Source organism: Ostrea edulis, chromosome 10, assembly GCF_947568905.1.
Source record: "Ostrea edulis chromosome 10, xbOstEdul1.1, whole genome shotgun sequence".
Taxonomy (NCBI): domain Eukaryota; kingdom Metazoa; phylum Mollusca; class Bivalvia; order Ostreida; family Ostreidae; genus Ostrea; species Ostrea edulis.
Genome location: NC_079173.1, coordinates 42,678,854 through 42,750,942, shown reverse-complemented (window position 1 = coordinate 42,750,942; position 72,089 = coordinate 42,678,854). Strand labels below are relative to the sequence as shown.

The 72,089-nt window shown below is 33.5% G+C and overlaps 2 protein-coding genes and 1 pseudogene across 6 annotated transcripts in view; all 3 read left to right on the top strand.

Moving 5' to 3' along the window:
* The window catches only part of LOC125666181 (vasorin-like), a 23,459-nt gene extending 17,099 nt beyond the window's left edge, over window positions 1-6,360 (top strand). The window contains exons 2-3 of the mRNA XM_056151412.1: window positions 5,117-5,188; window positions 6,271-6,360. Coding sequence (XP_056007387.1) covers window positions 5,117-5,188; window positions 6,271-6,346 — 148 coding nt within the window. The 3' untranslated portion in view covers window positions 6,347-6,360. The remainder of the gene's footprint in view (window positions 1-5,116; window positions 5,189-6,270) is intronic.
* A 16,624-nt stretch (window positions 6,361-22,984) lies between these two features.
* Window positions 22,985-25,740, top strand: LOC125660677 (uncharacterized; annotated as a pseudogene).
* A 21,440-nt stretch (window positions 25,741-47,180) lies between these two features.
* Window positions 47,181-56,326, top strand: LOC130050792 (uncharacterized). Of its 5 annotated transcripts, none has more exons than XR_008799053.1 (5): window positions 47,181-47,346; window positions 52,179-52,442; window positions 52,790-55,005; window positions 55,317-55,523; window positions 56,207-56,326. XR_008799053.1 is itself a non-coding variant. In XM_056151408.1 (3 exons), exons 1-3 carry the CDS (start codon window positions 47,220-47,222, stop codon window positions 52,984-52,986), a joined length of 588 nt encoding a protein of 195 aa, XP_056007383.1. In that variant the 5' UTR covers window positions 47,187-47,219; the 3' UTR covers window positions 52,987-55,310. The 5 variants fall into 5 exon arrangements, 1 of the variants encoding a protein (XP_056007383.1); XR_008799056.1 differs by having other exon boundaries at window positions 47,187-47,346; window positions 55,466-55,523; XR_008799055.1 differs by having other exon boundaries at window positions 47,187-47,346; window positions 55,317-55,425.
* The last annotated feature ends 15,763 nt before the right edge of the window (window positions 56,327-72,089 follow it).

Sequence of the window (72,089 nt, the reverse complement as noted above, 5' to 3'; positions counted from 1 at the left end):
GTAGTTCGTGTCAACTGATGCGTATGGGAGTACACCGTTGTTTTAGCAACCCATAGTTTCTTAATTCACATCCATGCTTTCCGTCTTGGGGTGGCTGAAATATTGTCAAAATGGCGTAAAACCCTAATCAATAAATTAATTCACGATTCAAGATAACAGGAGTTGATAATATACCAAGTCAATGATTCATTTCATTTGTTCCAACAATTGCATCAAGAGTAATCATTCTTGATCAATTTCAGACTGAGCATGTCATTTGAAATTTTGCTAGTCTCGAAATTCCTTTGCTATCCGACCCGGAATAAAAACTCTCTACTACATATCGGTTTTGTTCTTTTCATTAAGAAATTCATTTTGTCTTCTTGATTTCCGACAGAATTTCGTGTTGAAGTGCAATGACTCGATAATGGTAGGTGAGGTCCGAAATTCCATGCAGGAATGAACGGTTTGAGGAAACGAACATATCGCAAACGAAGAGTTTTAAATTACCTGAAACGTTCAAGTTTATCTCTTTGTGTGCTCTACGTACGTTCAGCATGCGCTCGCCGTTCACGGTTTTGGGGATCAATTTTGATGGAGAGGCAAACATGAAAAAAAGAACGCGTGCATAAGAGTGGAAGAGAGACTTCCTTTTCTTTTCAGAAATGTAATAATGAAGTAGAAAATGCCTGGATTATCAACTGTGAAAATTCAAAGAAAACTCGAGGAAATGCTCTTTGCATCAAAATCGGTGCCTATCAATTTTTTTCCAAGGGGAGGGAGATTAATTCGGCTTCTCAAAAAGTATTGACAAGGATTTAATCAAAGAAAAAATATCAAGGAATTTCATGCGATTTTCAAAATTTAGATTTTTAGAGTGATGGGGTAGATTAGAGATCGTGTTTAGCTATTATAGTTCTGAATGAGAGATGGGAATATAAGAGCATGTCGGTTGGAAGTGCTGCGAATGACGACTGCTGGTGTAAGTACAAAACAAGGCAGTTTCAGTTAATCAACATAGTCACACAAACAGATGCGATTTCAGTTTCAGTTTCAGTTAATCAACACCCTCACACACACATAGATACATATTTTGCATTATCGAATTCGGGCAAAAACAATCCCGCCCTTTGTAATTGAAAAAAACACGATATCACACTTTAATGTACATGTCTGCCTAAATGTCATTTAACACTGGTTTGATAAATATTTTACGCCTATATCTATGGTAGACATTGTTCATAAATGTATTAACTGCTTTCGCCAAACATGAAACATTTGGGTTTTTTTGTCTCTCAGTACAAAGATGTAATTGTTTTTCTTGTACATTTTTGTATTTGCCATACAAATAATACATTCTTTAAACATTCTCGAGTAGTTCAATACAGTAGTTAGTTTTGTTCGCCTTCAATATATACACATATTAAACGATGTAAATGCAATCCTTGGCCTCACTAATGCTAATAGTCATACATTTTGCATGAACATAAATCATGGGATCACTGCTTCGGTTTGATATAGTTCCGATAAAGTGAATGACACAAAAGCTGAATGTTTAATCTATGTAGGAAGTGAAGTTTTATATCGTTTATGAGCGTGGAGGTGTTAACACAGGGTACATATACAGCCCGTGATGTTTGGCATACAGTGCATCTACATGTACATTGTATCTTGACTCACTATGTGGGTGTTTGTTAATTGCATGCATCCCAAACGACCGCGCTCGTAAAGTTTGAAGTCATACAAAAACACCTGTAAATTGTGGACGTTCCTACAGTTTTAGGTACCAAAGTGTATTTTCCCCACATATATTGTGCATTGAAAATAAATACCTTGCAGCATCAGTCACAATCTAAAACTATCCCGAAATGACGCATCAATTTTAATGATTTTTTATGAAAAGGTCAAGCATTTTAAATATCATGTATTATAGAATATCATTTGAAACATGCATTTCCCCCTCTTTTTCCATGAAAACATGTACATGCATCTGTAGATGTAATATTGTACACAATGTACACATGAAATTTGCTTTTTGTATGATTGCTACGTGAACTGGTGTGGCATCTGCGATCATTTCCTGAGAGATGTACATTCAGTACCTTTACAGAAATGTACTACGCTTTGTTTACACTAAACATATTCAAAACTGTAGAACATGCAGTTTCCGTATTCTGGAATATTTTATTATATATCCATTGATTAAAAGACTAATTATCACAACTGTATTTTACACAGATTTGCTGTTAATTTCCCATTTTGTAATCAGAAGATGAACATTTTCAATATAATGGTTTTCAGTTTTAGATATATTTTGATATTCAATTCAATGGAATAGAAGAATATGAGTTATGGTAGCTTTAAAAAAAAAACTTTACAAATAACGATACATTGCTGAATGGGGTAAATGTTTTACCAAGCCCCTTTCTTTGCTCCTTGCGAAAATATTTACAGCTGTAAAATAGAAAATACAACATACTGTGTCACAACATATGCCAGATATAGTGTATATCAAATGTGGATTTTAAAACATTTTAAGATTTCATTTAGATTTCGAATCACAAAACTTTTCTCAAACCCACAATATCAAACCGTATAACTTTTCAATATTTTAAACAACCACTCACCACGATAAAATAAATATTATACTGAAAGATATCAAGGATAATTGTTTCGTTAGCAAATATTGAAAGATGAAATTTTTGTATCAAGTGATCAGTCATCCAAAACATTACTGTGTTAACTATCACTCTTATTCCAAACACAAATACTCTGAAGTTAGAATAAAACATTGTGTAGTACCTCATCGGTAATGTATTTCTACCCTTCGATGATCAGGTCTTCCAACAGTCTGCTATAGTTTCCATGGGTATGGATTGTGTTCCGTTTTTATATGACCTGTTTTCATATACTTTTGAAGCATAGTTCTATCAAAAGATTCTGTACGAGAAGAAAAATATCTTTCTGTTGAATCAAACTCAACATCTTGATATACCAATGACGTTTTATCTATCAAAATACTCATTTTCATTCATATATCGATTCGGTATATCCCTGTGATTTTGAAGGGAAAAAGGACACCAAAGAGGCCACATCTGCTTCGCACTTAATATTTTATTGAAAATATTTATTATCGGGGAGACTAACAATTGGAGCTTATGACAAATGCGATGAGTTTAACTTCTCCATCGTTAGCTTCCGATATTTATGTAGCAATAATGTGCATGGTACATTTATCGTCTAATGTTGAGTAAAGAATCATTTTATAATTTAAAATAAGGTCGGTAATTATGTCAGTAGTACATCTTTCGGTATTGGGCCATATTTGTCAGCAAATGTGTATAAAAAGGTTTGCAAACCGTATATCTGTTTGATTGAGAATGATAGTGTGGAAAGCTGTTTGTCAATGATAAATTCCAGACCAAATTCACAATCAGCAGAAAAAGTTGTGATGTGATCAATCACTTAGGATACATAGATGACCTAACCATATAATGATATAGTATTGCTACATACATGTAAATATAGGAAGGTGATAAAGTAGAACCTGACATTATCCCATTTGCCATTGGGTTGATGCATTTGTTTACCATACAACTAATTTGAAATATTTTGTGGGTTTTTTTTTATTTCAAGTTGACAAAATATATCTAAATAACATATGAATGGAAAATATTCTCTTTATAAAAAAGATAAACCATCGTTGATGGATATTATTCTTGTGTTTAACCGTATTTAGTGTAAAAACCATTCTCTAGAATATTGATTCAGTTTACAGAATAAAGTATTTCATCATTGTAGCTTTGATCAATTAAGACTAATTATGATTTTTTTTACGATTCGGATGCATGGATAGCAATCAAATAACAGGATTATCGAATGGATTATTTGATGCATTCACGGATCTAAAAGCACTATACATATGTCTATATGTATACAACGTATTTCTATATCAAATGAATCATGTTAATGAGAGTAATTGTAGGAAAGCTGTATTGCCTTGAAAACTTTTTCGATATATTTACGTCATCATGACAATGACACAAAAAATCTTGAGTAAAACTGAAAAATTAATAGAGAACCAATCTTACGTATCTTGATATCTGTTGAAATATGTATCCACATATTGTTGTGAATTATGTTATGAATGAAAAGGTGAATATAACAAAGAGTGATCGATCTTATGACTCCGATATATCTTCTGTCTTCTTGGTGTTTATCAAGCTGAATAGTATGACATATCTTTAGTGAACTACATGTGTAGACAAAATTAATGCGCTTCCTAAATTGTATTTGATATATTGTCAGTTTAAGACGTCCTTTTTGTGATGAAATTGTATAAAAAAAATATTTGAAGTATGAACTGCGAAAAAAATCTTTTAAATCTGACCGCGTGTTAATCGAGTAAAGCCTGGAGAAATATATTCTGTCAAAATGACTACATATTCCGAGAACAGTTGATAGACATTAACTCCTAAAACCATAAAATACATTGATGAAATTACTATCGAAATAGTATAATGTTGAGTACAACAATATTTTATAGTTTGAAATAAACACAGAATATAAATAAATATAACCTTTTTCAATATGGGAACATTTTAAACACATTTTTATATACATTATTGAAATGTTACTTTCTATTTATTTAAAACTTGTTTTCAATTAGCGCAAACTTAGAAATGAAATTGATTATAACAAGAAAATGCAGTTTTGAATTAAGGCAAATGAGATTTATTGATATGATAACCAGGTGATAATGGAATATCACTATATGTATATAGGAATCTGACGTTTGAGAACTTGAATTTACCGCATTTGTCAAAAAGTTGATGTGTTCGCACACCAATGTTAACATCTCCCTTCTGTAAAGAAAAAAAAAGATCTAAATATAAAACAAATGTGGAGAATTATGTGGTATTATTATCTTGATTTGACTGGATAATTTGTAATAAACATATAATTTGAAATGTTTGTTAGAAAATAAAAAAAACTGTTGTTGATGGATGTAATTTCCGTTTTTAAAGCCACATTCATTGTCATCACCATTTCCGTGCATTCTGAGTTTACAGAATAGTATATTCCAGCATTGCAGCGTTGATCAACTAAGCTTAATCGGGAAATATTTATGATTCAGAAACCTGTGGGAGAATAAAATAACAACGTTACCGAATGGAATATTTGATGCACTGACGAGTCTGGAGACATTGTAAGTATATCTATAAATTACCAATTATTTGTATGACAAGTCAATAATGTCAATGAGAGGGATTATACGAACAGTGTATCAATATGAAAATATCCCCCTGACAATGATATAACATTTCTCATAAAACATTAAATCACTCACTTGTAATACAATGATTAATCATCCCATGAATAATTATAGTGCAGTTAATGTCGTATGTACAATTGATGATGCATCTGAGATATCGATAAGGCATATTGTGTGATAACTTAACTTAGATGAAGAGGTGAAGATACCGAATCTGTGATCACTAAACAAGTGTGGATAATAAACAGTCATTGATTATATATAAGTTCTATATACAATACAAAATCAGGAGAAGGGTAAACACGGACCTCTGGTAATACCACAGGCTGGTTTGAGTATTATCACTGGAACAAGAAACCATGTAAAATAGAAACATTTGTTATTAGTATCGTAAATAATCATCTTCTTGGTGAAATTGACTAACATAGTGATGCTGCTTTAAAAATACCAATCTTCCTATGCAAAATAAACTTAAAAAACAACAAACAACTACAAATCAAAAAAAAAATTCTGCCTACAAAAAATAATGATAAATAAATAAAAATTAATTGTTGATCAAATAGGGTCCGGACACATGCAATCTGTCAAAATAAATACTTATTCTGAGAATATTTGATAGGCCACCTTTCATACAAGCACAATACACATTTGTGAAAAAAAAATCAACATATTATGAAGTCAAGTACATCCTTTCCTACTTTGAGACAAAGTTCGTAAATATAAGCCTGTTTAACATGTGGACACATTTTAAGCACATTTGCATGAATGATATTGCAAACTTTATATTCTTTTCGTCTATTTTCTTTTGTTTGGAAACTTGTTTTGAATTAGTGCGAAATTAGAAACTAAATTTATCATGAGCGGACAATGCAGTTTTGAATTAAATCTATTGGGATATATTGGTATGACAACCAGGTGATAATGGGATAAACTACACTTTAGATTTACAGAATAATATATTCCAGTATTGTAGCGTTGATCAACTAAGCTTAATCGGGAAATATTTATAAATTCAGAGACCTGGAGTCAAATGAAATAACAACGTTACCAAATGGAATATTTGATGCACTGACGAGTCTGCAGACATTGTAAGTATATCTATAAAATACCAATTATCTGTATGACAAGTTAATAATGTGAATGACAGGGATTATACACGTTATGTCGTATTCGCCATTGATAGTGCATCTGATATATCGATAAGGCATACTGTGTGATGACTTAACTTAGATGAAGAGGACAAAATACCGAATATGTGATCACTAAGCAAGTGTAGATAATAAACAGTGATGGATTTTATAAGTTCTATATACAATACAAAATCAAGAGAAGGGTAAACATGGATCTCTGGTAATACCACAGGTTGATCTTGAGTATTATCACTGGAACAAGAAACCATGTAAAATAAAAACATTTATTACTAGTATCGTAAATAATAATGTTCTTGGTGAGCTTGAGTTACATCTTGGTAACGGTTTAAAAATACTAGTCTTCCTATGCAAAATTAACTTAAACCTCAAGAAACAACTACAAATGGAACATTAAGCTATTAACAAAAGAATGGTAAATAAATACAACTCAATTATTTATCAAGTAAAGTTTGGATGCATGTATTCTGTCAAAGTACATACTTATGATGAGAATATTTGATAGGCCACCTTTCATACAATCACTTAGTACACTTGTGAAAATACTAGCAAAATATTATGAAGTCAAGTACATCCTTTCCTAGTTTAAGGTAAAGTCGGTTGATATAAGCCTTTTTAATATGCAGACACATTTTAAGCACATTTGCATAAATAATATTGCAAACGTTATATCCTTTTCGTCTAAAATTTTAGTTTGATTACTTGTTTTGAATCAGTGCGAAATTAGAAACCAAATGTATCATGAGTTATACTGTGTGATTACTTAGCTGAGATGAAGAGGTTAAGAGACCGAACGGTGATCAATGAACAAGTGAACATAATCAATTGTGATGAATTTTATAAATTCCACATGCAAGGTGAAGATAACGAACAGTGATCAATCTCATAACTAATCTATAACCAATACAAAATTGATAGTTGGGCAAACACGGACCCCTAGACACAATACAGGTTGGATCAGGTGTCTAAGATGAGTACGCATCCCCTGTTGAACGGTCACACCCGCCTTGAGCCCTATATCCTGATCAGGTAAATGGAATTATCCGCAGTGAAAATCAGTGTGCCAAGAACGGCTTAATATATACAATACAAAATTTAAAGAATTTTACAACACAAGTCTTGTTTCCTTTTCCTAATCTCATTATCGCTACTGAATATCAGAACACAAGGTTTGGAAAATAAAACAATCCCTATCAGCTCATACAAAGATATTAAAGGGTACGGAACTTCAACTACATCTAAATACATATGAAGCACGTGTGTCTTGCTGTATACAGCTAGAAAATCGTCAACATTTGGATAAATATCTATCTTTTTTTTTATTTTAACACTTAACGCATTCCAAAAGACGCACGAACATTTCAAATATTTTTTTTAATATACATATTGCAGAATAATCATCCTCATCTTGCCTTGAGCGACCTTTAGATGAACTTCCCTTTACTTGTATTAGTATCATGTATACTCTATGTATTCTTAGTTTAAAATTTGTAATATAAATTAACATATTTTGACAAATTTGAATATATGTATTCAGTTTAGAAATTTCATTCTGCAGGAAACCTTAGGTCCTAAAGCTGGATTAAGACAATATTATGGTGAATTCTTGTCAGGGTCACTCATGAACTCTAAATTGCCTACTTAACACCGACGATTTCTAACTATTCGTTTATACGTCCCATAACACAAAATATCTTTGGTACGATTTACGACAGTCTCCTCCGTAGCATGATATCACTACTCTGACGGTGTAGGACACGGTCCTCATCATGTTGTGTTGCCGTCTGCACAAACATTCTGTGTTTGTCCTACATATCAATTATATCACTAGATGTACGTACCGTATTGACGATTTGAGCACTTGTAATTCAGCGTCACTATCAGTGTCATTTCTCTTTTGCTTGCATCTTCTTTAGAGCCAATATTTAAGAATATTTTACCTTAAGTGTCTTGTAATGAACAGTTAGATGGATGATTTCTGTATCATTTGTGTACACATCTTAAAACGTAATATTTTCCATCCATACTTTAGTTTTATTTCTTTGCTTTAACCAATATTGAGTCTTCTAAAACGTGTTACCTCTGCTTTGAATGACGAAAAAATAATTACAACTCCTGACTAATTAGGTGGTTATCATCTTAAACACTAATCACCCATGAATATCAACTCGATTGGATATAGCAAGTGTATTTAATTGGATCAGCTAGGATATCAAATTAACCAGATACATGGGTTGACCAGATATATGTGATCTACCATAGTACCGAAAGTATTTTCATAAACTTGAAGATTTCATTCGTATTTCATTCAGTATATTGACAATTAAACATTTTTTTGTAAATGCAATAACGATTAATAACCAATGTAAATATCAAATGTCAACCTTGTGCTTTCTAAGGAAATCGTTTTCTATTTTTACATGGCCCTGTGAATATCAAAGAATATGTATCACATTGCAATATACTATTGATTTACTCTCTGGTATTCATCCCATGAATCATTCTAGTGTAGGTATTGTCATATGTTACACCCAAAATCGTCGCCCGGCATCCCAAATCGTCACAACGTCGACAATATGGGAAAAGATTGTACTATCATTAAGGGCGACGATACACAATACAATTGTACACCCCAAATCGTCGCCCGTCCTAAATCGTTGCTCCCTAATATATTATTCACGTTTGAAGGATATATTACACATACATTATTTTATTGTATATGGGGATACATAGGTTTTACTTGGTCTATTTGTCTGTTTGGCCGCACCCATATATCTAGTGTTGTTCGACGTATTGTACTGGAACTTTTTATGTAGATTACAAGTGTCCCTCTGACATGTCTCCCCGAAAATGAGAATTTTAGAATGAGATCTTAAAGCACTGCGAGCTATGCACAATTTTCAGCAACTCTGTAATATCTCTGGTGTTTAAAACCACATGGAATATCTTAATCTTAATCACGACCTCAAAGCAATGCGAGGAAACTATTTTGGACTGTCACTCTGGTGTTTGTGAGCTAAATTCTCTATGTAGGTTATATGTGACTTAGCACATAAGTTTCATTTTTGTGCTTGTTTGCTTTTTTTCATTTACTTATTCATAGAGAGAGGCAGCGCAATGAGTTTAAAGACCGAGAAAATAAGCACCGCCTTCAAATTTACATGGCCTGTGAACCCTTGTCAATCAGGAGATACTGAGCTTCACATTGGATGACAGAAACTGATGGACATTTAGTTACTAGTCTTTGTGTATACCTTATCTCTCTTATCTGGTGATCGAATCGTTCGTGGAATCTGTTGATGCGTATCGCGCAATCCATCTGGAGAGGGAACCTTCATATAGAGATAGTCATACAATAACAAACGTAAATTTTACATACAATTACATCATTTATAATGAAATATAATAAGTTATGCTTAGGAATGGGTATCATTGATACTAATTATTGCGGATTGTTATAATATAATTCACACATACATCGATTTTATGCTAAACATATTAATTATGAGTAAATACATCGTACGGTAATGAACTTATGCTTACACTCAGTTGAAAATTTATAACCGTAATTTTCCCTCGAAACATGGCGACAAACGTGCATGTGACTGCAATGTAATTGAAATTAAATGTTAGATCCGCTCGCGTGTTCGCATACATATGTATACGAGTAAGCGAGCGGATGGATCTAATATCTAATTTTAATTAGATTGATGTATCGGAAGAGAAGTTAGCCGCTATAATGGCTCTTTCTTGCATATAATGGTTGGAATTGAGATCCAAAGGAAGAACGAATTCTTCGTCTGGACCAGCTATCGAAGGAACTATCGGACAATCCGAATATCCTTACTGTTTTTGTAGTGCATGCGTTATGGACGAGTCACACATACAACATTGTCGGATACCGGGTATCTGACGGAGACAGTCAAATGGATACAATGATATTCTCCCTAAATTTTCAAAAATATTGAGAAATAATGAGGAAGGGTTGGTGTTTCTCGAGGTTAACAGGCGAAATCTAACACAGCCTGAGGCTACAGAATGACCTTAGAACAACAATTCTTGACACGAATTTGATTGAAAACAAATACTAAAAAATCATGCGATTTTCCGAAAATTAATTTTAGGGAATGGAGTAGATTAGAGACCTGGTACAGATATTGCAATTCTGAATGAGAGAGGAAAATGTAAGTGCATGTCGGTATCAATTGTTGCTAATGGCGAGCGTCCGTGTATGTACAGAAATTAGGCAGTTTCAGTTAATGAACATGTCTACACACATACATGCAATTTATCATCATCAATTCCGGGCAAAAAATAAATCTCCCGCTTTGTATTTGAAAAAGAAAACGACAACACACTTCAACGTACATATGTGTCTAAATATCAGTTGAAATTGATTTTACAAAGATTTTACGCCTATACTCATCGTTCTCTCTCAATACAAAGATGTAAGTGTTTTTCTCGTATATTCTTGTATTTGACTCAAAAACAATACATTCTTTGAAAAGTTTACGTACAGTTCAATATAGTTTTGTCTGCCTCAACGATATACCAATATTAAACGATCTAAATGCAATCCCTGGTCTCCTTAATGTTAATAGTAAGATATTTTGTACTTACATAAATTATGGGATTATTGTCTCTGATCGATTTAGTTCCGATAAAGTGAATGACTTTTTGTGGGCGTTTGTTAATCACTTACATCCCAAACAACCGAGCTGGTAAAGTTTGATGCCATATATGAATACCTGTAAATTTCGGATATCACTACAGTGCTAATTATTAGTGTGTATTTTCTTTTTACAAGTATTGTGCATTAAGAATTAATATCATGTATTATTAGTCACAATCTATTAAGTCACAATCTAATAATATCCGGATACGACACATCAATATTCATGATATTTCATGAAAAGGTCAAGCATTCTAAATATTATAGAATATGAATCGAAGCAAGCATTATCCCCTCTTTTTCCATGCACACATGTCAACGTATCTGTACCTATAATACTGTACACAATGTATACAGGAAAATTGCTTTTTGTTTGTGTATCATTTTTGTGTGAACTGATGTGGAATCTGTGATCATTTCATATGAAATATACATTCAATTCTTTTACAAAGATGTACTATGCCTTATTTAGACTGAACATAATCAAAGTGCAGAAAATGCAGTTTCCAATTCTGGAATATTTTACTATCTTTCCATTGATTAAACGACTCATAACCACACTTTTATTTTACACACATTTGGTATTAATTCCACATTTGGTAATCAAAAGATGAAAATCTTCAAAATCATGTTTTCCGTTTTAGACACATTTAACATCCCATTCAATGGGATAGAAGAATATGTGTGACCGTACCTATACTGGATTCGTAACAGTCAAAAAAACTTTACAAACAAAGATACTTTACTGCATGGGGCAAACTTCGTACAAAGCCCCTATTTTTGCTTCGTATGAAACTATTAACAACTGTAAAATAAAAAAAAAATCAAACATACTCTACCACAACATATGTCATAAATAGTGTATATCAAAATGTATTTTAAAAGATTTTAAGATTCCTTTTAGATGTGAAATCGCAAAAGCTTTTCTGAAACCCACAACATGAAACGGTATGACTTTTCAACACTTTACACAACCGATCATCGCGATAAATCAAAGACTAGACTTTCAAACATTATGGATAATTCCTTCTGCAGAAAAAAATTGAAAAAAGAGATATTCGTATCTAGAGGTCAATTATGCAAAAAATTACTTTCTTATACCACGTATGAATACCTTAAAGTTGAAATTAAAAAAAAAACATGTTGGAGTTCCTTGTCGATGATATCTCCCTAGCCTCTGATGATCAAGTTTTCCAACAGCCTGCTGAAATTTCCATGGGTACGGAATGTGTCCCGTTTTTAGAAGATCTGTTTTCATATTCTTAAGAAGCAGGGTTCAATCAAAGGTTTTTGCATGAGAAGAAAAAAATGTCTTCCTGTTGACCTCTACTCATCATCTAAACATATTAATGATGTCTTATTGATTGAAAATACTCATTTTCATTCATATTTCGATTCGATATATCACTGTAAATTTAAAAAAAAAGATATCACAGATTCCACATCTGCTTCGCATTTAGATACTATATTGAAAAAAAGTCATTAACAGTAAACTAACAATTCAAATTTATGTCAAGTGGGATTAGTTTAGCTTCGCCATCGTTAGGTTCCGATATTTATGTAGCAATGGTGCATTTATCGTCTAATGTTGAGTAAACAATTATTTTATAGTTGAGATAAGATAGCTAATTATAAGTCAGTCGTTCATCTTTCGGCATTGGGTCATAATTTCCAGCAAATTTGCCTAAAATATATTACAAATCGTACAATTGTTTGATGTAAAATCATAGTTTGGAAGCCTAATTTGAGTCAATAATAAATGCCAAACCAAATTGTCAATCAGCAGAAAAAGTTGTGATGTATTCAATCATTTGGGATACATAGATAATATAACAATATAATAATAGAATATTGCTGCATAGATGCAGGAAGGCGATGAGGAAGAACCTGAATATATCCCATTTACTATCATGTTGATGTATCCGTTTATCATGAACACCTGCGTTCTGGGGAGAAATTCAACTATACAATTAATTTGAAAAAAAAAAAATCCAGTTATCTCTAATTAAGATATGAAAAAAAACTATTATCGTTAGAAAATAGATAAACCATCGTTGGTGTATCTACTTCTTGTGTTTAACCATAGTTAGTGCAAATACTATTCTCTAGACTATTGAATCAGTTTACATAGTAATGTATTTTGTGATTGTAGCGTTGATCAATTATGGCTAATAAGGATTTTTTTTTTATTATTCGGATGCGTGAGTAACAATCAAAGAACAACGTTACCGAATTCTTTGATGCATTTAGAAACTTAGAAGCACCATACATATAGATATGTGGATACAATTTATTTTTATAACAAATGATGTTATTTATAGTATGTGTAGGAAAGGTTTTTTGTTTTGTAAACATTTTTGACAAATTTACGTCATCATGACAATGGCATAACAATCTATTTCAGATTAGCATACACCGGTAGATGACTAATTTGAAATACAGTCATTAAATACATCATGAATCATCATAGTGCATGAGCTATTTTAAGAGTCATTCATGGCATATTTGACATCACAATAAGTCATGCTTTGTAATACCTTAGATACCAGAAAGATGAAATTGCGAAGATTCTGAACAGTGATCAATGAACAATTGAAAATAATGAACAATGGTAAATCTCATGAAAGGTGAAAATAACGAATAGTGATAAATCTGATAACTCCTATAATCAATACATAATAAAGCGTTTAGCAAACACGTGACCCTAGATATATAAACGGTGAGGGAATGTGTCTAGGGGGAGTAAACACTCCCTGTCCAGCGATCACACCCACCGTGAGCCCTATATCTTGATCAGGTAAAATAATGTATCTGTAGTCAAACTTAGTGTGCCAAAAACGCTCTAACGATCGGTATGAAACACGACAGGCAACACTTAACTCAATGCCATGTTATATTGGCAAACCAGATCGCTACAATGACCATATGATTTGTGAAATGTTGACTTTAAACGAGATTGTTAGAACTCCAGCACCATCACCTTGTTTGTCAGTAGCCTGCTTCGATTTTAAAATGCCCTTAAGTCAGGACAAACTTTTGTGTATCGAATCAATAGAGATATATGTACACTATATGCAGGTGAAATTGGAATAATGCTACATCAATCTGGGAAATGATAATGGAAAAATTGAGGCAATCCCGTTTGTCATAAAATTGAGTTGTTAGTTCGCCGTTGATGTCTACTTTCAATAAATATAGATAAATATGAAGCAGAAGTGGACGACTGTGTTGTCTTTTAATTTGAGTTCAGTTGGATATATCCAGTCAACATATGAATGAAAATCATTGTTGATAAATAATAGGTCGTCGATACATCTAAATGTCGAATTGAAGGTCACAGCAAGGTTCTTTCTTCTCACGCAGAAAATGTTAAATACATCTTGCTTTAAACATATCATTCAAATATAAATTTTAGAGAAGGGTAAAGACGGACCTTTGGAAATACCAGAAATGGGATTCAACGTTTTGAATATTGACACTGGAAATAAAAAAAAAATAAGATAAAAGAAGACTCATTGATATATAGCAACACATATAGCATCCACTTCTTGGTGAGTTTAAGTAAAACAGAAAAATGGATAAAGAACCAATCTTACGTATCTTGATATCTGTCTGAAATATTTATCTACACAATGTTTTAAATTTTGTTAGGAATAAAAGGTGAAAATAACAAACAGTAATTAATCTTATGACTCCTATATTTCTTCCATCATATTAGGCTTTATCAATACAGAATAGTATAACACCCCTTCGGTGAATTACATGTGTAGACAGAATTAATGCGCTTCTTGACTTGAATTTGATACATAATCAGTTTATGACGTTCTTGTTTGCGATTACATTGTATGAACGGTTTGAATTGATTTATAAACTGCAAAATGCATTTTCGAACTCTGAGCTCGTGCTGATCAAGTAAAACCTGAAGACATATATTTTTCTCGAAATGACTACACATTCTGAGAATCGTGGATATACCATTTCTTAAGGCAGAAAATAATTGGTTGAACATGTTATCAAAATAGTATAATGTTATGTGCAACAATCCTTTCACAGTTTGAGATAGAATAAAGTAAATATAAACCTTTTCAACATGGTACACATTTTAAGCACATTTTCAAACAAATCACTGTAAACTTTATATACTTTTCATCTAAATGTTTAGTTTGACAACTTTTTTTTTCAATCAGTGCTAATTTAGAAAACAAATTGATAATGAGCAGAAAATGCAAAATTGAATTGGATCAATTGATATATTAACCAGGTGATAATGTACTATCGCAGCATAGATATAGGAAGCTGATGATGGAGAACATGACATCAGATTTGTCATCAATTTTGATGTGTTCACATACCATCAACAGTTTTGTTCTTTAAAAAAAAAGAGATACAAATATCAAACAAATTTTGGAAAGGATGTGATGTTCTTATTTGAATTGACTGGATAATTTCTAATCAAAATGATTATGAGTGAAAAATGTTGGTAGAAAATAGGTAAACTATTGTTGATGGATTTAATTTTCGTGTTTAAAGCCATAATTATTGTGAATACCATTTTCTTGCATTTTGAGTTTACAGAATGGTGTATTCCAGCATTGTAGCGTTGATCAACTAAGCTTAAATGAGAAATATTCATGATTATTTGTTTAGTACATACGGTACAGAATTTTGTATATTGATTTGTAGTGCTAATGTACATTCGCCTCGCCCGATACGGGTTAGCTTTTCACATCATGTATTTTTCCGTATCAGGTCACTAACTAACTGTGTAACGAATTGATCACGTCGAAGACCTCTAACTGTATGTGTGGGGGGTCTATATCATACAACTTAGTCAAATGTATTTCCTTTTGACACAGTTGCAAGTCGAATCCGACGATAAATATAAGTACTCGCCCAACACAGATTTTACTCGAATGATACGGTTTTCTTCACGACGTCATGTGACCAAGATCTGACAAATTAGATTTCAACAATTTTGTCTGAGGCGTGATAAAGGTAAATACACTACACACGCATATTTCAATTTTAGAGCTTTGAAATGCATGTAAATGTTAACATTATTATAATTTATTTACTAATGCAAATGGTTAAATATAATGATATAACTCTCTACGCAACAATAAAGTAAGCATTTTGGTTACTTATGTGAAGATAAAATATATGTGATTCAGTTATCCGGACGCTTCATTTATCCGGATGATTTTGCCGGGAACCACTTTGGTTTAACGAAGCTCCACTGTATATGTATGTTGGTGTTGGTACTTTATACAGTTTAAGCAAAAAAAAAGAAAAAAAAACAGCTATTAAATTTAGATTCCTGCTAGTCGCATTCGCAGCCACCCCCTACTGATATTTGTAGATGTGTCATCAATGAAGAAATTCACAGGAATTGACAGTTTCGGAATGCGTTGATTCTGATACGAATTCAGAACCTCAGACTTCTCCTAAAATAAAAACTATTAGGGTTACTTAGTTGCTTTCATTAAACACAGTCTTGTTCTATACATTGTGTGTATAAAACACAGTAAGAATAACAAAAAAAAAGTTTAATAGTGAAAATCTCCTCAATAAGAGGTCCATGGTCCACATCGCTCACCAGAGTCACCTTGGCTCATATTTAAAAATGTGTCCTATTCGTATGTAAAACTTTGATCTCCTATTGTCGCCTCATCTTAGGGGTCATGATTTTAACAAACGTGAATCTGCACTATGTCAGAAAGCTTCCATGTAAATTTGGATATAATTGGCCCAGTGGTTCTGGAGAAGAAGTCGAAAATGTAAAAACAAGTTTACAAACAGACGGACAGACAGACGACGCATAACAGGTGATCAGGAAAGCTCATGTAAGCTTTCGGCTCATGAGAGCTAAAGACTGCAAATGGACCTTGTCTAAAAATTATAATCATGAATTGTAAATCGAATCATAATTTACATTTCATTTGAATGGTTTACAAAACCTTATACCCAAGATCAAATTCCTTCTGACTACACTATTACCTCATCCGATATTTCGACCAGTTTTCCTGATGTTGCCATTTCCATAATTTTTATGCGATCTGCTGAGTATGCAGACAGACTACATAATGTAGCAGCACTACATTTGTTTGTCTTCACCAAGCAGCAGTTGAAAGAAAATCAACAAAAAAATATTGTTATGGTTATATGTACATAGATGTACTACAAATAGATGGGATACCAAAACATATTTTACCTATGAAGCTTGCATTTATATCAAACAAACTGACCATTAGCCTATCTGTCATTTAATTATTAATCATGTCAATTTTTCAGGCAATGACAACTTTCTTCACACCCAAACTGGAACACTAGTTTCAAATGAATATTTTACGGTTGATGAGGACTCTAAAATCATGATCATATTCATGCACTTTGGCCTCAACAGAAGTTTATAGACTTAATGTCCAAATTTAGTTAAGAATCATATGTAAGGAAACTAATATGTAAATCATATGAGACATGTGTGTGTACTTTAATTATGTAATATGCAGAAGCTGGAGATGAAGTATTTCTATTCATTCTATAACAATCGCGATGACCTAAAGGTTAGAGTGTTCACCTGCATGCGGAAGATCAGGGCTCGAATCCAAGATACAATCAATCAATCAATAGTTAAGCCAATACACATTTCAAATTGCATGAATTGGACACTACATTGTACCTTTGATTGTCTTCATTCCTTTCCTGTTTCAATATTTCTAAATCAGCCAGAATAAAATTTTCCTACATGCAGAATAATAAAATATATGCTGTATAATGGTTATTTCAGCAGTTAGAAATTTAAAATCAAAGTTTTAGAATATTTTCAGTTTGAATTCATCTAACCCTTTGATAATATTTATTGGGATCAATATTTTTTGCAATTTTGAGTTAGTTATGAAGTTTTGCAAACTTTAAACACTTGTAGATATTTAACTCTTATTTCACAAAACTTTTGTTTAAAATCTACCGAGTGATTGATTAGTCTAATTTAAAAAAATAAGCAAATTTTAACAATGTACCTCTTCATTCTCGTAAAATTATCTTATGCTTCCAATAATATGGACAGCTGTTGATTCCACAACATTACCCACATGAAAATGAGTATCACCAAATGATGCCCAAGGGGATGCGATTTCATGGAGGCGACTGCCGTCCTTTTGCTCACGTACATGACCAGTTTTCCGTGGATATCTTAATGAGAATAATTTAGGGTTAAATTACAATTAAGTCGAACCTCCTTATCTTGAACTCAACCAGACCAAGATTAAACTTAGAAATATGCGAGGATTCAAGAAAACAAGATAAAAAAGACATAACTGAAAAAGCGGCTGGGATTGCCAGTTCACGTTGACTTGACACGTCCCTGATATCAGTTAGTGTTTGAGATAACAAAAATCTGCATCAATTGTATATTACTGAAGTTTATAAAGTGGTGTGGCCTGTGACAGTAATATAGCTTACAGTTATTCGTGAACCACTTTCACTACATCTGGTTATACTATGATTTTACCTTTTCATTCTCATTACAAATAATATGTATTCCTATTTATACATATCTGGCAATGATCTTTGATATTGAAGGATTGCTCAAGTGGAGTTTGGCAATTTCAGTTGGTTTCAGATTATATAAAAGTAAACCATTGTCATTTTCTCCCTGATATTACAATAAATCTGAATACAACTTTTGGCAATGTAAATACAATATCAGTATTATAAAAAAATGAAATGTTAAGAAGGTTGGGAATATGGTTAGATTTCATGACACCTTTCCTATGTAGGAAATATTGGTTAGATTAAAGGTTTTTTTCAACATTGAAATACTGTGTAATATATCAGTTGAATAAAAGCAATATATATGTATTTTACAATGAAAAAAAAAATGTTTTATACTCATGAACATTTTTTTATAACTGCAATCTGTAAAAAAAAAAATCTGAATCTGTCCTTAGCTATTCTTAAAATAAATTCCATATCCAACAACAAAACACTGATTGGATCATCATGAATCCAACTGTGATGAGTATGCATTTGAAAGGTAGATCCATGGGGGTGGGGGTGTCCAGACACCACCCAGACACCATCCCACCCTCTTTAGTGGAACAAAAATTAATTTATTCAATTTCAACGTGACGTTTAGTCAAAATGATATGAAAGGTGGATACTTATATGCAATTGCATTATTCAAATTTATCAACACCAGTATATCAGGACAAATGGGACGAAACACTGATACATGTATATATATTTACGATATTTTATTTTCGTCAGATACAAGTATGATTTAAAAATTCTTAAGGTATTCAATGTATAATGTCCATATTTCATATCTAATAAATGGATGGTGGAATATTTCTAATCATGGTATCATTTTGAAGGGTCCTTCAAATAAAAGTAACCCACCATAGGAATTTTCAATTTTTTTTACTGCCTGATTTATTTCACCTAGAATTTAACATTGAAGTATATGGAAAAGGCAGGTTTTATTACAATATTCTAAAAATAAATTATATTTTCATAAATATCTTTTTGTAGAAAGTTACATATACTTTCTTTTTATGACAATATGAAATAAAATTAATCACTGAGCATACACATTTTTAGAAAATTAGATTTTTCTTATTTTTACAAAGGGCAGACAACTCTTCCAAAAAGTCTTAAGTGCAAAAAGGTCAGCTTCTAATCATTTACCAGTCATGTGAATTTCATCTGCTTCACTTTCATCATTTTTTAATAATAAACTTTTATGTTGATCTAAATCCTTCAAAATTGTTCATTATACTTTCATTATACATGGAATACCTTAAACAGTATATGTAACATATTTTACTGCAGAGCTTCTGGGGGCCTATGCACCCCCAGCCCCCTCCACCTATTGCAAGTAACCTTTAAACCAGCTCTTTTTTATAATTGAAAATCGGATGTGAATATGTCCATAACAATGACTAGAATTTGGGAAACAAGTAGTAAATTTAATGTTAATATGTGCACAAGCAAAAGGCGTAAATAGGGTGGGGGTGGAGATTGTGAAATATACCTAAACAACCAAGTGCTAGACCCTCCTCCTCCGACACAAATTTCGGGGTCCGCCTTTGCATTTTTACTCATACGAAATGAATGATGAACCTTACCTTAGCTATCAAGCTGTTTACATCCAAGTCCCCAAAGTTCATGTTTCTGATATGATTTAATGATGGTACATTGGGAACACCAACTTCTTTTAAAATGAACCACACATACTTTGCCACTTCCAGACTCTTTAAAGAAAACAAAATGGAATTGACAGGAATGACATTTTAAGATACTAGCTGTGGTTATACATTATTATTACTGTTCAAAAACAAGTAGAGTTGGGGAATATCACTGATGCAAATTTCAGTATCAATATAAGAAATACTGACTTGGTCATGTATCAAAACACATTTCTAAAACAAATAATTATTTATTTAATTAATTCAAATGTCATACAATCATACCTCCCACACACAAAAAAAAAAAAAATGCATTTTCAGAGTTGATGATAAGGGAAATATGTGTGATCAGTTGTTCTAAACAAAGTATAATTCGATTCAATCTGTTTGTAATGAATATGAACATTCTTGTTTGTTTTTGTTTTAAATTTGAATTCTAATATAATTTTCACATTTTACTTACAATATGATGTGTTGTACTATGAAGCAATCGATATAAAAGAAGACTCAGCTTGTCTGGAAATGGATACCACCTGCTGTCATTTGTTTGGTCCTTGTATGTTTGGCTCTCAGAGTCACTGCTGAAGCCTTCATTCTAAAAACAAAGTGTCAATATTTTCCTACCCTTTGTAAACATGAAACTAAACGGTCTAAAGTTTACACTCAACAACTTTTTGTAAATTAATAAAATTTCGAAATAATGATACATAATTTCAAAGTACAATATCAATAGATCATAATCCTCTGTCTCCGAGACGGGTTCAGTCTCCCCATCGGTATCCGAATCGTCATCGTTAATTAACGTTGCAAAACTGTTATCTAAAATTTCTGCGTATTCTTGAAACGAACTAAACTTCGTCGTATTGTCGAGATTTTCCTCCTTGTCACAACAGGTGTTCATCAGGCTGTTGAAGCTGTCATTTAATAGGTGTTTTCTTGTAAGATTGTGTCGATTTAAATGATTTATTTTGTCAAATGACACATCAGACACGTTTGAGCGAAAAGCCATCGCGCCAACTGTCAGTGTCAAAATCGATGTTCAGAAAACGCCTTGCATACTATTTACATTACTTGGCTTCGGTTCAAGCGCGAAGTTAACCAAGCATATTTCAGCACGCTCTAGCAGACAATCAAAACATAAAGGTTCGGAAAGATGGAAAGAGACTACTTGGCAGTAAGTATCGCTAAATTTGTTTATATTCAATATACTGACCCATATATATGAATAAAATGTTTAGATTTTAATGCAATACAAGTATCTATGCGTGTTTACTCAATGTCTAAGGGCAGTAACTCAAACAAAAATGAGGAGTGGATATAAAAACTGTCTGATATTTTGGTTTTATCATAAACAAACAGGAATCATAAATAAACAATTCATTAACTCTTAATTTACATTCAGTCATTAAGGTGCATATGGTATTTATTCACAGGACTCTCAAGATGACCTATTCAAAAACTCACAAGTGGGGCCTCTCTCAAATCTCTCAGATGTTCCACAAGCTCGAGTAGTTCCTGAATCACCCCCTGCTCCTCCCACTGTTGACATCCCTCCACAGGATAAAATTATGGCAGTGTTGTCAGAAATGTGTAAGGATCTTAATTTCTTTCTTTTTTTAATTATTGTAATGATTAACTTATTCATAAGTAATCAATTTATTCAAAAGTAATATATTATTTTTCAGTATTTTTTTTATGTCTAAATATTAATGTTTTCTGAGGGGGGGGGGAATAAATAAATAAGTTATTTTAAGATAATTGATGCTTGTTTGTGTAATGCACATTTCTCTTAGAATTAGAATTAAATGCACAGCTTGACCAAAATGAAAACCTTCATTAATAAGGAATATTTAATGTTCTTTTAAGTGAAAGAACAGAAAAAGCTGACAGAGGAGGCTAACAAATTGAGAGGATAGGTCCAAAGGATTAAGAACAAAGAAGCACTCTCAGTGACCAAGGTGTCAGTAGAAGGGTCAACTATTGAGGTATGGTGTAATTACACCTTGGTATTGGTATATATCATTTGTAATAAAAGTCATATAAGATTAACAGTTAATATGATCCATTTTATATCCCAACAGGAAGTGAATTAAATTAATTAAAACCTATGCTGAAAACTTTTAATTTTAGTAAAAGCATTCATAAATCATTTATGTACAAAGCCAATGACATTTAATTGTCTTATGCTAGTATAACTGTAGGCCAGTTATATATTAATAGCTCACCTGAACTGAAACATCAAGTGAGCTTTTCTGATCACCCGTCCGTCCATCTGTCTAGCTTTCATGGCCCCTGGGGGTCGTATATGGGGTCACAATAGATCAAAGTTTCATATTGAAATATATTGGATTTTTTTTTAAATCTTCTTTTCAAGATCCACTGGACCAGAAAAGATGAAACTCAGATATGCAAGCTCTCTGAAGTAATGCAGTTTGTAAATTGTTCAAGTCATGATCCCTGGGGTTTGTATTGGGCCACATTAGGGACTTGTGATTTTTTACATCAAGATATATAGGAAGAAAACTTTATAAATATTCTAATCAAAACACTGACCCAGAACAGATGAAAGTCTTATGTGAAAAGTTTCTGACATAGTTTAGCTTGTAAATTGATGAAATCATCCCCCCGGAAGTAGGGTGCGGCCACAACAGGCAATTTAAGTTTTAATTCGCAAAATACAGGGAAACTGTTTAACACTTCTCTCCTCAAGAGCTGCAAAGCCATGGAAACTTATATTTATGTGAAAGCCTCCACAACGGGCGTAAATTCAATGAAGTTTGTTCAAATATTGAACCCCAACGACAGGGATGGGCCACAATAGATGATAAGAGTTTGACAATGGAATTTATTGGAAAGGGTTTTGAAAGCTAATTATCAAGAACAGCAAAGCCGTCATTTATCATATTTACATGGAAGCATTAATTGTCAGGAAGTGTAGATTCAATTGTGTTCAAATTATGGCCCCTGGGTTTTAAGGTGGTACCACAAAATGCAACAGTTGAGCATTGTGGTTCATGGACCTCTTATTTAAAGCCATCATATACCTCTTTTATTTTATATATACTGTGAATTAATGAATTAATTGTATTTCTACAGAAGGAGTATGTAAACTTCCTAAAAGCCAAATTCAGCGTATTTCCGTGGATCAGTTTCCAAGATCAAGATATACAGGTTTGTTAGTTGATATAATCCTGATGAACAGTGAAAATTGTTAACTGGTTAAATACCTCAAAAGAGGTGCAAAAGTGTTTACCTTGCTAACAAAATTAAGAATGAGTACCTTAAATTGGGACATATTGTTTTTTTTTTCTCCATAGTGAGAAGTACATTTTTTGCTGTAAGAGGCAACATTTCCAATTCCAATCATCAGTTCACCTGAGCCAAAGAGCTTTTCTGTTCGAAGGGTGTCTGACATCCATCTGTCTGTTTGTCCGTTCGTCTGCAAACTTTTCACATTTTCACTTCTTTTTAAGAACCACTGACCCATTTTTTAACCAAACCTGCCAACACGCATCCTTGTGTGCAGTGGATTTCAGTTTCTTCAAATGAAGGACCACACCCTCTTCCAAGTGTTGATGTTTGTAGAATTAAAGAAAATTGAGTTGCATTTTTCATAACATCTACTCAAGAACCACTGGACCAGAAAAGATCAAACTTCTGTGAAAGTTTCAATACACTAGTGTAGATTCAAGTTGTTTAAATCACGATTCCTGGGGCTAAGGCAGGGTCACAATAGGCAAATAAAGTTTTATATAGGAATATAACTGAAAAATCTTTAAAACTCTTCTCAAGAGGTGCAAAGCCAAGATCAGAAGTGGTCATACAACGTGTTCAAACATTTATTTTATACCTTTGATGTTTGAATAAATAAATCATTTAAGTAATATTTTCATACTGAAACATTATTCGGATGTAAATGCGTGTTGATAAATGATGCAATCTATCATAATGCCCTTTATGGGATTTTGATCATGTGAGCAACTCATATTTACATGTACATCCCAATAAAAGTTTTGAAATGATACCTTATTTGGCAATAAAATACTTCTAAGAACTGACGCAACCAAACTGCATCAGCCAAATTTTGCAAAGGTTAATGAAGCTATATTATATTGTTATGCCTGCACTGAGAGGCAAATACATTGACAAATTAACTCCCATATGTTGTTTTTATTTCAAAAACAGGTACGAATTTTCTAACTGTATGATAACATTTTTTAGGGAATGCTGAAGGACTTTGCCAGTAAAGCAGGTTGGGCAGAAAGAAGGCATGTCCTGGGGGTTTTGTCGAGCTTTGACTCGACAAAATTTACTTAGTACAGGAACCAGACAAGAGCAAAGGCAATTAAGAAACCATGTGTAGTAAATGGTGATGTCTTGAATTAATGTAAATATATTTCATTACAAATTAAGACATAAAACAATGGTAAACGTTTTCATGTAAAGGATACTTTTTTTCAGTGAGGTGAACTATTAAATACACATAATTCATTGAAATAGTTTGATATCTGAATAATTGTATATTATGTTATTTGAAATATCTAGTTAAAAGTATACATATGCTTGAAGTCACTATTCCTTTTTGTAGTCTATGGGCAACAAGGATATTGATGTAGAGGGACGTTCTTTAAAGTCCCTCCACAACTACCTGTGGAAGTGTTTTTGCCACCGGCAATTCCACTTGTGGACATAGAGAAGGAACGTTTGACCTTATTGCTGGTAATTAATTCCATGCAATAGTGTTTGTTTTACCATTTTCAACCACATCAGTTATACAGTATTTTTCAAAATACTCTATATATTAAGATAAAGATTTCGTTTATACCACATTTGCCTTGAACTAATTTATAGATTCATAAATTTGATATGTGAAAGAAATATTGAATTCTCTTTCTCTTGCCTGCATGGGAATCAAATTTTTGTCTCATGTAAAATCAGAAATTCAAGTAGACTTTAAAAATTCTAAACACTTTCATTGTAATTGCAATGAGACTACATTGTACTACAATCTGAAGTTTATTTATTGAAAGAAAAATAAGAAATGGAAATGGCATGCATTTACCCGTTGTCACATGTCGCGGCCAAAATGTCAAAATGTACCATCCTCTTCCATTCTGGAAAGAGCTATGAGCGAACTCCAGATTGTGGCTTGAGACAATAGCATTTCCTTAGAAGGAAATCATCTCACTTTAGCATTGATTCACTTAAAGGCATACATAATACCTGAAACAATACTTGTATATGTTTATTTCTAATTTCCATAGAGATTTTTCTGCGCATCACAGAAATTGTTCCGTAATGGAGGAACAAGTGGCTTTGCTTTCTGGACTGAGTTCCATAAGTTTGTGGACACCGTCAATAAGGATGGTAGACTGGACAAGTGGGAGAAATTGGAGGACAAGGAGGAGAGAAGAATTGAGAAATATTGATCATAACTCTTTAAATTAAGATTTTATAACATCAAGTTATTCTTTGTTGTATAGTTGTGTATTTCCTCTTTAAAAGCATGTACAGTTATTGATTTAGTTGTTACTTCTAAATATCATATGTTTTTATATGTGTATGAAATAATCTGAAAGAACCTGATTCACAAACCCCATACTATGGCCCTTAAAATATATAAAAATGAAAGTAAATCTTGAACAGGAGTATTGGTGTTATAAATATGTATCAGCATCCGGGTTTTAAAAAGCATGTTAGATTTTAGAAATAGGAGCACAACTAAAGCTGTATACATACTAGAACCGGATATGGTACCGTATTTTTGTCATTTTTCACCAAAAACTGGTTATTTTTTTAAAGATTTTGGCATACTGGTTTCATCTCGCCCAAAATATTTAGCGTATTTTTATAATATACACCTTTTCAATTGAACATACATGCAAAAATATTTTAGGGCGAGCTAGGAGCACTATTTTTATTTTTCAAAAAACGATATTCCGGATTGCTGAAAAATATCACGGTTATCATGCGCTACTGGTGATAAACTTGAATTTTACAGATAATATGCCTGATTTAAGTATCTTATGGAGAAAGAAACTAGGTTTTTTTATTTCGTGTCATGTATAGGTCATTTTAGTTCGGTGTTTTTTTTAAAGCAAGGGAAATTCCCTCACCTAATAATAGTTTTCGGTTGCAGCTTGTTTTGCCCTTTTACTAGGTTATAGATGTTCATTTTCAATACCTAGTTGTTTTCATCTTTTGAAGTCGTTCACAAAACATCTTCATTGCATCGTTGCTTAAAAACTGTGTACAATTTTGGTAGTTTTACATTATTATCATAAACATTATCATTGAACGAAACGAGTCACCGAAACTGTTAGGCCTAGTGACTAAAATGTGCATGGCGTCTTCTGCCACTTTGGGATATATCAGAAAATTTTCAGGCTTCACGCAAGTATTTTTGTATGGTAATGATATCATATCGAATAATTTTTTCTTTATTTATTTTACAAAATTGTTACTACGCAGCTTTAGACTGTCAACATTCGAAATAAGGGTTATATTTAACCTAACTTCACGTACATTGGTAGCGAGTCCTTCTTTGACCTTCGGTACATCCAATTTTCTTGCTAAATATTAGCATGACCTGGTCAGGCAAAATGGAATTCAAAATAACAGATTTAAACTACAATATGACTTACCATAACATGCAGCATTGTCGCCAGTTAAATCCGACACAGTAAATTATGTAAGCAATTTATAAATAGCAACGCACATGTTATCGATGAGACATTACGTCATCTGTCATAATACATTCATGACGCATTTTATGATTCGATAGGCGGATCAAGTAACCCCCATATGAAAATACTCGATATACCGGTTGTTTATTTTTAAAATTTCACATATGATATCGTCGTATATGTCAAGAGTTTTTTATTATTTTTTTTTTATTTCTATGTAACTTTACTTGTAAGCAAAGAATGTGCGTTTTGTTTTTTGTTTTGTTTTTGTTTTTTTAGGGGGAGGGGGTAAGACAGTACAATATTTTTGTACATGTTTAATTTCGTTGATTATCTATTTCATAGGCCTAGTTCGAAGGCCTATCAATGCATCAGTGTTTCATTGTCCGATGCAAAATTAGAAAAGGAAAAGTAGTGTCGTCTTAGTTGTAAAGGAGGTATGTCCCCATACCAAGTTACATTTATACAATATAAACAAATATTTTTTTCGGCGGGCTCAACAAGTCAAATTGCGTGATACAAGTAAAATTAAATTATGACACACGGGCTGAATGCTATATTATATATGTTTTGCCAATTAATAAACTGGACATGCGTTTTGCCAATAAATATATCTTAATTTAATAATCCAGCCTACAATAGCAGCAGGAAATTGTGCTTAAATTGACCAATCTTCAGAACCTTAAATTGTGTACATGTGTGTGGTGGCGCTGGTTGTCTTCATCCACTCAAACTGTCCCAATCACCCTCCCGAATTCAATTTCTTTAAGTGTGCAGTGTCGACCCATTCAAGTCTGCTGCTTTGAAATATCGGTGTCAAATGGAACTAGTTTACAAACCAAAAAATATAGACAAAATGATTTGACGATTTGCATTTTAGTTGCTTCTATTCGTACACGCTATACAACAGTACTGAATCTATAACTGAGAGAGATAGAGAGAGAGAGAGAGAGAGAGAGAGAGAGAGAGAGAGAGAGAGAGAGAGAGAGAGAGAGAGAGAGAAAGAGAGAGAGAGAGAGAGAGAGAGACCATCAGTAATTGTATACAGGTACGGGAAGTTTAATCAAATCTTGAAATGAACAATATTCTTCTTATTAATTAACCATTCCACTTCATTCTGATATATTTAATTTCCCTTTTTTCCGTGTTAAATTATTCGGCTGGCACAAGTTAGGACTGTCCCCTCTCTTTTTAAAACCGATGTTACGTGCCTAGCTATCTAACGCCCTCTCAGCCAAAAATAAAATAAATATATATCTATATTACAACAACTTCATTGGATTTACTAGATTTTTTACCACCGTAATATATGTTTATGCAAACGGACAATCTATGCATTTTTAAAATAATTTTTTCCATCTTTGATAACAAAATGTATTCAGTCCACGAAGAGCAGAATGGGCCCAAAACTCAATGCTTTTATTTGTCATTTTATGGTCCACATTTCTGTGAGCTGGTATAACTCATGCTATTTATCAAATTGAAATCATTGCCAATTTATATCATGTGGTATTCGTTTGTTCATTTTTAAAGTCAAATGATCCTGAAAGTCTCTTATTTTGGTGAACTCGTGCTGCTCGTGCTGTGAAACAATGTGACGACTAACACGTACAGGTGTTTGTGTACGGGGTGTTGAGAATTTAGGTGTGAACGTCTACGGGGAAGTCTGCATACGGATATGTATCAATATTTTGATATATCTATATACAAGAAATAATCCCGATTTACAAACATGTTGAGGTTTCTACTTAGAGATAATTAAAATCCATTTAGCGACACTGTCCACTCTATTTCTGGGGGTTTTCAAAACAATTTATCTGCTTCAAACATATAAACGTGAAAAGCTAAAACATAACGAACGTCATAAGTAAAGAGTAATTAATTGTTTCGAATAGCAAACTCCAACATGTAAACAATTTAAGTAAGTTATCAAATCAGTATGCTAATTCTTTAAAGATAGACAGTGAAGGTACATTTTCTAAAGTTAAATTGCTATTTCAAATTTACAATAATATATATCATTAAATGATATGAATATATACAAGTCGCCGTTTTATACGTTTTGATTTTCACCCACTAATATTTCGCTTAGTATTTATTATGGTTTTTTTATCACACGAAGGTGCACGTTGGCACAAAGGAGACACGGATGCCAGATATCCACTTAGATCCTCCGTGGACTTAAAGGTCTATCTCGCTCAGAAAATTAAGACTTCAGAGGTGCCGACAATTTTAAAGGTCCACCGTGTTTTATCTAAAAAAAATTAGTTTACGAGGTGGATGTTCAAAAAATCCATTTTCTAATTAGTTACTATAATTACTCAAGTTTAACCAAAATTATACAGTTGTCTCTCCTTTTTTATCGTCAATTAATATCAATTTTAATGGAAATTGATACGAAGATATATAAATGCAACTTGAAAACATAAACTCGCCTTTGAGATAGACGGTAAACCAATACTATTTGTTCAGGTCCTTTCACTGCAAGGAATTTTAATTTTTGATCACGATTTTTCAATTATGTCCAATACAGCGGGAAAAATAGTAAAGTGTTATGTAGTGGGGAGGGGGATATATCACAAATTTAAACATCGTGATAGAAAATATACAAGTTCCTAGTATTTTATTAGCTGTGATTTACAACCAGAATAAGCCCAAAGAATATATATTAACCTATGTGTCCATTTTCTGTGTATTACACTGTGATTCTCATAACCTCAACATCATGACGTTATATATCTTTTCTGCTGAAAAACAACACAAAGTTTAAACGACTGTAAAACGAAAACTAGAAAAGATATAGTTGTAAAATAAATTGGTCTATAACCTATAAATCCTAGAGCATCAACTGTGAAAGTCTCATTTATTTTGGCGAAAGGGTCCATTTTAGTACTTTGTGGCTCTGGTTCTTTAGCACAACATATATGTATCGACAAGTGCTAATCTTGCTCTGTCTTCTTTTGGGTGAAAATTTCACTTTTTACAAATGTGAATCTTTCATTCCTATTTCAAAAGTTATGTAAATATGCACTGTCAAATCTTTTATTACTGTTCATCGCTGAAGCCGTTCCATATCTATAAGATTGAAATATTTTAGAGAATATTTAGTAATATTTTTTTTGTACTTTGCATTGATATTTAATCAAGAAGTAGTTGTAGAATGAGTAGAAGTACATGATTCCCAGCATCTGCATACTACAAATTAATGTAAAGAACACATATATGTATCATATGATTTACATATGAGTTTCCTTACATATGATTCTCATATAACATGTTAGCACAACATGCACACAAAACCTTTATATGTGCATAATATGAAGTCCCTTCCATATGATATACATATGTGAATCATATGTAAATCATATGAAACACATCATATAATTCACACATGATATCCTTTTTATGATTCTCATATGAAGCTATTCATATGATCCACATATGAAAATCATATGTGGCAAACATGCTTGTGTATGCGTCATTGGTAATAAATCTGATATCTTGATGAGTTATCCTGTGTGATAACATAGCTTTGATGAGGAGATCAAGATATTGCACTGCGAATAACAAACAAGTGAAAACAATAAACAGTGATGGATTTGATAAGTTCCATATCAAATACAAAATCAAGAGAAGGGTAAACACGGACCTCTGGTAATACCACAGGTTGGTTTTGAGTATTAATACTGGAACAAAAAGTCATGTAAAATAAAACACTTTATTATTAGTATCGTAAATAATCATCTTCTTGGTGAAATTGAGTAACATATTGATATCGCTTTAAAAATTCACAGTTCCCTATACAAAATAAACATTAACAACTATACATTTAATATTAATCTGCCGATGCAAAGGAATTATTAACAACTATAAATCAAATATTCATCTGCCAATGAAAAACAGCTATACACAACTGCAAATCAAATATGTATCTGCCAATGCAAAATAATTATAAACAGCTTTAATTTAAATATTTATCTGCCAATGCACACTAATCATAAAGAACTAAGAATTAAATATTTATCTGTTACAACTACAAATGAAATGTATATCGGCTGATTGAAAAGCATTAAAACAACTACAAAGGAAAGGTTAATCTGCCTATGCAAAATAATTAAAAACAACTACAAATAAAATGTTCATCAAGTAGAGACTGGATACAGCATTCTATCAACATAAATACTTATTCTGAGAATATTTGATAGGCCTCTTTCATACAAACACAAGATACATTGGTGGAAATACTATCAACATATTTTTAAGTTAAGTACATAATTTCATTATTTGAGATAAAGTCGGTAAATTAAGCCTTTTTGACATGTGGACACATTAATAAGCACATTTGCATACACAATTTTGTGAAGATAACACCCTCGTCATCTAAATTTTCAGTTTTAAAACTTGTTTTGAATCAGTGTGAAATTAGAAACCAAATTGATCATAGGCAGAAAATGCAGTTTTGAATTGAATCAATTGGGAGACTTCGATATGATAACCAGGTGATAATGGAATATTGTTATATGAAGGTGACGAAGGAGAACATGTAATTATCCCAGTTGTCATTAAGTTGATGTGTTCGCTCACCCATGTTAACATCTCCAATCAGTAAAGAAAACGATCCTGATATAAAACAAGTGTGGGAAATTCTAAGGTGTTCTAATTTTGTTTTGACTGGATAATTTGTAATCAACATAATTATCAATGGAAATTTTTATTAGAAAATAAATTAACTGTTGTTGATGGATCGCATTCTCATTCTTAAAACCATGCTCATTGTAAATATAATTCTCTTGCATTTTGAGTTTACAAAATGATATATTCCAGCATTATAGCATTGATGAACTAATCCTAATCAAGACATATGTATGATTCAGATACCTGAGTTTCATTAAGTTAACAACGTTCCCGAATGGAATATTTAATGCACTACAGACATATCTATAAAAGCGCCGATTATTTGTACAAGTGAATAATGTCAATGAGAGGAATTGTACGAAAAGTGTTTGAATTTAAAAATGTCGCACTGTCAATGAAACACACTTTCTTTCAGATTCTCAAAAAACACTGCATCAGTCACTTGTAGTAGAATATTAATTATCATCTCATGAATAATTAGAGTGCAGGTAATGTCGTATGTTCCATCGATTTTGTATTGCTTGTAGGAGTTATGAGATTGATCAGTGTTAGTTATCTTCACCTTGCATCTGGTATCTCGATAAGGCATGGTGTGTGATAAGTTATCCGAAATAAAGAGGTCAAGATACCGAATGGTGATCAATGAACAAGTGAAGTTAATAAACAATGATGAATTTTATCAATTTCACATCAAATACAAAATCAAGAATAGGGTTGGCATGGACCTCTGGTAAAATCACAGGTTGGTTTTGATATCATCATTGGAACAGAAAACCACGTCAAATAAAGCATAATTATCATCGTAGATACTCATCTACTTGGTGAAATCAAGTAACATCTTGATGTCTGGTTGAAAATATGTACCCCGCCTATCAAAATAACTATAAACAACTCCAAATTGGATATTTCTCTACCTATGCAAACGAATTATAAACATCAACAAATCAAATGTTCACCTGCCTATACAAAAGAATTATCATCAACTAAAAATTAAATAGTTATATGTCAATGCAAAAGTTGTCATTAAGTTGATATGTTCGTATACAATTAACATATCCGTTCTGTAAATAAAACATATAGAAATATAAACAAATGTGGGAACTGATGTGATGTTCTTATTTCCAGTTGACTGGATAATTTCCAATCAAGATATTAAACTAGTGTGATGCATTTTTAATGAATTACATATAAAGACAAAATAAACGCGCTTCCTGAATTGTATTTTATGGCCCCTGGGTCGAACCCTCTGCTGGTGGACTGTTAGTAACCGAGGGTCTCTACAGTCCAGTAGCTAAGTACTTTGTTACTTGCTTCAAAATACGGATGCATATTTAATTCCTGTTGTCAAGTTTAGAAATTCATTTCAAAATAAAGAAGTATCTCCCTCACGCATAGCTCTTATCCTTAGACGAATTTGACTTCACCTTTTTGGCACACTGTTTTCCTTATAATAACTCTAAAAATTCATTGTTATTTCGTACATTTCGGTTTGGCATCACTGAAGATACATTATTTGTCGAAATGCGCATCTGGTGCATCAAAATTGGTGCCATATAAGTTTTACATTTGATACATAGTCAGATTATGCCGTTCTTTTTTGTGATGAAATTGTATGTACAATTTCATTTGACATCTAAATTATAAACTGCAACAAACATTTTTCAAATCTAATCACGTGTTGATCAAGAATTGGAGACATGCGTTCTGTCAAAATGACCCAAAGCACAAAATGCAACGATGAAAATGCTATCAAAATAGTATAATGTTGAGTACTACCATCCTTTCACAGTTTGAGATAAAAATATTAGTCAATATAAGCATTTCCAACATGGGGACATATTTTAAGCACATGTTCATATAAATTCTGTACATCCTTTTCATCCAACATCTTAGTTTGGAAACTTTATTGTGAATCAGTGTGTACTTAGAAAACTAATTGATCATAAGCAGAAAATGTAGTTTTACATTGAATCAGTTGGGAGCTGTAGTTGAGAGACATAGATATGATAACCAGATGATAATGGATTATCGCTACACAGATATAAGAAGCTTAGGATATATAACTACATATATCCTACTTGTCATAAAGTTGACGCCTTCGTATACCTCTAACGTTTCTGTTCTGTAAAGAAAAAGATCTAGATATAAAAGAAATGTGGGAAATGCTTCGGTGTTCTTATTTTGATTTGATTGGATAATTTGTAACATAATCATGATTGAACAGTTTTGTTAGAAAATAGATACACCGTTGTTGATGTATCTAATTCTCGTCTTTAAAGCCATATCTATTGTAAATGCCATTCTCTTGTATTTTGAGTTTACGGAATTATATATTTCACCCTTGCAACGTTTATCAACTAAGCTTAATTGGAAAATGTTTATGATTCAGATACTTGAGATTGAATAAAATATCAACGTTACCGATCGGAATATTTTATGCACTGACGAGTCTACAGGAATTGTAAGTATATAAAAATGCCGATCATTTGTACTAGTGAATAATGTAAATGAAAGGAATTGTACGAAAAGTGTATGAATATGAAAACATCACCCTGTTGATGACATATTTTTTTCAGATCCTCATACAATACAACATCACTCACTCGTAATACAATCATTAATCATCTCATGAATATTTATAGTGCCGGTACTGTCGTATGCGCCATCAGTAATATATCTGGTATTCGGTATCTCAAAAAGTCATTCTTTGTGATCAGTTAGTAGGACACTATACCAAACTGTGATCAATGAACAAGTGAGTAATAAACAATGGTCGATATTATATATTCCATATGAAGCACAAAATCATGAGAAGGGTAAACACGGACTCTGGTAACATCAAAGGTTGGTTTTGAGTATTATCACTGGAACAAGAAACCAAGTAAACAATGTGCAATAAAAGCATTAATAATTAGCATAGTAAAGAAGCATATCCATGGTGAAATGGAGTAACCTCTTGATACCTTTTTAAATATATATATATATATATATATATATATATATATATATATATATATATATATATATGTGTGTGTGTGTGTGTGTGTGTGTCTATGCCAAAGAATTATACATTTGTAAACAACTACAATTTAAATGTTGATCAAGCAGAGCTTGGATGTGTGTAATTCTGTCAAAATATTTATTTCTCGAATATTTGATAGGCCCCCTGTCGCCAAAGCATTGGTGTAAATACTATCGAAATAGTGTGAAGTTAAATACATTATTTTACAGTATGATATAAAGTTTATCAATATAAATTGATGCTCCCTTTCCAATATCGAATGATATGTTAAAGCAAGTTTGCATATAATGTAATGCAACCAGTACATCTCTTTGTATTTAGAATGATATTAGTGAAAAGTGTTTGGGTTAATGCAAAATTATAAACCAATGTGAGCATATGTATAACTTGTTCTTGCGTATCGAATCAGATGCATATCATACCCAGTTTATAATGGAACACTGCTACATAGATGTATCATTAATAATTAGCATAGTAAAAAATCATATCCATGGTGAAATGGACTAACTTATTGATACCTTTTTAAATACCTTTTTAAATATATATATATATATATATATATATATATATATATATATATATATATATATCTGTCTATGCCAAAGAATTATACATTTGTAGACAACTACAATTTAAATGCTGATCAAGCAGAGCTTGGATGTGTGGACTTCTGTCAAAATAAATATTTATTCTTGGAATATTTGATAGGCCCCGTCGCCAAAGCATTGATGAAAATACTATCGAAATAGTGTGAAGTTAAATACATTATTTTACAGTATGAAATAAAGTTTGTAAATATAAATCGATACTCCCTTTTCAATATCGAATGATATGTTAAAGCATGTTTGCATATAATGTTATGCAACCAGTACATCTCTTTGAATTTAGAATTATAGTAGTGAAAAGTGTTTGGGTTAATGCAAAATTATAAACCAATGTGAGCACATGTAGAAACTGTTCTTGCGTATCGAATCAAATGCATATCATACCCAGTTTATAATGGAACATTGCTACATAGATGTGGAAAGTTGAGAATGTAGAATTCATCCCATTCGACATCAAGTTGATATCTTCGTTTATCATCAACTTCTGTGTTCTATAAATATATACATGTAAATACAAAACAAGTGTGGAAAATTCCGAGTTGTTCTTATCTCGAATTGACTGGCTATCTTCTAATCAACACACACATTTGTATCAATGTCCCCATGGCACATACGAGGTGGGATCACACGCCTATGTGGGTAATATTTAAAGTTTACTGGAAAATATAGGTCTTACAGAAGATGTGACGAATCGAAAGGGGACGCTTATTCCCCCTCGGCACCTGATCCCTCCATCTGGTGTGGATAGGGGTCCATGTCTGCCTAGCTCTTTGTTTTGTATTACTCATAGGATTTATGAGATTTATTATTGTTCGTTATATTCACTGTTGCTCGACAGATGACAGAAAATTATTACTGTTGAAATGCAGATTAAATGATGTATTTGAATGTGAAAGGTTAAGATAACGAACAGTGATCTCATTACTCCTACAAGCAATATAAAATATATAGCTGGGCAAACGCGGATCCCTGGTCATACCAGAAGTGGGATCAGTGCCTAGGAGGAGTGACCATTCCTTGTCGACCGGACACACGTGCCGTGAGTGCTATGTCCTGATCAGGTAAACGGAGTTATCCGCAGTCAAAATCAGTGTACCAAAACATCAGGTAAGCGGAGTCAAGTTTAAAACAACAATTTGTACAAGCACTATCTTCTCGCGTGTTTAATAAGTGAACACTTCAGTACATTTTATTATATTAACGATTATCAGTTCAGGTTAATTAAAAAATTATCACAATTCAGAGACGAGAGGTATATGTACCCTAACATGACAACGTTACAAAATGAAATATTTGATACGTTGGCAATTTGACAACGCCTATAGATACTGATATGAATATCAATTATTTACAATACAGCTGACTAATTTGTACATATTGGTAATGATCAAGAATATGTAAACTTTACAACATTATTTTCTGTTTCATACGACAGTGTAAATAACATGGAATATATACTATATCCTGGTACTTTGATACATGATTCCCGTAAAATTATGAAATGGCATCATTTTTCCATCATCTTGTAAGTAATGTTATTAGAAATAATGTATTGCAGGTCATTCCTTATATATTTTAAATCATGAAAGGTCATTCTTCTTGAATATATATGCAACATGCATTTCATATACTTAAGACATATTTTGCAAATCAAAGCCGTATTTCAACCGCTTAGTATAAACACTGTTAAAATGATATGATGCATATATTTTTGAGAACATACGTTACATATTCGCGTTTATATGTCATACACCTTTTTTATGGATTTAAAGTGCGTAATTCATTCGCTCAATCATCCCTTATATCTATGCTCGCCAAAATCCATTCCACATATATCCCACAAGTTGGTTTTCTAATGCATATGACTTGTTTGAACTTAATCGCATGATTACGCGGAATAAAAACCTTAATATGATTTGTGTAACATTAAACATTTAGATCATACTGAAACTGGAAATTGAAATGTCAGATCAAGGACAATTATGTCGATAATCTCTGTGCATGTGTACATTAGAATATCAGTCCGAAAGCTGTATCGCACATGCATTGCATAATCAATGTGTCTAGGTATCATGGCGGATGTGACCGAACAATAGGTGATATATACCCGTCCTAGATACCAGATTACATTTATAATGTTTCCAGGTAGCCCGACTCTAAATTAAGCATTTTGATTTTATTTCTGGTACCGTTATCTTCTTTGTTTCATTTTATCCTCGAATAACCTAGTGAGAGTCTTAAAACGAAAAAAAATAATAAAATAAATGACATAGTGAGAGTCTTAAAACGAACAAGATAAAGAATGAAATCATTGATCAATCACATACTCCTGTAAACAATTCAAAAGCGAGGAGAGGGCAAACAATTCCCTGTAAACTCTAACAGTGTGAGAGTCTTCTTAGAGGGTTTAAGTATCACCTTTTGACTAGCAACTGTTGTCTTTATGTGAAGTAATTTCCTCCGATATATTCATGAAAGAAATGAAGTTAACACACATCCAAATGTGGAATAAGGTGCCTAGAAGAAATAAGCATCCCCTGTTAAAAGGTCACAGTCGTTAAAATCCCACTATGGTGATCCGATGAATTGAGTAACCCTAGTTAACTCAGTATATAAAGAGCACAAAAAATATTCACCTAATGATATAACATTTTAATATCATCAGTAACCCTTAACTCATCAATTATGTGAATACTATAAATCATCCAAGGAATGTAACTCCACCTTGCTGTGTTCCATGTAAAGATGATTGGATTGAAATGGAAATTATGGCGTTTCTGATGGTCCGTGTTTTTCCCACTCTCAGTTATTCATTCGTTACAACATTGATGAAATTCCTCTCTGCTCGTTATTTTTGTGTTTTTATTTATCACAGTTCCGTTTCTTCATATTCCCGTGACATATAGATCACCATTATCCCTAACATTCTTAAGTATATTTATCACTAGATTTGTAGGAATGAATTTACATCAAAATATGAAGATATTTATCTCTTCGAAATTCATGATACTATCCGTATGTAGATTAGAATCGCATACCGTTAATGGATAGTGAGTTGTAAAATATGTATCACTGAAAGGTAAAGATTGCCAACAGTGATCAACCTCATAACTCCATGATGGGATAAAAAAAATAAAGAGTTGTATATCAGATATTTTATTCGCCTGAAGAAAGGATTCCGCCTGATCTCTCATAATACCAATTGTATGAAGGCATCTAAAAGAGACGATTTAGAAAACATTTGAATTAAATATTGTCTGTATAGCGATTGAAATAGTATTTACCTGGACATTTTCTTGATTGAACAAGAAACATGGCCTGTAGATCAACTTCGACATTATACCTAATACGGTATCAAGACTCAATAACAAGTGTTAGAACGTTTTCAAAAAACTAAGCTTGAAATGTGGAAAGATCATACCACGAAATGATTTATGAAACATGCAATGTGTGTACAAGAATGTGTTTCTACCTGTCAATATTCATCAGCGAATACACAAGATTAATTTCTTTATGTGCCAATTAAGTCCGGCTATACATGGTGTTACAGTTTCTAGCTATGTCTTTTATGATACAGTTAACAGACATCAATATAAATGGCAAAATCAATTGTTGATAGTACTCACCTTTGAGAAAAGTAGAAAATAGGTCCCCATGCTGCTGGAGCACGTAAATGTTATACCAAGCCCCTAGATTTCCTTCTTCAAGAAATTTTGACCGCTGTGAAGAACACACTTTAAATGTATTCTACCATAAACTATTCCAGAAGTAGTATAAATCAAACTTGGGTTTTAAAATATTCTGAAGAACTTTTGGTAAATTTAAAATCATCGAACTGTTCCAAAAATCAAGAGAATGAAAATGTATGACTTTTCAATACCCTACATGCATATTACTCACGATAAAAAAGACTCGCCATTTTGAAAGTATAGAATGTAATTTATTCAATAGAAATGGAAGATGGAAATGTTCATATCTTTTTTTAAAAGTCATTCAGAAGTAATTCTGATTCTTGGTAGAACTACTCTGAAGTTGTTACTAAAAACCTGCTTGAATTTTACCTCGGCAATGTAATCTTGCACTTATCTATTAGTCGATCTGTTCACGAGGCTGACGTTATTCAAAAACGTAAATACTAATAGAGAATATTTCTTTGTAATGGCCTTCGCTCAACATTTATATCTGTGAACAACGTTTTACCTATAAACAATGGTCATTCTCATGCATGTGTTGACTGATATATCTCAGTGAACATTAAATAAAAGATACAACAGATTGTCTCATCTTTTTGTCATATTTGGCTATTTTCTTGAACATAGATGTTAGCGACAAACTGACAGTGCAACTTTGGGAAAATGGTATGATTTCAGATTATCAATCCTCAAGTTACCATATTTATGCAGTAACACTCCAATATCACTTACATGTGATGCATATATGCCTCAATCGATTCGGTCTGCAAGATATGATCATTTATTTTTAAATCGAGTCAAGCTACCGGCAAACAAGTTGATGTAAAAGGGGTTTCAACAGTAAGCTTTCATGTTGTAATAACGTATTTTGTCTCATCATGATGGTAAATGACATGCAGACTTAAACTATTCTGCTATTTTATTAGATACTTCAATGATTCTGCAATAACAAAAATGAGCTACGGGATACCAAAATTATTTTCTCATATGGTTTTCCTTTAAATCTCAAAATTGCTGAATATTTGATTAAGATGTTTCTGCAGTTATCGACTTGATGATTACTGTTAATAGTAAATGAATCACCCCTTAATGTACGTGAACGTGGTGTTTAAAGTCGCATTTTGTGCAATGAATATAGTCTTGCATATTGAATCAACTTGTAAAATAACACTTCCATTGTAACGTTAATCTACAGAGGTTAATCAAGATATGTTTTGTCATTCAGAGACTTGAGCAACAATAAACTAACAACGTTACAGACTGGAACATTTCATCAAATGGGGAATTTACAGACACTGTGAGTACCTTTAAATGAATTCACTTACTTCCACTACAACTGAGTAACACGTACGTATTGTAGGTAATGTTTTCATTGAAACTGAACGACTTTTTAATGTCCCTTTAATGTAAGACATGAATATAGGATTCATTTGCCACGATATTACATATTTTATATTCTTTCAATCAACCATTGTTTATCTCATCGTGAAACGAAAAGGTAAAGATAAGGAACAATGATCTTCATACTCATATGAAGAATTAGGATAGAATATGCCCCCATGGCACATAAGAGTTGGGGTCACATGCCTAGGGGGTAATATTTAAAGTTTGCTGGAAAATATAGGTCTTACAGAAGGTGTCACAGATCGAAAGGGGATGCTTATTCCTCCTCGGCACTTGATCCCTCCATCTGGTGTGTATAAGGGTCCATGTCTGCCTAGCTTTCTGTTTTGTGTTACTCATAGGATTTATGAGATTGATTATTGTTCCTTATATTCACTGTTCATCGACATATGACTGAAAATTATTACTGTTGAAATGCAGATTAAATGATGTATTTGAATGTGAAAGGTTAAGATAACGAACAGTGATCAATCTCATTACTCCTACAAGCAATATAAAATATATAGTTGGGCAAACGCGGATCCCTGGACACACCAGAGGTGGGATCAGTGCCTAGGAGGAGTAACCATTCCTTGTCGACCGGACACACCTGCCGTGAGTGCTATATACTGATCAGGTAAACGGAGTCATCCGCAGTCAAAATCAGTGTACCAAAACATCAGGTAAGCGGAGTCAAATTTAAAGCCATATTTTGTACAAGCACTATCCTCTCGCGTGTTGAATTAGTGAACACTTCAGTACATCTTATTATTTTAACGATCATTATTTCAGGTTAATTAAAAATTACCATAATTCAGAGACGCGAGGTATATGTATCCTAATATTACAACGTTGCAAAATGAAATGTTTGATACGTTGGCAATTTGACAACGCCTATAGATACTGATATGAATATCAATTACTTACAATACAGCTGACTAATTTGTACATATTGGTAGTAATCAAGAATATGTAATCTTTAGAACATAATTTACTTTTTCATACGACAGTGCAAATAACATGAAATATATACCATATCTGGTACTTAGATACATGGTTCCCTTAAAATTATGAAATGACAGCATTTTTACATCATCTTGTAAGTAATGTTACTAGAAATAACGTATTGCATACCATTCCTTATATATTTTAAATCATGAAAGGTCATTCTTCTTGAACATATATGCAACATGCATTTCATATACTTAAGACATATTTTGCAAATCAAAGCTGTATTTCAACCGCTTGCTATACACACTGTAAATATGATACGATTAATATACTTTTGAGAACATGCGTTACATATTCGCGTTTATATGTCATACACCTTTTTATGGATTTAACATGCGTGATTCATTTGCTCAATCATCCCTTATATCTATGTTCGCCACAATTCATTACACACATATCCCGCAAGTTGGTTGTCTAATGCATATGAATTGTTTGAACTTAATCGCATGATTACGCGGAATAAAAACCTAATTTAATTTGTGTAACATTAAACATTCAGATAATATTGAAACTGGAAATTGAAATGTCAAATCAAGGACAATTATGTCGATAAGGTGTGTGCATGTGTACATTATAATATCAGTCCGAAAGCTATATCGCACACGCATTGCATACTCGATGTATATAGGTATTATGGCGAGTGGAACCGGTCAACAACTGATATTCATCCCTCCTAAAGACCAGATTCTACCTCTAGTGTTTCCAGGTAGCCCTACTCTAAATTAAACATTTTTACTTTATTTCTGATACCGTTAACTTCATTTCTTTTCTTTTTTTTCATTTTAACCTTCAATCACATCGTAAGAGTCTTAAAACGAAAAAAATAAGATAAAGAATTATATTATTGATCAAGCACATCATCCTGTAAATAATTCAAAACCGAGGACAGTGCAAATAAATTTCCCTGTAAACTACAAAGATGAGTGAGTCTTCTTACAGGGTAAAGGTATCACCTTTTGATTAGCAACTTATGCATTAATGTGAAAGAATTTCCTCCGATATATTCATGAAAGAAATGGGTTAACAAACATCCAAATGTGGGTTCAGGTGCCTAACAAAAATAAACATCCCCTGTTAAAAGGTCACAGTTGCTATAATTCCACTATGGTGATCCGATAAATGGAGTAACCTTGGTCAAATCAGTATATAAGGAGTGGCTTTATTATAGGCAACATACAGTTAAACATTCGACCTAATGATAGAACACTTCAATCTCACCATTAACCCTGATGGCATCCATCATTTGAATGCTATAATACATCCAAGGGAGGTAACTCCATCTTGCCGTGTGTCATGTAAAGATACTTGGATATAAATGTGAGTTATGGTGATTCTGGTGGCCCTGTTACGGCACGTCTTGTCGTTTCGGTACGTTTGGTCGTCGACGACCATTTGTGCCGTACGTTTGGTCGCCGGCGACCATTTGTGGCACACACATCCTCGCCCGGCGACCGAACGTTACCTGAGGGTGGACACGATTGGTCGCCAATTCTAGGTTATACCCGAGCACGAATGGTCCTCACCCAAGCTCCCACTCCCAAATCCCAACTTTGCTTTTCGTCTGCTCCTCCAGCACCTTATCCCCTCCCTTCTCTGTCTCCCTTCTAATTATCCTTCTCCTTCTTCTCCAAATTCTTCTTCAATTTCTTTCGGGTTGATCAAACGGAACGTGTCTCTTGAATTGACGGGTAATAGCTAGGGAAGATGTGGCGCTTTCTTGTAACCTTCAATTAAGAAACAAATATCTTATATCGATTCAAAGCAGCTCTTCAAACCTTCAACATGTTTCAAGTGTGTAGAAAATAATCTTGCGTTTCTTAAATGTGGCGTAAAAGGGTAGGCTTACAATAAGAGAGAGTGCACAAAACATGACATAGATATACCCACAAAACCGTAGTATTCCTCCACAGACACCTACTCTTTAACAATTCAGAGTTATCTCCGCGCTGCCCTTCAATCACCCCTATGTAATCTCTCTCTCTCTCTCTCTCTCTCTCTCTCTCTCTCTCTCTCTCTCTCTCTCTTTCTCTCCCTTTCTCTCTCTCCCACGCCAACTTTGATTACACAGAGAAAGACAACTGTGTTTGTGTTAAATACTTTAGTAAATAGTGGCTTTATTTTAAAAGAGTCACTTTCATGTATGAAAAGTGCTTCATACCTATGAAGTTTCAAATTGAAATATTTGCTTATTCCACCTGTTTAATTTGATGCGTACTTTTTAAAAGTACCAATTTTGTAGCTATTTCGTACATTTTACTGTCATGCTTATCGCTACTACAATAATTAACTTAAATTCCTTATTTTTTTTAAATTGAGTTCATCATCATAGTACTGTCAGATGGATTTTAAAAAAAGTTAACATTGTAAGTGGTAAAGTACTGTTCATGGATATTATGTGCACTAAAATTAAATCTGCACGCAGTGTTGTTTATGCCGAATCTAAATATTTCATTTTCTTATCAAACCATGACAAATGGTAATACATGTACATGCTTCATATCTCAATATGTGTGCTCATATGCATTTGTATGCGGGTTTGCGCACTCTCACTTATCAGGGTGGATGTCACGCCATCTTTACAATTACTCCTTTATAAACATATCTAATGTAATCTCTGATATATCTTCTAATTTAAATCAGATATCTAATAAATTGTATTAGATATCTCATATTATTTACTGTTGATAATATATTTCATGAAATATATAAGAGGCTTTTAAACTATAAAAGATATTTCATAAACTATATAAGGTATCGTGCATATTAAACAAGATATCTTATAAAGTTTATGAGCTATCTTATAAAAGATGGAAGCTATTTTATTCATTTATTTTTGTAAGATATCTTATCAAACATAAGATATATTATATGTTTTATAAGAAAATATTTCATACATGAATTGTTATAAGATATCTCATCAACTTCATGAGATATCTTATAAAATATACGGGATATCATTTATGTTTTATAACACTTTTTTGGCACACCGTTTTCCCTATAATAGCTCTAAAACTTCATTATTTTTTTTCGGATTTCAAACATTTCTGTTGAACATCATTGAAGAAACATTATTTGTCGAAATGCGCATATAGTGCATCAAAATTGGTACCGTATAAGTTTCACATTATGACCCCTAGGTCGAGGCCTCTGCTGGTGGATTGTTAGTCCCCGAGGGTCTCTACAGCCCATTAGCTAGGTACTTCGTTACTAGCTTGAAAATACGGATGTATACTTTATTGCTGTTACAAAATTTAGAAATTCATTTCAAAATTAAGGATAATCTCCCTCACGCATAGCTCTTATCCTTAGAAGAATTTGACTCCACTTATTTGGCACACTGTTTTTCCCTATAATAGCTCTAAAACGTCATTGTTATTTCGGATTTCAAACATTTCGGTTGAGAATCATTGAAGAGACATTATTTGTCGAAATGCGCATCTGGTGCATGAAAATTGGTACCGTATAAGTTGTATCTTATACATGTTATTATGGGTCAGAATTGCCCCGCAGCAGAATTTACTAACAACGACATTCAAATAAGTAAACAATATGATACTTCATATGGTTTATCAGATATTTTGTAAAAATTCATTTATGAAATATCTTATAAAGTTTAAGAAATATCTCATATGTTCTACAAGATATCTTATAAAATATATGAGCTATATTATGAAATTTCTTTTATAAGATACCTTATAAAAGTTAAAAAAAAATATCTTAAATCAAAACGATGATAATACATCTTGTACAGTTTATGAGATACATTACATACTATATAAGATATCTCGTATAAAAAAAAACATATTAGGATATTTTATGCCTTTTATAAGATATCTTATAAGATTTATGAGATATCTTTGAAGAGGAGTAAATGTAAAAACGGCATGCCGTAGAGATGGTATGGAAGAGTTGCGACTCCTGTTTGCAAAATAAATTCACATCAAATTCCATCCAGAAATGCCCAGGTTTTGTGGTTGTTGGCTTTGTGTCGTATTTGGCTTGTGTCACAAATGTGTGCACATCTGTACGTGTGTATTGCAAAACAAACTGTGTTATACATGAATGAACACACATACTCACACACATATATACACACATGCACGTATGCGTACATGTAATCACTCATATACGCGTGCATACGCTCACACCGTCACTCAAATACACACGGACATGCACGAACGAACACATACACATGAACATACACCGTTTTGCAAAGCAAAAGCAAAATCGATGTTTGGGACAGTGGGCTTGGGTGGCGACCATTCGTGCTCAGGTATTGCCTAAAATTGACGACCATTCGTTTTCATCCTCACGGCACAGTCCGTCGCCGGGCGACGATACGTGCGGCATGTTTGGTCGCTTCCGAGGAAATGTGCAGCACGAATGGTTGCCGGCGACCAAATGTGCCGCACGTGTCGTCGCCGGACGAACGAGTGTACCAAGGTGACAAACGTGCCGTAACATGACCCCTGTTTGCATGACCCTCAGTTATTCATTCGTTACACAATTGATTACATTTCTCTCTGTTCGTTATCTCTATGATTTCATTGATCACAGTTCGTTTTCCTTATATTCCCGTGCAATATTGATCACCATTATCCCAAACACACTTAAGTATATTTAACACTAGATATGTAGGAATAATTTCACATCAAAATATGAAGATCTTTATCTCTTGAAAATTCATGATACTATCCGCATTGATATTAGAATGATATACCGTCAGTTGATAGTGTATTGTCATATTATATGGATCAATGAAGGGTAAAGATTACCAACAGTGATCAATCTCATGACTCCTAGAAGAGATAAAAAATAAAGAGTTGCACTTCAGATATTTCAATCGACTGAAGAAAGGATTCCGTCTGATCTCTCATATTATTATATGTATCTAGACATCTAGAAGAGATGCTTTAGAAAGTATTTGAATCAAATATTATCTTCATAGCAATTGAAATGATATTTATCTGGAAATTATCTTGATCGAAAAAGAAACATTATATGCAAATCTACTTCGACAGTATACCTACTACGGCCTCGTGACTCGATAACAGTAATTTCCCAGATTATTCACGATGGTTGCAAACATGAAGTTAACGAACAGTGATCAATCTTATAATTCCTATGGAGAATACGAAATTAACCGTAGGACAAACACAAAACCATCTACACGTGAATACTCCTTCTACTTCATTCTTATGTCATAGCATACTATACATGACGCATATTCATTGGATCTTGATACACAGTACAAATACTTCCAAACGACAGTGGATAAACGTATGTGAGGAAGCAGATCACATGCGATGGAACAACACTGCCATTGTTCTTAAAGTCCACCAAGGCAGCAGTGTTTCAATTTTCTTTCATGAATTCAACGTCCCATATTTATGTAGCACTATTCCATTCCATTACCATATAGATAAGGTTTTTTATATATTTCAATAGCTTCGATACGTACGATATTGTTCTGTGGATTGTCAGTTTTTAAATCGAGACAGGCTACTGTCAAACACGTTAGTGGTGCAGGGGTTTAACCAGTCTCGTTTAAAAGTCAACATTTCGCATATTCCATGGTCGTTATAATAATCTAGTTTACCAATACAACACTTCCTTGGCTAAACTTTTTGTCACAATGGTTTTGACTACCGAAAACTATGTTTACCTGATCAGGATATGGGGCTCATGCTGGGTGTGACTGTTCGACAGGGGATGCTTGTTCCTCATTGACTCCTGACCCGGTCCGTGTTTGCTCAACTCTCTATTTTGTATTGCTTATGGGAGTTATAAGATTGATTATTGTTCGTTATATGCACTTTTCTTTAGAACTCTTTCGTTTATGAAAAAATGACTTCGTTTTTTCAGTCATGTAAGCGGAAACCCACTACATTGCGATTGCCACTTAGTCGCCCTTATCCGTTTTATGAGAACAAGGCGATTGGAGTTAAAGCCCTTCTCGTGGAGTACGGAACCTTCCTGTCAAAACCCTCTTAATTTAAAAGACTTGTTGTTGAAGGACATTTCACTTCAAGAAGTAGTTTGTGATTCAGGTAAAAAAAATATACATCATTGGGGATACAAACACTCGTCTGGTCTCAACGACAGGCATGCTTACCTGGTATATGTATCCATGTAATTTAAATAAACTTTTAACTGATGTGTCATAAACGATCTCTACCATAACAAAATACATCTGCCTTCACCATTAGTGACCAGCGGCGAATTAACAAAAGTCGTACAATGTGTCTACAGTAGCTACATAGTACATCCAGTATATATTGCAGGATATATAAGAACTTGACCTGCTTGCATTATATATGCATGGATTCAACGACCATTTTCATTAGAGTAAACGTACACATCACCTTTCTCGTTCTTTTTATCTGTAGATATGAGTAGGGCTATGTAAACAAAATTACAATAATTTCCTTTTCAATTGATATTGTAGTTTATTTTTCAAAAAAGTATAAAATTTACAAAACACAGAAACAATGAAAGTTGGTATTCAAAATAATTAATCAATACACATTTTGAGCTCGGTATCACGGTAGCTCCGTGTTAGAGCGTTTGTTTCATAGTTATGATGTTGTAGTTCAAACCCCACTCGTGCCATGGCTGCATCATAATATAAATAGTGGTTGTACCTTCCCCAGACGCGTAGATTTTTAAAGTGAAAACACGGGTCTTTCAGATACGACCTAAAATACAGAGGCCCGGTGTACCAGAGGGTGTTTGCAAGTTTAAAAAAACCTTGATACGGCCATAAGCGTTAAACATATGTCTAAATGCGTGACAGTTCACCTACAGCTGGGGATGTTTGAATATGACTGATTTTTGTATTCATTTATTTCAAAAACTGTACCTGGTTATTAAACGTACGCACAATAGCATGTAACATATTTGTAAATTATGAATAACAAACAACTACAGAATCTAACATTCTAGTCTGCGATAGAAAGATATAAATGTATAAAATTCATATACGAGACGGTGAAAATGTTGTTAAATAGTGGTACAGCAGCTGATAATATATTTCTTAATTCTCGACGGAACATAAAACAATCTGCTGAGTCCAGCGATTTGATAATCAATGTTCCGTAAACAAAACACTAAATTTGTATTGAATATCGAAACGTTTGATTCCGAAAACATCCCGCCGCCGCTGCCACCGACATATTCGCTTGCTGATATGTCAAACATGAAAGCTGTCCTTTAACAAGTGGCATATTGAAATGTGTTTCTAATAGAGACCTGGTATTTTATCAATATAAAAATGTATTTCAAAGAAAGGCAAATATATCCTGATCAGGTAAACGTGTCTTTTTGGTCTTAAGCATATATTTCATCAAACCTTACTATTAGGACTGTAATGATGTATAGGCCCCATGCGTATGACATATTTGTACTTTTGACCTGTAAGCTCAGAATTAGAACCATCCCGTTATTACATTTGAACCTTGATTTTCAAATTCAACAGAGGATACAACCTGGTCCAATTAGTAGGTTAACGTTTGAGCTTTATAAACGGATTTAATCCACTGATATCAATCATATTTGCAACAAAATAATGATGCTCACAAACTTGAATACCGATTTTCATTTCAAAACCTCCGTGAACTTTTAAAATAATGTCCATTTTTAAGTATGAACAACAATTTCACGCTATAATACTGTAATTCAGAGCTACTGAGATACATGTGTTGTCGTGTAACTATGTTATGGACACACCAATGAATTAAACTTCATAGCATTAATCAATTTTATTACAAATCCTAAAATATTCACAACCCACACATGGAACTGCTTCTATTAATATCCCTTATGAAAGATTCATCTCTTTATTTCAATAAGCATGTAGTTGTGTGTGTACAAACTGACTTTTCTCTCCATGTGTATTATTACATGCTACCCTGTTAGGACGTATCTATAAATAAGCGTCGCGTCTCTAATGTCCAGTGCAACCGTAACATCGCTCGGTCAAGTCGAAAAAATATACCACGGTTTGACGGAAGAGGCTGAGTCATGTTTAACTGTGGTGAAGGCGTAGACCTGTGCATGCATAAGCTGACTTTTCGCCATTGCTACTCGTTTGCATATTTTCTGAGTTTCAGGGTCCACACAATAATACTCATCGATACATCTGATATATCAAGTAAATAAGATATTAAAGCAGTATTGACAATTGTTTTGTTATTTCTATGAAGCACTCAGTAAATGTGTTAGTCAATAAGATACAATACTGCAGAAAAATAGCATACCATGATATTTTTCTCTGACTCAATACCGTGAGATAAATGTATATCAGTCTGCGTAATGGAGTGACAGTTTCTTTATTGTTGGAAATACAAACGGAGTTGATCGCTGTACATTGTGGAGATTTTCAATAACGATAATATTTTTGCAAACTTAGAGGAGTTTCCACACGTTTGCTGCATGTTTTGACATGTTCACTGCAAATATTTGCGACCACTTGCAATCATGTAAAACAAACATCAATTATCCATAGTATCGGCTAATATGCCTGTTTTCTTTTTATCAAACTACCAATTTTCGATATCTTTATTGTACTTTGCAGCATATACACACTTTGCCACAGTATTCCGTGTGTTTCCCATATATATATATAAAGTGAGATCAAAAGTTTTGCTAATAGCTATCCAAGGTATCGGAAAACACCATAATATGTACCAGATATCTTGTCACGCTTGATATGTGTTGGTGAATAAAGTACAGACTAGAACATTTAACGTCTCCACAGAAAAAAAAATACTTTAAAGATTATGATGTCGTCATAACCTTAACATATGAGCATTATCTAAAGCTACTTCACATTGTAACACCCTCTTACGAAAGTTTGATAATTATTTAAACGAAAAACATCGTTTTGAGGCCCCCGATGGGTGTTGAATTAGATCACACACTGGCATATTTGTAACATTTATATCTAGGTGTCTTACGTAACTTGAGTTCTTTTACGTAGCAATGAGATTTATGTAATTTTCTTTTATCCAAATAAATTTCTGAGCGGATATGACCTTAACTGATGTTCTAGTCAAGTGTAGTTGATTAAAACTCTTCGGCGTGTACTTGGTACTACATATAGGTAATACACACATCGCATGGCTGTATCGTATTGTTAAGAAACCTAGCAGGAATTAAAAATTACCAAGGGGACAAGAAATGCTGAATTTCAAAATAAAATTAACACAGACCTAGGTTAGTATCCTTTGAATGAACGTTAACAAATGTAAAACAGTTCTGATCTACATTTCTTTGTTCCAACCTGACGATGTGGTTTTATTTTTTCATCTATTGTGACGTCATGTCAGTATTCATGTGATGTAGTCTATAGAGTAGTCTGACATTTCGAGTATATGGAATGTGAATCACTATGTGATTGGATTTAAAACTTGTTATTGCAGGGGTTTCAACAGTATCGTTTACAATCAGCATTTCGCAAATTATATGGTCGTTATAACGATCTAGTTTGTCAATACAACCTATCATTGGGTCAAATGATGTCTGACGTGTTTCATACCGATTGTTAGGCTGTTCTTGGAACACTGATTTTTGACTACGAATAACTCCGTTTACCTAATCAAGATATAGGACTCACGGTGGGTGTGATCGGTCGACAGGGGATTCTTATTCCTTTCAGGCACCTGACCCATCTTTGGTGTTTCAATGGGTTCGTGTTTGCTCAATTCTCTATTTTGTATTGCTTATAGAAGTTATGTGTTTGATCAATGTTCGTTATTTCACCATTCACGCTGCGAAAGAAACATCCACAATATGCAAGGTGAAGATAACGAACATTGATCATTGATTATATTTGAACTATCTTTACCATAGCCCCAGACACATGTGTTTTAGTAAGCTCTAAAGACAGATATTATTGTCCAAACTTCAACCCCGATCCACAAAGCTTACGACAATCAATGAAAGTTGTTTTTAGTTTTTATAAAGCTTTAATGTTCCGTACTGTGTTTCAAAAACTACCCTGTAATATTTCTTGATATGATAATTACGTAATGTACATGATGAATTAAACATGCCTGTAGAGATAGGGATTTTAGACACCGTTTTCCAATCTGCATTCTACAAGGCTTTTAACATAGATGTTGTCATTAGGCTCCCAAACTGTCCGCTACCTCATCTACTTTTTTATATCAAATTCTTCAAGGAATGTAGAGAAAAAGCATATCAAACTGTTTTAAAATCCCTAGGTTTTTGAAGTCACAATTTTCCGGATATGGTATGCTATAAAGTCAAAGTTTGGATTCTCATAAGTCTATTTTCATCGCTTTTAAATCAAAAGCATGGTTCAATAGATAAAAAAAATAATAATTGAAAACAGCCAAATATGATATTTTTCTTCAATTCGTACAAAAGAACATATTTCTATTGTTTTGATAAAGACAATGTCTTAAAACATTTATACACCGTACTAACACGGCGTGTTTTAAAGTGTTGTGTTCTATTTTTAGAAGCGACTGTACTCTGTGAAAGGACGCTAAGAATATTTTTCTTTGTGAATTGGTGAATATACATCCTGGAAAAAATAATGTAAATTTTGATAGAAAGATCAGTAATGATATTGAAAACCCCATGTTCTATTCAATACAACCTTCCAAATATGTTTCAAAGAGTCCTAATGAGACTTGGTTTTTAAAGTTACATAAACACTAGAGTGTGTTGATCAAGATATCGTGGTGATTTTGGAGTGATTTTGGTGGTGAAGTGTCAAAGTGGTACCAACGATTTACACATCAACTTATTATAGGTATTTGATTATATTGAAACTGAACACTAGATAATCATGCTTGTTGTATAACCTGTAGAAATGTAGATAATGTGTCAAATCCCTAACTTCGTGTTTTAGGGAATGCGACAGATCAAGTCTACACAGTAGATGTGACGCCTCTAAACTCAAGGCCCAAAGCAGGAAATAATTATACATCTCTTTGTAACATTTCGGGCAACGGGGTACTGGACATCATCACAAATTTAAAGGTGAAGTGGTACCACAATTCAAAGCTGCTGACCAGTCAGTGTACCTTGGAGGATGTGTCAAAGGCGGAGAAGTATTCGTGTGAGGTACTCACCCCTCAAGAGAATAGCATCAGTTTAGAGATGACAGTGATGGGTAAGTTACGGAAACGATTATGACATTGCACATTTACATTAAGGTAATGTTACTTTCTTATAGTTTTACTTTAATTAAAAAGAAGGTAGTTCTGGATACAACATAAGCAACCTCCTTTCCCCATTCCATATGTTGAAACCTTTGATCTATGAAGTGGAATAATAATTCTGTAATTTTAGGCTTTTTCGTAGATTTGCTATTAATATGCCCATTGCTTAAAAATCATAAAATTGGTTGGTTTGCCATGCTAATAACGTTATGCTGTGTCCTGAGTGCATATCTAAGGCATTTTGACAATGCCAATCGTATAAGGAAAAGCTCAGCATGTTTTTCTGCATTTCATTTAGATATACAAAAAGATGATGTTGGGATTTTAACCTGTGAATTGACTCAGCAGGTGAAGGAGAACGGGCTACGGAAAGACGATTTGTTAGAATATGAGTCAGTGGTAATCCAAATCAGAGGTATATGTAGAGGAAGAAGACCATGCGTAGAAGTCAATGTATATGTAGATATTGTCCTGACTTCAATGAATGTAACGTGAAGATAACGAACAGTGATCAATCTCACAACCCCTTTTATGAACGCAAAATAAGAAGTTGAAGAAACGCGGATCATGGACGTACCAGAAGTGAGATCGGGTGTCTTTGAGGCGGAATCATTCTCTGTCGACCGACCACACCCGCCGTTAACCCGATATCTTAATCAAGTAAACATTTTCCGTACGCAAAATAACATTTTTTATGAAACATGTTACACAGCATTTGATGCAATGTTAGGTTGGTGAAATATCAATAGGAGTTAAACGTTTAGAATTAATAAGAGGGGTTGTTTGCTCTTCCTACGCACCTCTTCAAACTTCTGGTGTGTCCAGGTGTTCGTATTTGACCTGTTCTTAATTTTAAACGCTTTATTTAATTTTTGAGATTGATTATTCTTCGTTGCCTTCAATTCAACACTTGATCAGGCAAATAACTATCATGTATCTACAGTTTTTGTCATTGTATAAGACACTAGGGTTGGTTTTTCAAATAACAATTTGCCGTATACGTCTAAACACGTGATGCATGCATTCATGACACAATATACATGTATCTTGACACTGTGATATTGGAAGCCTCGAATTGAAACACCTTTTGCAAGAAGAATTCCAATCCAGCAGGTAAACCTCATGTATAGAGATTGGATTTGTGTCGAATTTCTATATTCCCCATGCCATCTGAAGTAAGTTTGTTACTTTATTTATTTTGTCTTTGGTAAATATTATGAATTGCCCGAAACATGCATGTATGCGGACTTTTCTATTGTTAAACATTGTTTCACAGATGCCACAAGTTGGGATCTATGTTGAGACGATTTTGAATTTCAGTTTGCACGTGACATAAATTATTAAGAATTGCAGACCAGAGGATACACCTTTGACGATATATAATCAGACGGATATTGTTTGTTGTGTCGCTCATGTTATGAATAAAGTGATGGAATGACGTGAAAACAATCATATTTTATGTCAACGAAGTAGTTAACCATTCTCAGCTGGTAATTCGAGTCAGCTGATCTTTGCTTAACGCTGATGAATTGCAAAGTTGTGTTTTGAGAAGGAAAACAAATAATTTACATTTAGGCATACCATTTACATCACCGATTGCTTAATAGGCAAGATGTCCCAATGTCATAAAAAACACGATATCCTTGTATATTTCAAATGTATATCCGTAGTGTAGCATAATTCAGCGAATAGCAAAGGCCATGACTGTATTTTTAATTGGTGTTTTTAAATATATCAAAAGAACGCATTGTATAAAAATAAAAAGTGATAAATGAGAACCGCTCAGGTGTCGTGCTGAAATAAATCCATGGAAGATCCATCGATGGACTGTTGCATATACAACGTAAGAGACATGTTTCCCTGTTTTCAACACTGGTGGGCATTTATATTGATATATTCAACATTAGTAAGTATTTATATTCCTATTGTCAACGCTGGTGAGTATAGATTTGTGTTTTCTCATATAATAAACTAATATAAAACAAACCAACCAGAACGTGCATCGCTATATACAAGTTATATGTTTACTCGGAAGGTACAAACTCTACATTTATTTGGTATTTACAAGTTTTACGTTTTATTAGTGTCTATAAGGTGTAAATTTACTCGGTAAGTATGATGCATACACCTGCTTGATATTTACAAGCTATACATGTACTTGGTATTTACAAGTTATACGTTTATTTGATATACGCGTATGTCTTGCTTTCGCAGCGAACGGGGGATCGAAAAATGAATAACATTATTTTCATGTTTACTGAGCTGATTATAATGATGATAATCACAAACATGGAGCATGGTAAGTATTCAATGTTTCATTCATTCTTTCTATCATTGTATTTCTACATTTCAAGAGATCAGAATTACGCCTGTCTCTTTGACGGCTCGACAAGGATATGATCTGCGTGTGGACAGGTTTTTGGAGATCACGGTCAGATGCTGACAAGCTGGTTTTGCCTGGATTTTGACACTTTCCTTCGAGATTGGCATTTCGCAACTTCCATGGCCGTTATGGTAATCTGGCCCCAAGACCATAAATTGATAATAGTCAGAATTCTGATTGCTGATATCTTAAGATATATTTAGCACATATGTTAAAAAATAGCAGGTTGATAAAAAAGCAAATGCATACTAATATTGAATTTCATTTGTTTATCACTTCAAAACTTATCTTGATTTAAAATTTAGCCTGACGTCTATTCTCAGTTTATGGTCTTCAGGCCAGGATTGCAGGTGCAAACTCTCATTGGATAGGATAATATCCGACCACATTCATTGAAACTATTAGGCCGTTTTTTTTTATTATAAAATGATTTTTACTACAGATTATCCCGCTTACCTGATCAAAACAGATGGTTCATGGAGGGATTAACCGATCGACAACAAATGTTGCCACCTCCTAGACAACTGATCCCACCCCCATTGATTTGAATGGTTTATGTTTGTCATATTCTCAATGTTATGTTCTTTGTAGGACTTTTGAGATTGATCACGGTTCGTTATCTCCAGTATCCCTAGAAGAACTGATCAGTGTGAGTGATACACGACTATAAGGTTTATGACTTAATATTTCATCGCAACGTTCCCCATTCGTTGATGAACGATTTCTATGGAACTCTAAAACATAAGTGTTAGCAATGGAAAGGTGAATATAATGAACACTGATTAATCCCATAATTACCAATGATTCAATTTCTCTCATTTTTCAATTTTTTGTTATGTCATCACCTATGCTTTCACAAACAAAGTCGGTTAGTTAATACGCACTTTCTTGTTGATATATCTAATATGGGATATTTATATCCCTCGTATAGTTCTTATCCATTCTGATAAAGTGTCAAGTTCTTCCTTTTCAAGTATGGCGCATCGTATAGTATCATACTCAATATAATTCATAACAACAATGACATTTTGTCTGAAAATGAAAGATTATGAGTTTTTTTTACATGTTACAGTGTGTATTACAATCTCAACAGTTATTTATACTACGTTTTTTCCCTGACGATCGATCATTGTCGCCATGGATGCAACACCATTTCAATTCGGTTCATTATAATTCAGAGTCAGTAGTCGAGACATGTCTGAAATACATCCGATTGTCGTAAAACCACAATCTATGAATTTGTTTTCAAGGATCTATAATTCCAAATCTCAATGTATGACGATGATTTAATTTAGTGACTATATTATTAACTTTTTCTTTCAATTCATGCAGATGAGCCCAGGACACTGAACATACTGTAGCTCTAAATCTTAATTCCAACGTGTTCAATGTTGACCAGGACTTGAATTGCTTTCAACACACTGATCTCATATGATTTCATGAAATGTGAGTTAGATCCTTTTCATCGTTAAAGTACATGCATCTCTTCGTGAAAGCTGGATTTCTTATGAATGATTAAAGCTTGATAAAATATTCCTAATTTATAGGAATCAGAAGTAACAGTAAAAAGAAGCCATTTCACTAATTGCGTGGTCAATGTAGTACGTCCCTATGGTGGATAAACTAACAGTTTACATCTCATTAGAAAACATAAATGGTGGTAATAGTAATCTGGTATATCTCGATTAGTTCAAATATATCAAACCTGTCTGAAAGTAATGAAATAATAATCATTTAGTCATTTATACTGTTTTTAACTTCCATTGTACCGAAGCGCAATGGTAGTTCATGTTTTAAGTACACGGGGATTATATTTGTGGAACAATTGTAAAGGTACTTTAGTTCAAAAGTCTCCTGTGACGTCATTTTATTTTTGAAATGCTTGGGAGTTTCAGACAACTACTCAGCAATCCTTTGTTGAGTTCAATTTTATCATCTTTGTATTTACAATCTTTCGTTTATACATCTCTGTCAGAATTGGACTTTTAAAATATTAGTAGATCTTTAAACTTTCAAATCAGAATTCAAATATATTGGGGGGGGTTCTAATATTAGACGTTCCACATGGAAGTCAGAATCTCGCTCTTTACAAGACATTGCATTGTATATTGATAATGTGTAAAAAAAAAATCAATCTGAATGAATTATAGTTAAATTCAAATCGTGGGTAGATTTTAAGTAGGTTAATATCCTTGCATATCTTTGTTCCTTTAAACCAAAATTGGGGCATCGATTCCATTGTTGTTGTGGAATGGATATATACTCGGACATTAACCCATAATCATCTATTCTTCCGGCAAGTACACATGTCACTTTTCAGGGTTGAAGAAAATGTCTCGTTTAAAACTTTCAATTTGATCTAAATATACATAGAGTAACAATGTTCAAAAAACAAAAACAACAATTACATCATAAACATTTTACCAACATTCCACCCTGTTGATGGTCCTTACATATCAGACTGATAGCTATTAAAGCAGTTGATGGGTTACTGATTCACTTTACAGGGTAACCTGTTTGGAAGGTAGTATATAATCGTTTCATTTGACAGTCAGGATATACTGCTTACGCCGTTCCTGAGAATGTTTGAAGGATGATGTACTGAGGAGTGTGTATAATGACAAATATGAAGTATTTCGAGCACTATTGTAAGAAGGGGAATTGTGTGTTCTAAGATTATGTAGGCAGCTGAAGGAACCCTGAGGATTTGAATTTCAGATTGCATTATGATATGTCGGAGTCAAAAGAATAGATTTATTTGTAGTGTATACTTTTTACAGCTGAATTTGATCCCGTGGGGATCCGGGTTAGAATAGGCTCTCAGTACCTCCCTGCTTGTCGTACGACCAACAAAGGGGTGATGATGACCTATTCTAACCCGAGTCCCCTCGGGGACATTCACAATTAGATACTCAGTGACAACAAGCCATGGATAGTCGTTATCTTTATTTTGCAAAATAATGATCTAATGGGTATGTATACATTTTCTATAACACATCCTTTCTTCGTTTGGAACTCACCACTTATTCCGTATATCTGTGGAATTTACATCAACACGTCATCCATCCAACTGAGCAGTCCCGTAACATAACAGGTGTGTTGAATCCACGTGATCTTTTGGCTGGACGACCCAAATGATCTTGATTTTATTGTAGAATCAAACACAATCATCCAATGCAGATGAATGAAGAGAACACATTTGAATGAAATACAATGCTACGTCGCTTTCTTCAAATACACCCTCTTTGTTACAGATGAGGATTGTATCACTAGTAAGAGAAGGAACAATGTCGCCACTTGATGTCTCAGGTTCTGTCTAATGGACGTACCGCTACTGACACTACACTTCACTCGGTTACACTGCTTCGGTTGGAGGTAGAGAGAGGGACAAACTGCAATGGACTGGTATCTCAATCTGCGGGAATCCACTGCTCTCATTCGTTAAACACCTTATCATTCAGAGAAACAGCCATGTAAGATATCCAGCCCTCGTAGCTACGGAAGGCATAACATATTTATTTGCATTGTATTTTTTCGTTCGTATTGCTTGTTGATACTTACTACTTAACCTATCCCGCCGGGTGACAAACAAGAATAGGGTCACTTCCTAACAAGACAATACAGGCTGTGAATGTTGAAAAAGCTCTTAATGGAATCAAATCTGTAGTTGATTGTGGTGGAATGTTTTGTATTTGTTTGTTTTGTATGTTTGTTTGATTTTTTTCCCTTTTCTTCTTTCTTAAATTATGTTTTCTTCAATATTATTATTTATTTGAATACTGAGTAGTTTGATCTTTACGTCAGAACTTGTTTCCACTTACGTGTCATGGATGCATGATAACATCATCTGAATTAAATACAATTTATGTCGACAGTTACCCATGCGGATTGCAAATATTTGGCTCGATGAACTATCTATATGATTGAAAAAAGCGTTTCACATTGGTGTTGGAACCTGGGAATTCGTTTAGTTAGATCAGTTGTTTGACCTTTGAAAAAAAATTATACTTCCGTTAGCAGTTAACAAAAGTTAAATTATTTTGCAATTACATGTTTATTGATATTAACATATGTTGGTTTTTGTTGCAGACTCATTTTTGTTTCATTGGAATTGATCATTTCTTCATTCAAATCCTTAATGGATATATAGGTAAATATTTGTTTTACTACAATTATATGTATAGTTTGCATCCCCTAGGTACCATTAATCCTGCCACCTAGAAGGATGTATGCTACCACAGTGCTGTCCATGACACTTTCTCAAACTGGGCATCAGCAGGACATTGATAGTTGTGGATAGTGGTTCATCTCTGGCAACAACGTCCTAATCCATCAATGGCTACAGGGTCAGACACCGATATCTTTCATCCAACTGGCAATTGCTATACTGAGTTCAGATCACTTTAAATTCTCAGTGGGAGGGATTTCCTAAGTCTGTAGCATCAGAGTCACCAGTTCCCATTAATCAATTACTGTATCAATCCCTGAACAGGTGCTAGTTACACACTGTTAGCATCATTTTAATTTATAGCTATGTTGGTTTAACCTTTGTGTTGCTAGATATATCATTCCACATGTAATGTATTATTTTACTGGCATGGTATGTTTCATGATGGAACACGCTGATTGTCCACATGATTTGTTTTATATTTCATATAGTGCAACCACGTATGCATCCAATGCTTAACTTCTCATCGAATAATTTTATAAGCTAATTCTAAAGTTTTATTTTTGTATGTGTACATTTAAATGTATATATATATATATATATATATATATATATATATATATATATATATAACATTATGACTTCGTTACATGTGCATTGTATCGCTGCGCGTGTACAATTTGATGTACATTTAATTTTATTTGCCTCATTAGGTTCACTAATTATGTATGTATATACATGTATGCATTTAGGTATAATAGAATTGTCTTTTCATCAGTGTGAAACAAATATCTAGTATTTGTCTAACTTCAGAATTGCGAGTTCAATTTTACATTGTAATTAAACCAGGCCACACTTTTCCAGTGCCTTTGTCTAGACAACCCAAACCCGTAATGAATACTTGTGTGTAGGGTTTTCAATATATATTTCAACTCAATGTACATTGTTTGCGGAGCTCATGTTTATTAATGTATTCTAATATAATACATTCAACAAGTTAATATCTAAGAGCCACTGGAATAACATTATTTGCTTGGTGCCATCTTTTTTTTTTTATCATTGAAAACTTCGTAAATGGAGCTGAAATCGGTTATTAGGTCCTAATTTGTGTGTCCAGATTGGCCAAATGTGGCGCTGGGCAGTTATATATGCCACATTCTTTTGTTTTGCTACAGTAGGTTGCCTAAAACGGAACCATATTGTTTTTAATATGGTGGCATGTTGGCTTACCCAGAGTGTGACCTTGCATCTATTTTTTTTTTGTAATATGTAGTTTTTCATTCTCATAGTTACTATGTTAACCTCACTTTTAGTATTATTTTACAACCATTTCGATGTATTTATTGATCTTTGTTTTAGCTTGGTTTTAATGTTTTATATGTAAAGTGCTTTAGGGTAATTGTCTTCAAAATCGCAATATAAATGTACTGTATTTATAATAATAATTTTGGATGACACATTCATGTTTTGGTCAATGCGATTTGTTTGTGACAGTGTGATACATTTTTTGAGAATTTGGTGCCATATATTGGTATGTCCAGAGCGGGACCAAATGTAATATCTTTATGTTTGTTTGGAACATCCTTCTGTTTGTTTGGAACATTCTTACGTTTGTTTGGAACATCATTATATTTGTTTCAAACATCATTATGCTTGTTAGACGGTTTAGCTCATCTGAGCCAAAGGCTCAGGTGAGCTTGTTTGATCAAAATGTGTCTGTTCTCTGTCGTCGTTGGCGTCGCCGGCGTCGTAAACGTTTCCCATTTTCGACTTCATCTCAAGAACCACTGAACCAATTTCAAAAAAGCTTGCCATAAGCATCTTTGGGTGAAGGTCTCTGACGTCTTCTTCTCAAGAACCACTGGGCCAGAAAAGCTGCAATTTACCTGAAAGCTTCCTGACATAGTACATATTCAAGTTTGTTCAAATCATGGCCCCCGGGGGTTGGATGGGGCCAACATAGGAGATCAAAATTTTACATTCAGATATATAGGACATATCTTTAAAAATCTTCTCAAGAACCACCGAGCCAGAAAAATGTATATTCATATGAAAGCTTCCTGACATGATGCAGATTCAAGTTTGTTCAAATCATGGCCCCTGGGGTCTGACGGGGGCACAATAGGGGATCAAAGTTTTACATACAAATATATCAGAACAATATTTAAAAACTTCTCAAGAACCACTGTGCAGGAAAAGCTGATATTTACATGAAAGCTTTCTGACATATTTCAGATTCCAATTTGTTAAAATCATGGCCCCCAAGGATAAGATGGGGTCACAAGGGGGTCAGATTTTTACATACACATTTATAGGGGACATCTTTAAATATGAGTCAAGGTAACTCAGGTGAGCGATGTGGCCCTTGGGCCTCTTTTTTCACTGTGAGTTGTTCGAAACTGGACAATACTTTTTTCAAGAGCTGTGCTATATTTCATTTCTACAAAATGTTCAGCAGTTAAGAAACTGTTCATTATGTTTATTAATCATCATAAACAGGTTAGAGGTTATCTGCTGTCTTTTTTGGGCGGGGGGGGGGTGTTCAGAAGTATGTGCTGCCTACCATGTTTATAAATCTGATACTATATATTGACCAGAAGTCGTGTACTGTTATCGGTTATTTCAACAATTTCATTATTAGGACATTGTTGACCTCCAACCTTAGTTTTTGGTTTATTGGTGACAGTTCAGGAGCTGTTGGTTGTCTTCGTATTTCTTATTAGCCATGATTTTGTATCCAGGTAAACAGGTCAAACTATGTTTCATGTGTTACCTGGTTAGCTTGGTGTACATGTAATTTGTTTTGTTGGTGTCTTATCAGTCAGTTTGATAGTCCTAATGTGGGTGACTACTTTGCTGGACACAGCAGTGTACCTGGTTAATTATATATATTGCGTCAAAAACCGTTTGTTTAGCTATTTTCAGTCTCTTCACGGGTCAATTACAAGCACTACAAATCACCTTTAGTTGGTGGATCCCATTTGAATGTGGTCTTTGTGTGGTTGTTACCTAATTTTTGTTAAGACGGATAACTATTTTGTGTCATTTTTAAATATTTTGATCCCTATTATCGATATTTTATATCCTCCACTGTTAGGGGTAAGCTTGTATTGTATAATGCCAAATTGATATGTCAAATGTTTATTAGTCTCCTGGTTCCTTATATATGCTCGATGAGTTGTGTTTGAAATAACATATAATGGAAAATATTTCTCTTTTAATAAAAAGTGCAATTTAATTACCTGTTATGCTTTTCTAAAAAGGCCGTGTGGTCTCTTCTGTGGGATTTTCTTTATTTCTATTTATATTATATTACATTAAAGTTAGATTAAAAATGACTATCAGATACAGAAATACATGCAATGCTGAATCTTTTTATCTTATACCAGAGACACATAATACTCTGCTTATGGTGACAAACAGGTGTGAATATTTGAATTTATACAGGTACAGAAATTCAAAAAATGCAATGGAAATGATAAATGTGTGAAAAAAGTCAAATATCAAACAATCGGACAATAACCAGTCTTATAGCAGAATAACAAAAAGTTAGTAAGGTTAGATCACGATGGAGAGAGAGGCGTATAGTTATCCCTGTCATCAAGTGCATGACAAAAAGCCTTTTTGTATAAGTATCAGACTAAATTGCATTGGCACGAAATTGCATGTTATGCATGATCGGACACATGTTTTCATCTGATAGAAAATAAATGTACCACCAATTAAGTTAGTAAGGTTAGATCACGATGGAGAGAGAGGCGTATACTTATCCCTGTCCATCCATCTCGAGTGATCTTTATGTTGGTGCATATTGGTACATGTGTCAATCACTATACATTCTATATAGAAATTAGTAATGTGCCATGGTGCAATTATTTTTCCTTTGATCTTAGCCATACTTTAAATCAGACAGAAACCCTTGTTCTCTCACCAGAGGGTGTGTTACACAAGCTTGGTAGTGCTCGTAGCGCATGGAACTCTGGGTAGAGAATGAGAACCCTTTTGTCGGAAATCCAACGTGCAATAACTATCAGGGGCGGAGTTTAGCTGTACAATAACTTCAACGGAGAAGCACTACAACTTCCAAACCATGAATATAGCTAGAAAACAACAATGTTATATCATTAATCAATAATGAAAACATTGGAAATACAACACATAAATAAAGTAAGCATTGCTGATGCCTACTATCAGCATACACAGTAGCGGATCCGGGATTTCCGGAAACAAGGGGGGCGTATTAGCCAATATACTCAACAAGTTTGCGTGCCAAATAAGGAGTTTTACTTGCACTGTTTCTGATTTCATGATACTGTATGCAAGGTTTGAATTTTTTCAACCCCAGCATCTATATATGTCATGCAGTAATACCTTATAGATGTGTTGCCAAGGGGGATCTCAATCCGCCATATACACTTCAATACGTTCTGTATTCAAAATGCAATGATTCTCAACTGCAAAAAGCAAGTGTTGTGAGAAGCTAAAGTCTGCGACATACGCATTGTGCCAACTCCCCCACCCGCGCTTTCCCCATCACCCATTACCATACATATTTAAGAAAACGTAAGGTCATTCACGCCAATTAAAAAATATAAACAGACAGTGTCACTAATCTCCATGACGAATCTGTTATCAACCCCAGACGTATGATGTCACATCGCGTGCAATTTTTGAATTGGTGTTATGAATATTCATGACAAAAGCTATTTACAATGCTTTCTGTATGGACTTTATTGTACAGATGGGCGTGCCAGTCGAGTCGCCGATCCATACAATAAATTTCATACAAACAAAAGGAAGTACTACGAATATAATTTGTTACATTTGATGTGTACGTGGATTGGTCTTTGGTAGGTAGTACATCAATGTTTAGTTCTTAGTAGGTTGCTGTAACATATACATGCATTTTCGTTTGAGTATCTCTGGTAAGTTTACGAATGTGTGCAATTTTCTTATGATAAAGTCTTGTGGTTTCACGTGTTAAATCATTAATGGCTTATTGTTTGTATTTAATAACATCATTAGGATCGTTATACACTTTTATCATGTAAATGTTCATGCTTATTTTGTCCAAGTCACCTTTCCCAAACTTTTGTATTATGACGTCATGTATCCATTCCCTCCTCGCAAAGACTATCAAGACGTCATGACGTCACAATAGACGTCTCTAAGATAAACAACTTTGTGTTCATTATTTAAAATTTGTATTCACCTGAGGATGGATGTTAAAATCCAGAAAGCGCTAGTGATTTAAATATATTTTGGAACTGTATATTTTCCTGCTTTTTTTTTATTGAAATATATATATATATATATTGAAAACTTCGTAACTAATAACACATCCAAATCTTTGTTTTCAACACAAATAACAAACTCTCTATAATGCTATAATGAGCTTCTGTCAAGGTGCATAACTTTATATTTGGTTAAATCTCCTAAACATATAAGACTGTATATTTTGATCATGTAAAGTGAAAATTAAAAATGGGCGGGGGATGTCATGAAGTGGTCCCTTTAAGAGGATCATAAAAATACGTTTTGTTTTGTTACGCAGGACACTTAAGGTGACGAATGAACTCGGCATGATAATGAGATCATAATGAGCTGATACGTCATGACAGTTGCTCCGCCTTGATCAATCCATATTTGGATACATATACACAAACTCTATTTTTAGGAAAAAAATTATCGGAATATTGTCTTTATTCTACGCTTAAAATAAGTCAACTTCCCCTGATTTGACAACACAGCAGAAGACATTATGAAGAGAAATACCCCGGTGAAGTTTGTCGTATGGCTGGAATCAGCGTCTGAAATGCGCTTACTACGCACATGGCAAGACGACGTTCAGAAGATGTCAGCTGTACAACTTTGAAATCGGAAAAATCAAGATAAATTATTGTAATTGAAATAATGATATATGAATACTTGAAACCAAAGTTGTTATCAATGAAATTAGACAACATTTACGGTGTTTTATACATTGACACAATACTTTAGAGGTAGTATATACAGTATAGTTTTTTGTTTACATACTGCACACGTCACACGTAGCCGATGTGTATAGGTCCCTAGCTAGCATTAGGTGCACACATGCAAGACAGGCCTATATGTTAGAGAACTGATGTTCATGCTTATTTATATAAACATGAGTACAGGTAGGTACTAGTAAAATCCAAAGGCACCTGAAATATGGACATCACATTTACTTACCCCCCCCCCCCCTCCCCAGCCCCACCCCCACCCCCATTCTTTCTTTTGATTTCTCTAAAGCTTACAAAAAGCGTGAAACGATTACAGTACTTAAATCGAAAGAGACATGCGATAGACAGGTGATCAACACACTTCATATAAATTTATTGCCACAAAAAGTATTTTCAAAGGGGGGGGGGGGGTTGCATCATTCCCTCTGAATGTCGTTAAAATACATTTGGAATTTGTATATTCCAGGCCTCTTCCCAAAGACAGATGTTGCATGGACTTAAACATTTTATATACATCTGTACGTGAATGAAAACAGGTAAACTGATATAAAGAAATTGCTCGTTAGGAAAGATTGAAATATTTTTGGGCGAGGAGAGGGTCGTTAACGGTCTGCACTAAACGCTAGATATGATCTGCAGGATTTGATTTTGTTTTTGGCATCATTTGTTTTATCCTGGGGTTAGTTTAAACAAGGACTAGTTTGATGACTTACGAACACGTTGGAATAAAATGAAATGAATATTTTTTCTAACTTCGGAAATACAGGGATAAGATTATAAATTGTATCGCCATAGAATATTCATTCTTCAACTTTATTTATTCATTGCTCTGTTAAATTCATTGAAAAAGTCGCGTCTACATAGCTAGTTTTGTACATTTAATCTGGGTGCAGTTAAAACAGGTGTGCAATTTGTATTCCAGGCCTCTTTTCAAAGACATATCTTGAATAAACCTATACATTTTTACATACGTGTATGACAAGAGATAAAATGATTTTAAAAATTATCCTAAAATTGGAACATATTCTCAGGCGGGAGGATGGATGCATCTAGACATAGAATTAGTCGAGAAGAATATGTCACTTTGAAGGGAAAATACCAAACAAAAGGAAACAATTGAAATATGATTGAAATAGATTGAGAAATAAATCATCACCGATTTTCACACCTTCTGTACGAATGTTAATTTCAAGTACACGGATTAGCTGACCTCTATTGTGGTAAAAAAGGACCTGGATATTTGCGTATAATATACAAGATATACACAGGTAGATCTTTGCATTATGCAGACAGTTCCAATCAACAATTTTGATGAAAATATTCTTTTATTTAAAAAGAGAAACTTGATCATACAAATGTAACAAGACAAATAAATTATCCCTATACAAAAATAAAATAAAATATAGCAAGGGCAGATATATACATGTCTCTGCACTTGGTAGAAACTACCAAGGGTGAAAAAATTGTATCGGATCTTGCTCTGCTTAGTAGTTTTATGATAAACTGTTTTCTTTCGATTATTTGCAGATGTTCACTGTCATATTCCCAAGAATGTTCATCTGCCCTATATCCCATGCCGAAATGACTTGCATGATCTGCACGGTTCTATGGGCGTGGTTTGTTTCTGCACGGAACGATTCTTGAATGGAACGATTCTTGAACGGAACGAGTATTGAACGGAACGATTCTCGAATGAGACGATTTGCACGGAACGGTGAATGGTTTGTACGGAAGAGTGAACGATTTGTACGAAACGTTGAATGGTCTGCACGGAACGATGAACGGTTTGCACCAAACGAAAGAAAAACGCTTTGGGGGTGTAGTAGCACGCCTCAGGGTCTGTAAGGTTTATGACTTAATCTTCGATTCCAACATTCACCATCCTTTGATTGATTGAATATTGTTTAACGTCCTTCTTTGAGAATACTTCACTCGTATGGAGACGTCACCACTGCCGGTGAAGGGCTGCACAATTGAGGCCTATGTTCGGCGTTTATGGCCATTGAACAGTGAGGGATATTTATTGTGCCACATCTGCTGCGACACGGGCCTCGGTTTTTGTGGTCTCACTCGAAGGACCGCCCCATTTAGTCGCCTCTTACGACAAACAAGGGGGTACTGAGGACCTATTCTAACCAGGATCCCATTCTTTGATGAACGAACATCCTTTGATGAACAATCTGTATGGAATTTTGAAACATAACTGTTAGCAATGAAAAGTTGGGGATAATGAACAATGATTAATCACCTAATTACTAATCATTCAATTCATCTTATTTTTAAATTTCTAGTCATCTTATCACTTATGATTCTATAAATACAGAAGACTAGATGTAAAAAAAAATCTGTTTTTATATACCTAATACGGGATTTTGATATCCCTCTTATACTTTTCATACAAGCCGTTGCATTCTTGCTTTTCATATCTAGCCATCGTCTGGCATAATACTCACTATGATTTATATGACATTATGTAGCCAAATGAAAGATTGTAGTTTTTACATCTGTTGCAATGTATATATTACACTATCAACCATTATATCTACTAAGTATACACATGTTGATCTACCATTGCCGCCATGGATGCAACATTTCGATTCGGCCCCTTAAAATCGAAAGTCAGTAAACAAAATATGTATTAAATGCGTCCGATTATGTTAAACACACAATCAATTAATTTGTTTTCAATCAGTTTTACCTCCAAATATGCATACATAACAATTTAATTTAATAGTGACTATATTATTGACTATTTCCTTTCAAGTCATGCAGATGAAAAATTTAAAAAAGAACAAAAAACTTTACTAACATGTTTATTTTCAATTTATAACACTAAAACTGATCAAACATGAATAAATATTTTTACATTGGCATTACAAGTTGTATTGAATCTAGATTTATCTGGGCTGGCATTTTTTTTTCAAATTGATCAAGGTAGAACTCCTTCTTCCGTATGATGTCGCCCACAGTTGATTTGCCAATTTTGAATTTCTCACCCAAGTCCCTATGAGAGATTTTAGGCTGATATTCATGATGCTTTATAAGCTTGATCTTATCACAAAGTGGTAACTCACGACGTTGACGCTTTGTTGGATGAGACATGTTTGATATATGTATAGATATTTGTAGACTAGCAGCATCTATGTAGAATTTCGGCTTATGTTTCAATAAACAAAACAAACACATAACCATTTGAATGCTGCAATTAATACACAGAGTAGGTACTGCTCACTTTGATATGGGGATCTATGATCAGTTATCGGTGGGGATCAAACTAGTCAGCTTGTACCTACGGGTAATTATTACGAGAAATAGTCTTCCTGCAATCATCCGATTTTAACTAAAAAAAATAAAACAGGATGCATAAACAAAACACAGAGGCCTATCATTGGAATTCCTCTTACCTATAAAAACTCTGTTTACGTCCATTGCTTATATCGTTAACAAATTTGTTTTGACGTTTTTGAAAAGTACAGTAGTATAATTTGAATTTTGATGTTTCTTAGGAGTTTTAAGTCTATGGAAATCCATCAAAAATCATTTATATTTTGAAAATTATCATTAACAGGCATGGGTTTGTTGTTTATTAACTACCGTTTATATCCATAGTGCAACAATGTGGCTTATTGATAGTATTCATTCAATATGTGCATATCTGTTTATAACATTTCGTACAGAATTTTAGAGGGTCACTGGGATTAGCCAAGCACCAATTAACATCCTGGACAGCACAGGTAAACTATAGACCTTATAGAGGTCACTTGTGTTTTTCACACCTCCGGTCGATAATTTCCCACCTGGCCAGTCGGTCAGTCATTTTTCACACCTGGCCGGTCTTAATCACCCATCTGGCCAAAATGTTCTCGTCTTCAAATAGTGGCCGGTATTATAAAGGTAAATTACACATGTTTGCTAACAATTGTACTTTAAAAGTGGCCGATGTCCGGTTTTCAGGGGTGGCCGGTTTTATGAGACTTTCTTTGTAAGGAAATGTTAAGGTTTCTGTCGGAACCTTGAAAATAGGCCGATATCCAGGAAGAACCGGTTTTCTGAGGGGCCGGTTTGGATACGTTTCACTGTATATTGACCAGGAAAACTAAGTAACCCGTATTCAAAATCAATATATAAAGGATGACCTACTAATTGATATGAAACACGTCAGATATTATCTACAATTGTGGAAATGTTATCTCACTTTTCAAATTATACATCCCATAATCCAACAGAAAACCACGCATTACCAAATTTCAGATTTCCTGAGACACCTAAAGGTTCTTTAATGAGTTCCATAAACCTAAAGAGGAAAATCTGTATCATCAAAATAAATCATTTCAATGAGGATGAATTAAGACCACTATGCACCGTATACGATATCGTTATGCATGTTAACGTTACATTATGCATATAACCCTAGATTGCATTAGGTAAGCGTATCCTCGCATTACAAAAATCTAAAATCACCAAATTTACAGAGCGTCCACAATGCACTGTATACGATATATTCATACATTTCAACATTATGATTTGCATTTAACCATATATTGTACTATGTAACCGTGTCCTTGCATTACAGCTGACTAAATTCGCTAAATTTTACAGATCGTAAAAATATAATTTGCTGTGAAGTTTCTATATATCAATATTTGAAACGAAAAGCAGGAAAATGAATAGAGTAAAACAGTCTCAAAAAATTATACATAGGCATAAACAAAATATACTCGATTCAACTTGATTTCAGGTTGATCAGCGTTCGTTATTTTCACCTTTCATATGTTATGAGATTGATCACTGTTCGTTCCCTTCACCTTGTCTCAAACGTTCGAATGTTTCAAAAAGAGTTGTTCCCATCGGCTACGTACTTCAAATCGCTTGATTCGACCCTGATTTAGTGTATCGTCACGGTGATGTCATTAGCTTTGGTTAATCGGTTTGCAGAGCAGTTTATTATTTAGCTGTAAATCCATCATCAAAAGAGCTCATTTGCATAATTGATGCATATATATTATCTAATTACTGGGGAAGTGAACAAATCAGCCAAAATTTTTCAGCGTTTATATGACATAATGGGTGTTCCAGGGAGAATTAACTTGTACTGTTAATTCTCTATAAGGAGAAACCATTATTTTATTGATATATGTTATTTTACGAAGTTAAGGCTTGCATTCGATCACAAAACAATAAAAACAAGGGGATGATTTGTGTTTTCGTATCAGTTTTCACCGTCTGCACATTGTCCCTGTTTATACACTTTGGGTATGTTAATTTATTCCATTTTAATAAGATTCAATTTAATTTGAAGCAGTTTCATTACGTGAAGTAATTTGACTTTTTTCCCCCTTAAATATCGAATGGTTTCGCTTTGAATGAATCCTTTAAAAACAATAGGATTGTGAGCACCATTACGATTCAAAGATTGGAAACTATGAATGGGTTTAATGCATGTTTTATCATTAGTGTTGAAATATTTTCCTTTGCTTACTATCACATCTAAGATATCCACACTTTACTTTGAAATTATGTGTGTGAATTTCAGTACTGGATAATGAACATTGGCTTTAGTGAAAATATCCTTTACCACATCCCATGAATGATAATAAACCCATCCTCACTCTTTCGTTTAGAATTTTATTGATGATTTGATGCATGCAGAGTGAGAACGCTGAAAGTGTACAGTACATCCAACGGATAGTTTTTAATTCAAAAGTATCGATTCGTAGAATTAATGAAAGGATAAGATAAGGAATATCATGAATCGCATATCTCCTTTATTATATACAGAATAAAGAGTTGGGCAAACACGGATACATGGGTATATCAGAGGTGGAATCAGGTGCCTAGGAGATGTAAACATCACGTGTCGACCGGTTACACCCGCTGTGAGCCCTGTGTTTCTTGATCAGCCAAACGGAGTAATACGTAGTCAAAATCAATGTGTCAAGAACACCCTAGCAATCAATTACTTACTATTGGGTATTGGAAATTGTTAAACAATATGCTTACGTATCAGTCATGGTGCTTACATTAAATGGTTAAAACTATAACCCTGGTCTTTCTTTTCATTACTTGTCTTAGCTTTGAACTGTGTTCACAATCTTGCAAATGCTGGCATCAAATGTTGGTAACGTCCTTGGATAGGTGATTTGTAATAGTAAGGCATGTTATTCGTGTTGTGGGATCGATAAAGTTCCATGGCAACTACTAGTTTGTCAAAGTTGCGAATACATGATATGTTGAATGTATTTCTTGAAACTTCTTGCAACTTTTGTGGAAATCATCAGTTTACCCCCCCCCCCCCGACAAAAACTTGAAAATGTAGCTATCCGTCTAAAGCATGATGCGGATTTATAATTAGTTTAAAATATTGAATAAATCTAAATGAACATATTTCTACGATTCAATAAAAAATATCGATCACTACAATTGAGCTAACCCTACATTTGTCTGAATATATTCAGATATATCTGGATTTGCTACACGGATTGCATTCCTTTTATATGTGTCTGTACATAATGTCTTTAAACAAAGTTTTAAGTAACCATTAGTTGCCATACAAACGATCTGAACGCAACACTCGTCGCGAATAGATGAATAACTTCCGCGTACTACAATCTAAGTACATGCATCCGGAGATTTTCATGACCATACTATCAGCCAATTTAGTTTATTATGATGTATTAACACACACATTCACTATCCAATAGGTTATTTCCGTCTGTTAAAATTTTAAAATAACAGCCAGTTCAACATTAGATATGGTACTTTTATTTGATGAAATTATCAAATACATTTTTTAAATGAAACGTTCATGCTTAACGAGTTGTCTCTCCTACGTCATTTGCTAATTCATACAAAGAGCAAATATGAGCAAAATATTTTTATTTTCTAAAAAATAAACAGTATCGATTATACACTGGAGATACATACATAATACTCCGTGCCTCTGTTCGTGTGTATGTCAATCGATATAAGTATGTATATCTGTCTATATACATCAATCATCGCTACTTTATCATAGAAATTAAATTAAAACATGTGTGTACTACAATAGTTTATTCGATATTTG

Excerpts from the sequence above, each read along its gene's own strand:
- LOC130050792 (XM_056151408.1), top strand. The coding sequence starts at position 47,220 with ATGAGAACAAGGCGATTGGAGTTAAAGCCCTTCTCGTGGAGTACGGAA. Across the intron at positions 47,347-52,178 it reads AGAAGTAGTTTGTGATTCAG|GGAATGCGACAGATCAAGTC; the intron begins GTAAAAAAAATA and ends TTCGTGTTTTAG. Across the intron at positions 52,443-52,789 it reads TTTAGAGATGACAGTGATGG|ATATACAAAAAGATGATGTT; the intron begins GTAAGTTACGGA and ends CATTTCATTTAG.